Source organism: Primulina eburnea, chromosome 15, assembly GCF_022965805.1.
Source record: "Primulina eburnea isolate SZY01 chromosome 15, ASM2296580v1, whole genome shotgun sequence".
Lineage (NCBI taxonomy): Eukaryota > Viridiplantae > Streptophyta > Magnoliopsida > Lamiales > Gesneriaceae > Primulina > Primulina eburnea.
The window spans coordinates 20,859,815-20,931,903 of NC_133115.1; the positions used below are offsets into that span (position 1 = coordinate 20,859,815).

At 37.6% G+C, this 72,089-nt stretch overlaps 1 protein-coding gene across 6 annotated transcripts; it reads left to right on the forward strand.

Moving 5' to 3' along the window:
* The first annotated feature begins 24,334 nt into the window (after positions 1 to 24,334).
* Positions 24,335 to 48,004, forward strand: LOC140813471 (GBF-interacting protein 1-like). 6 transcript variants are annotated; one of them, XM_073171950.1, is made up of 11 exons: positions 24,335 to 24,740; positions 25,621 to 25,664; positions 26,492 to 26,594; positions 26,853 to 26,985; positions 27,136 to 27,551; positions 27,743 to 27,925; positions 28,861 to 29,239; positions 31,957 to 32,257; positions 32,481 to 32,639; positions 46,267 to 46,758; positions 47,137 to 48,004. In XM_073171950.1, the coding sequence occupies exons 1-11, from the start codon at positions 24,566 to 24,568 to the stop codon at positions 47,368 to 47,370; spliced, it is 2,619 nt and encodes an 872-aa protein (XP_073028051.1). In that variant the 5' UTR covers positions 24,335 to 24,565; the 3' UTR covers positions 47,371 to 48,004. The 6 variants fall into 6 exon arrangements, with proteins under 6 accessions (XP_073028051.1, XP_073028050.1, XP_073028048.1 ...); XM_073171949.1 differs by having other exon boundaries at positions 24,337 to 24,740; positions 32,487 to 32,639; positions 47,080 to 48,004; XM_073171947.1 differs by having other exon boundaries at positions 24,338 to 24,740; positions 47,080 to 48,004.
* Positions 48,005 to 72,089: the final 24,085 nt, after the last annotated feature.

Sequence of the window (72,089 nt, forward strand, 5' to 3'; positions counted from 1 at the left end):
CTTAAATTTCAAACCATGTTGGAAATGAGAAATACTTACATCCTTTCGTAGCCAACGACACAAGGATCGATAATCCCTACTTATCTCAAAATTTGGATGGATGAATTTTGTACAAGCTCAATTTAAAGCCATGAGGAACTTGAGGAATTTTGGAAGGAGCTCTCGATTCTCTCTACTGAAAATGGAGAAGAATGAATCAGCATGAGACTCTATATATATACATGCCATGTGTCATAAGCACAAACAAAGGTGGCACTTCTGCATGCAGCACCGCGGGTGCGGTGGCTCAAGAGCACGGGTGCGCTATGCTCTCGGCTGCCCTTCCATTTTCCGGAATTCTTAGACCGCGAGTGCGGTCATTGCAGGACCGCGGGTGCGGTCTTGCTTCGCACCATTCCACCAATTTTCTCTCAATACACCGCGGGTGCGGTCCTTCCTGTACCGCGGGTGCGGTGTGGCTTCGGCCCAAACCTCACGATTCTGATTTAAATGTCATGCATTCTTACCTTTACAAGTCTAACATCAATGCCAGTTGATAATTCTCGAGCCTTACAATTTTGCAGCCGAATCTTTACCTTATTTTGGATGGGTGGCTTATATGGGAAGGATGATGGCACGAAATAGGGTGATTGAGAAATTATTCAGACTTTATTCTGGAGCCACCACAAGTTGAAGAGAGCACTTTGCGCTTAGATTGAAGATTTGAAGTTTTCCGGGCGTCGTTCTTCGTGTTTTTCGTCAACGCTAGTATTTTTTATTTAGTTTTTATCATTTGAACTTAGTTTTGCTTAATGTCACTATGAATTTTAGTAGCTAAACTTTAATATTTGTTGGGATTTAAGGGGATCCTACCCCAAACTTTGATATAATTAATTTGCATCTCGATTTCTGATTTGTTCTTGATTATACTATTGTTTTCTTCGTGTTGTTAGAGCGTAGCTAACTTTAACAACGTTTTTATATTGCGAGTGAGTTCGAGAGAATAACTTGTGATAGGAACGAGTAGTATAATCTGTAATGCCCGAAACTTAATGATTGTAATCAGACGTTGATTAAAGGGCAGAATTGAGGTTGTAGGAGCTCACGTGGGAAAGTCGGGCGTCGGTGCAAGATAAACAAGATTTTTGTACAGAACTCGTGGCGCCCAAGCGGTAGAAAGAGACCGCCCGAGCGCCAATGCACCATAAGTTGGGATTTCAGACAGAAAGTGTGGCGCCCGAGCGGTAGAAAACTACCGCCCGAGCGCCAATGGATAATAGTCCATGCATCCGGACAGAAAGTGCCGCGCTCGAGCGGTACTTTCTTACCGCCCGAGCGCGAGACGTGGAATTGGTTGGATGAGCCACTTGCCTTGTTGCATGCGCGAGGTATATATATATATATATATATACATGCAATTCATTTAAGAATTCAGATGGAAAGAAATCGAGAAAGGGTTTCTGGAAAAGAGTGAAAAATCCTTACGCCTTTTGTGAGAAATCCGTCCGTCAGATTTTGAATCCGACTTCGGTACTGTGTTCTTATCGACGTAGGCTACAACTGGACGTAAGTTTTGCTACGTTTTGATATGTTCTGAAATTATGATATTGTCAGAATCTGATATGATTCATATATGATGTTCTTGGCATGTTAGACATCGTATAATTGAAACTGGACTGAGGAACAGATACCATATGAAATTGTTATGATGTTTAGAGTTGAGTTGATTGAGAATTGATATCAGGATTGGAGTATTATCGAGTATGAGATATTAGAATTAATATCTGATTGATATGGTATTGTTGGGTATATTGATATTATACTGTTATGCCATCGATATTGAATTAGGTTAAGTATTGAGCAGAACAGATTTGATTCGAGTGGTGTATTGATATTATACTCCTCGATATTGTTCTTGTCAGATTGAGTATTGACAAGCTTTGAGTTCGAGATTTCGACAGAGTCAGAGTAACAGAAAGAAAGGTATAAATTAATGTTGAGTTTGGATTGCACAACTCGAGTGAGGTTTGACTCGAGTCTCCCTAAATCACATACTTTCATTTATTGCATTGATATTTGCAATTGATGTGACTTATGATAGTAGGCTATTGATTTATAGCTAATGTATGATAAGATTTATATTTGTAGTCTATTGATTTATAGCCACTGCATGTAAGGACTGCTGATTCGCTAGTCATCGACTGATTTGTTTAAATGCTGACTGTATGTATTGATTACTGAGTTGTCGAGTCATGGGCTGATTCGCCTAGTCACCGGCTGATTCGTCTGGTTATTGACTGATTCGTCTAAACTTAAGTTGATTCGCTTAATTACCGGCTGATTTGTCTGGTTATTGACTGATTCGTCTAAACTTAAGCTGATTCGCTTAATTACAGGCTGATTCGTCTGATTATTGGCTGATTTGCCTAATTCTTGACTGATTCGTCAATTCTGCGGCTGATTCGCCCAGACACTGGATATATGAATTATATCGATGTCGTTTAGGGATTGATTCATTCCTATCGACTGAGATTCGATATATTTATCATTATCCAGACATCGGGATCCCTAGGTTAGAGTTGAGTCGAGTCTGAGACGACGCGTCAGTGGAGTCGAGTCTGAGACGACGCGTCGGTTGAGTTGAGTCTGATATGACATGTTGATTTACAGTTTTATATATCATTCATGTTTGTTGAATTGCTATATGTGAATGATGACTGATATATGCTTTTGTATATGTTTCTATATAATTGCATGTTTACATTGTTTATACTGGGATATTTATATCTCACCGGAGTTATCCGGCTGTTGTCTTGTTTTGTATGTGTGCATGACAACAGGTGGGGCTGGATCAGAGTCAAGAAGAGAATGAGAGAAGATAGATAGCGTGGAGATCCGGGCTTCGAAGCATCATAGGATTCAGCACTGATAGGTAGTTGAACCTAGTTGAATTCTTGTAGAAAACACAAGATTTGTATGTTCATGTTTAATATGTAATTTTAGTAAATTACATTACGTTTCCGCTTTGTATTTTAAAAAAAAAAATTAGACCCTGTTTTATAATTGATTAATTAGTCCCAATGATGATTAGAACATCATTAGCGTCCGGGTCCCCACATAATCCGTGGATCTACAATTTACATAGACATATGAAATTGGTTACGTGCCGATAGTCATAGTCCTTAGGGTCGAAAACTAGGGAATTTCATAGATCGAAATGCGATTCACTCTTGATAAATAATTAAAGACATTTAATTACTTCATTGAGTAGAATTAGTTTGGCATAACTCGAGAGAGTGTGTTCAATTGAATAGGAAATCATGTCGGAAGCATATGATCATTATCGAATAAATTAATTAATTAACGAGGGGTAGGTGAACCGATATTCCTAAAAAATCCATTTCTTATTGAATTTTATTCAACCATTTTGGATACTATCTCTGATTATTAATTTAGTTTTGAATGCTTTATTATCTTTTTAATTATTTAAGAACAGTAGTGTTAAAACAATCAAATCAATTTTCGTTGCTAAATGTTTAATAACTAAAAATAATAATTGTTAAATACAGTCTCCAGTGGAACGATACTCGTACTCACGTACACTATACTATCACTTGACATCGTGCACTTGCGATTAATTTTGAGCATACAAAATCATATTTTTATTGAGGATTCCATAGTTCAAGTTTTGCTCGATCAACGTGCGAATAAAAAATGCTGAGATAACTGTGGAGTCTAAAGATGAAAATAAGATGCAGGTGAGAATGAATTTGTCTTTCTGATTCCTCACCTTTTAACTTTTGTTCAAATTTTCATGTTTGTGCAAATAGATACTTAAGTTTCACTTATACTATAATTTCAACATCAGCTTTGCCTACAGAAGAAGACTTAACTTCTCACTGAAAATATGAATCTTAATCTACCAGCGAATACTTGGGGTGGGGGAGGGGGTGTAATCCTACAATTCTGAAATTTGATGTTGAATAAATTCTGAAAAGCATTTGTAGTAGCATATATGCACAAAAAATGTCAATTGATGGTTGAGACTAATTTTCTTATCACATTCTTTGTTTGTGATAAAATTTTAAATGCTTACATTTTGTTAGAAACTTAATTCCTGAATGTGGGATTGGAAAAATGAAACCCTACATAGAAAATACTTGTATAGTTAGAGGTATCCATGTGTTTTAATTTTGAAGATTCACCTTAAAATGTGAGTTTTTTGCCTTTTTGTTGGTTTTGGGTTTTGGATTTGTTATCTCATTCTCGACCGCATAAATTGCGGGATTTAGTTAGTATTTGTTGTATCTATTTATTTTAGCACAAAAGCTAGGGTTCTTTGTTACGGTACCTGAGTACTACTCTGTTAATAATTATTTTGATCGAGTTTCTCCTCGGTGCATTTTTGATTAATCAGGCACTTCCCATTTTGTGAAAATCTTGTTTTGCTTGTGTCTTGTTGTTGAATTGATTGAGTTAAGCTAATTTTGATTCGTCTGTATGGAAGTGTAAATTTTGTGTGCTTTGGATGTGGTGGTGTTTGTTTTGTTTTTCTAATTAAGGTAATATTGGTGGGTTTGAATGAGGAACAGATGTGTGCAATGTCGTGAGAAATGAAGGCTTGTCTTGTCAAGAAATGGGGTGTGTTTTTGGTTTAGTAAGTGCAATTGGGGTAATCTGTAATGAATTTTTATCCGGTGTTATTTCAAGATGCAAATGAAATAAGTTCGTACTTTCAAATGAAACATGCCTCTACCAGTACTGATATATTTTATATCTATCAATTTTTATTTGTAATAGAAGAATCTAATGTATTTTCTTTTTCAAATTTCAGTTTGCAGGATGCATCAAGAACCAATATTACACTCAATGTCAATATGACGAGGTCAGAAGTGAATGGAGTGAATTTGTTTACTCCTATGTAGGTGCTTAGATGGATGGTGTATGTTGGGATAAATATTTTGTTTGTCATTGTGGATTTTGGATATACTTTTGGTTTTGTGGATACATTTTTTGGGTTACTTGTGGATTGATGAATATGTAATTGTGGATTCGTGGATATTAATCATATAAGTGTATTAAGTCGTATATTGCGAAGTCTTTTTTTAATACACTAATTATATTAGTGTATTAAGTCATATATTAGTGTAATTTATTAATACACTAATTATATTAGTGTATTAAGCCATATATTGTGAAGTCTTTTTTTAACAATTACTTCATCAAAATAAAAAATAACGAAGTTGTTTTGTGCAATTACTTCACACAACACAAATTACTGAAGTCTTTCGAACCACTTATTTCGTCACTAAATGCAAATTGTGAAGTAACATAATATAAAATACTTCAACAAATAGGATAAATGCTGAAGTTATAGATAATATTTACTTCAACAAATAGGATAAATTGTGAAGTTGTTTGTGTCTATTACCTCATCAAAATACATAACTACGAAGTCTTTCAGATGAATTACTTCGTCAATTACTGTAAATAATGAAGTAAAATATTATAAACTACTTCGCTAAATAATAATTAAGACAAAGTTTTATATAATATATTACTTCATTGTTTACAATAATCGATGAAGTAAAACACATTTTTTACTTCGCTACCGGCCCAATTCTGGACAAGAGACTTCACTATTTTCAAACATACAACTTCAGTTATTATGCGAAGTAAAAGGAACATCTATTACTTCACGTCCATATACTTCGGCAATTAACTACCTTATTACTTCATTGAATACGCGAAGTAAAAAGCGATTTTTCTACTAGTGATTCACTAATAATAAATTCTGTCACCACTGCTTGAATAATTTCATCAATGTTGGCAAAAGTCAACTCAGCTTCCGAGTACATTTGATGTTCCACAGCAGATGATTGTCGCACATCCTGAACTGTTTCTTCAGTTGTAACAATAGTTTGTTCTGAGGGTGGCTTTTTCTGCTGAGATGAGGGTTCTTCTTCTTCTTCTTCTTCAGAGGCTTCCTCAGGAAGAACTAACTCCTGATCCATTTCCCACATTTTTATCTGAGCTTGCAAGCTAGTAAGATCTATATCTAGCTGAGTGATCACAGCTCGATCATTATAAGCAGTTGGATTGGTGGGAATGTAGTTTGCCTTCAATTTCTCAAGCAGTTGAGATAGCTTCTTAGCTCGAATTTGGTCAAAAAAAATAGGTTTTTATCTCCAAAGCGTGAACAATTGTGGGAGCTTTGGCTATCTTGAGGACAATTGCTTCCAGTTTGATAAAATTGTTCAGCTGGGATTTCTTTTTCAGCTGCTTAGCAAAAATTTGAGTTCTGTAAGCGGTCCAGGCATCATAGGATTGAATTTTTGATGTTGCAAAATTATTGGCATGTTCCCAGACAAGGTTAATATGAGTTTGAATGGAATTGGATGGCCTGAGCTCTTCAATAAATTTTCCTTTGCCTTTTTCAGTACTGAGGATGTGTGGAATTTTCAATCCAGAACGAGTAGTATCCACCAGTTCTGTAATCTTTATACCTTTGGGTCTGGCAGGTGCTAGAACAGTAGGTTGATTGATATGAATTAGAGGAGATTTGATCCTAACTGTTTCCTTTGTTGCATCAGCTGAGATTTCTGGTGGGATGAACTTCAGTGGAACTGCTTTGATAGGCTGTTGAGCATTTGAAGATTTCAGCCTTTTAGTAGGAATAGATTCTGCTGTTGTTGGTAATTTTGCCCTTTATATTCTTGGTTTCTTGGGAACTTTTGGAGAGGGCGTTTTCTCGGATTCGATTCACTGATAATTAGTTTTCTTTTAACTGTCTTCAGTTGAGCCAATGTCTTGTTTTGTTTAACTGATTTGGGACCACCCTGTTGCATCCCAATCTCTTTCTTGATCTTCACGAACTGATCAGGAGAAATATCTAATTTAGTCTTGGGTGGCAGAACATTCTTCCCATTGAAGATTTTTAATTTTGATAATCGCTTAGAATCATCAGCCACCAACCGTTTTACTTTCATCAAATAGCTCAGCGGCACTGCAAATCCTTTGGATTGCTTGGTGGAGGAAAACATATTCTTCAAGATACTAAAAATAAGTTGCTTCCAGTTGAATTTTCTTCCAGTCATAATAACCGTAATAGCTTGAAATTTTTCCAAGGTCAGGGCAGCAAATGATCCTGCCTTAGCCAATAGCCCTTTGGCTACGATATCAGCCAGCAACTGAACTTCATGCTTCTGTTCCTTCTTAGATCGGAAACTTTGATTTTCGTCCATCAGCAGAGAGTGCAGTTTGCATTTCTTCAATATCTGATGCTTTAACATCAGCAAGGTGTACCAGTCCATCAAAAGGTAATGAAAAGATTTCTCCGAGAGAATCTTCAGAAATGGTCACCAACTGACCATTAATAGTGGAAATGATGTTTCCATCAGAGTCGATATTTCCATTTGAGTAGAGGTCCTGGAGTTTTTTTGGGTAAATCTCCTGCGAGTATTGCCCTAAAAATATCCTCAGCCCAGCTGATTCAAGCTTCAGAAATACATTTTTCACATCGACTTCTTCTACTGATAAAACAGATTCAAGGTTGATAGCCATAGCGTTCAACAGATGAGCAGGGATCTGATTTGCCATTGCTGAGAGTAAGGAAACCTGAAATTTTGCGAAATATAAGCTCTAGGTGTATGAGTTTGCTCCGAGAGATGATGTACGCGTAAGAAAGAAAACTGAATCAAAGCGGAGAATCATTTATATGTATGTGACTGTTTAAATTCTGGACACGTGTCAGTCCTTCAAAAAGTTTTGAATAAAAACGTGTGTACGTGTGCTGTAAGCGTGTGTACAATTTAAACGGTTCAAATGCTTCCACGTTTTAAAATAAGATACATCATTAGATAGCAGACAATCACGTCACTTGATTTGGAATATAATATGGTTAATTAGTTAACTTATATGAGAAGATTAGTGAAATACCCAACTGAATTATAAGACTTTGTCCTTTCAATTGAGAGTTAACTCACATTTGTCTTCTCAGTTAACCTCTTAAAACAATTATTCCCCCTTAATATATGCATATGTTAATGAAAGTGACAATATAAAATAAAATTAAAGATCAGAAAGATTGTCGTTTGCTGAAACATTGATGGCCCTTCAGATTCCATGATTTTCGCCTATAAAGAGAAGTAACACGGTTAGTTTCAGTCATATTAGTGAAAATACTTAAGAAGCTCGAGTGCTTCGCCGTTTGATCTGGAGACCAGGAAGGCTGTTATAGAAGATGAAGTCTTCTATAAGAGTCTTCACTACTGGGAAAAGTTACAGAGGCTTGAGTTCATGTATAATACTGAAGAGGCTACCACTCCCGAAGTGATGGCAGAGTTGAAAAAGGTGCGGGAGCACTTGAACATAGCTATGTGGGTGGATGTCTTTAAGGATGGTCATATCTATCAGCTAATGCTTCGAAAGGAGCTGAAAATCCTTAAGCACATAGCTGATTCTCAAAGCTTTCAAGACATGTAGAACCTGTAAATTGGACTGCGTATAAACCATACATAATATCTAGTATTTAAATTAAAATGATTTTTATTGCATGAGTATTTAAATTTAATTATTTTACGTAGTAGTTTAATTTTCATCTTTTCAGTTATTTTAGTGAGGCCGGACCGGAGTTGGAGTTTTGAGATAAAACTTAAAATTTAGAAAACATTTCCAGAATTTATTTTAACTAGCAAGTAAGTTAATTTAAGTTAAAAGGAGGTTTAGGGAATTATTTAAACAACTTGAGGTGAATAGAAAATAAATTAATTTAAGTTCCATAATTAAGGGGTTAGTTCATTAAATTATTCAAAAAGATAGATAATGTGGGGACCCAGACGTTAATTCATTCCTTAATCGTCTTTAGGAATAAATAATCAAGTATAATAAACAGGGTCTAAATTATTTTTTTTTAAAATACAAAGCGGAAACGTAATGTAATTAAATTCAAATTACATATTACACATAACCTAACAATTATTGTATGATCTACAATAATTCCACTAGGTTCAACTACATATCCGTACTGAATCCTAAGTTGCTTCTGAAGCCCAGATCTCCACGCTATCTAGTCCAGCCTCGTTCTCTTCTTGACCCATATCCTGTCCCACCTGTTGTCATGCACACATACAAACAAGACAACAGCCGAATAACTCCGGTGAGATATAAATATCCCAGTATAAATCATGTATACATGCAATCATATAAACAATATAAAAGCATAAGACAGCAATCATATCCTATATCAAAATCATGATATGAATCAATAACAAGAATAAGTCATATTCTAAACATGTACCCTGATCCGGAACATAATTCAATATCAAGAATAAATCATATTCTAAGCATGTACCAATATCAGGAACATACTCAATATCAAGAATAACTTCTATTCTAAACATGTACCAATATCAGGAACATAATCAATATCAAGAATAACTCCTATTCTAAACATGTACCAATATCAGGAACAGCAAGGAACATGAATCATATTCAGGAACATAATCAACATTAATAAACATAAATCAATATAATTGTCACTCAGACTCGTGACTCCACGTTTTAGACTAGACTCAATCCTAGCCTAGGGATCCCGATTTCCAGATGTGGTGATCCTATAACGAATTCCGTAATAGAAGGAACTCTGATCCTATTACTCGATATAACCAAATATGGTGTTCCTATATCGAATTCCGTAATAGAAGAATTCCAATCCTATTTACTCGATATAACCAAACATCCGGTGTCCTGACCTAACCGTCATGGACTGTAGCTCCATCGCTAACATCCTATCTTGAGACATCGTGCAATGTGCCCGTGGCGATACCACCACTATCAGGCACTTCTGTCACAAGATTACTCGTCTAACACCTGTCATCTATAATTCAAGAGAACAAGTATATCAATCAACTCAATGCAAATATCAATGCAATAAAGTAAAGTATGTGATTTAGGGAAACTCGAGTCAAACCTCACTCGAGTTGTGCAATCCCAACTCAACATTAATTTATACCTTTATCTTCTCGCTCAGAAGAAGAAGAAGAACAAGTCCCGACTCTATCTCGGTCCATTCCCAATCTGGTGAAAACAACACCGAACAGATATAATATCAATAAACAATTCAATTCAGAACCTGTTCTGATCAATACTCAAATCAAAACACATAATCTGATCGATGTCACTTGAGATACAATCTAATCCATATCGACGATATCACGATATAATCGAAATCACTACTGAATCTGATCAATATCAATTAACTGATGTTTCGACGGTATAACAATACAGTCTCGATAACCCCGTCAGTCCAAACATCACAGATATAATACCAGAACTCATAATCAATGTCGATACCAGTCATAATTTCAATAACCATACATATCTGATATGAATTCTCAGTCAAATCGAATCCAAAAATCATAACAATTCCATAATCAATCTGTTTCTCAATCTGACTTTGATTCTATGATGTCTAACTTGACAAGAACATCATATATGAATCCTATTTAATTCTGACAATATCATAATTTCAGAACATGTCTAAACGTAATAAAACTTACGTCCAATTGTAGCTGTCGTCGCTAGGAACACAGTACTGAAGTCGGATTCAAAATCTACCGGTTGGATTTTGCGAAATCGCGATTTGAATCACCACGAAGAATTTCTTAAAAGATTCCTTCGTTTTCTTTCTTTTTTTACAGTATAAACGTTTGTATGTATATATATATATATACACGTCGCCCCATACAAACAAATGGCGAGTTTACGTGCTGCATGACTGGCGCATATGCGCGCCCAGCACCGCGCATATGCGCCGAAGGTTCGGCTCGGCATTTTATCTCCTCGCGCATATGCGCCGTCAATCCCGCGCATATGCGCCAAACCTCCTGCCCTTCACGCGCACGTGCGCCATTTCCGTCGCGCATGTGCGCCGAGCTCTCTGGAGTTTTTCCTCGGCATTTCACCTACCTCGCGCATATGCGCGCCCTGTCCCGCGCATATGCGCGAGAGGTTCTGGACATTATGCGCATGTGCGCGCATGTGCGCGAATTCACACCCTCGCACATATATTTCACGTCTTTTCTCGTCTTTCCCGGTCTGATCCGATCCGTCTATAATTACCTTGATTAAACAATAAATCATTTCAGATAAATCTCAGATTACAGTAATTGTACTCAAATCATTTCCGATTACGGTAATCACTTTCTCGGGCCTTACAGATAAGGCTTTTAATGGTTATAAATTTACTAAATAATCAACATTCCCCTCCACTTAATCTATAAATTTCTGCCCCCTAGGTTACTAGGCAATTCCTTTGCCAACTCACCCTTTGACCCATTCTTTGTTAAATTTAGCATGGAAGCCTTTTTAATTATTAACCATCCTTAATTAATTCATAACCAATATCCTAACCTAGATTAGCAAGTGGAATCGGCCACCCTAGCATTCCCCCCCACCCCCCAACAAATCAATTGATATCAAAGTAAATTCAAATTTTAAAATAGGAAACTTGGTCTTGCTTTGTTCCCCATTATATGTCAACCATTCCCTCACTCCCCTAACCAATATTCTCCTCCCCTCTCCACCGAATTCAGAGCATTTTCAGAGTGTTAAAACCGTGAGGTTCATAGCTTAAAGAGGAGAGAAAAATCGAGAGCAAGGTAGCAAGAAAAGAAAGCGCTCCAACTCCTCCGCGCCGTATCGTCTCATTCTTTCGTTTTTCTTTCAAACGAAACCAGGCATGCATATATTCTTCCTTGACTCCTCAATCAAGCCCTATTATCATTTATTTTCATTACATGATCATGTTTTGATAAGAAAAAAACCGAAATATATCAAGAACATTTTGAAATAAAACATGCAGAATTTTTCGGTTCCTTTTTGTACTTCACAGGTTGCTTTGTTTTGTGGGTTTCAGGTATTGGTTCGGTTCCAGGCTCCCAAGGCGACATCTAGACATGTAATTGGATGCATTAGGACCATGTTGTTCCATTCATTTAACCCCATGCACGCTGGAAAACACGAAAATGACAGCAACTCCACGTGTTGTCCATTTGAGCTTTTCGAAATTCTGTGTTGCTGTCATATAGGAAATGAATCTGATCATGGCTGCCACAAGGCCTATAGCCATGGTTATATCACTCCCCTAGCATGTCTAAGACGTGACTAAGTCGCCCTTTTGGTGGCTTGGTCCATGGTGAATCGGTTTTTAAATAAAAATCAAGAACAACCCCTGCACCCTTCGGCCCTCTTCTTTTTACAGCTTGTGTTGTTTAGATTTTTAGGGAATGGTGTGGATCTTGGTTGGCCTATGGCCCTTAGCCACGGTTTACACCATGCCCCTAGATGTCTAGATCGTGTCATGGTCAATCAAATGGCCATTGGAACGATTCTTGACAGCAAAACAAAAGCAATGCATCCTACGTGCAGAATTTGTTCTCGGTTGGAACGTTCGGTTGTTTGCTGGTGTTATGCGAATTGTGGCTGGCCTAGGGCCCTTAGCCATGGTTCAAATCATTCCTTAGGATGTTGGTAAGAGTTTCTGGTCGGTGGTTCAAGCCCCAATGGCCGGTAGTCTCGAAAACGACGTAGAGAAACGCAAGCATGCTGCTGTATTTTGTGGACAGCAACTTGCTGCTGCGGTTCAGTGGCTCGTTCGAGTTCTCGGTTGGATTTTAGCCTATGGCCCTGTACTGGACAGTGCCTCATTGAGTTGGGAATGTCATGTTTTTGACCGTTCGTGATTCGGATCATTTTTGAGGTCATACGAGAATTTACGGTGCGATGTGCCAAATTGACTCTCGAAAGAGCGTTTCATGTTTTGGCCTACATTCACCTAGATTTCGGCCCTCGCTATTTTAGGAGCATTATTTCATCAGTTTAGGCGTATTTTAATCATGACTACTTGATGGTTCGGTGTTGGTTCGGGTGGCACGGAGTCATGATTAAATACGAAGTCGTTAGGCGCAATTGTCTCAGTTTTCGGATTTTATTGCATAGTTTGGTCAAGTAAAAGTTATTGCATCTTTTTCATGGCATATTTAGGTTGCAGCGAGCCTGGGAGCGATCCAATCCAATCAGTAAAATTATTACAGGATATTTAATTATGTGAATTAATTATATTACGTGCAAAAATATTCATTTTTTTGAGATTTATGCTGTGAGGCCCGAAGCCGAAGAGGGCGGGGGGTGATCGCCGGTGCCATCAGTTGCACGGACAATGAGCGGCTCCTGGCAGGCTTCTAGGTGGAGGGAACATGAATGAACCAACCTACTCGGGAATGAGAGGGATTCCGAGACTGTTCAATGTAATGAACTGTGCAGTTGAAGAGGGCTTAAAAGATTTGATTGGTACTATTCATATCACGAAGGTGCATCTTCTTTTCGGTAGCTCATCACATAAGAACTCCAAAGTTAAGCGTGCTTGACTTGGGGCAATTTTGGGATGGGTGACCTCCTGGAAGTTTCCCAGGGTACGTGTGAGTGAGGACATAAGCACGCTGGAAAGACTCGTCTTGATACAGTGAGGACAGGTCGTCAAATCTAGGGCGTTACAAGTGGTATCAGAGCCGACCTCTCTTAGTACGGTGTGGTTCGGGGACGAACCAAGCGGAAGCTGGTGGGCATGTGAGGCCCGGGGCCGAAGAGGGCGGGGGGTGATCGCCGGTGCCATAAGTTGCACGGACAATGAGCGGCTCCTGGCAGGCTTCTAGGTAGAGGGAACATGAATGAACCGACCCACTCGGGAATGAGAGAGATTCTGAGACTGTTCAATGTAATTAACTGTGCAGTTGAAGAGGGCTTAAAAGATGTGATTGGTACTACTCATATCACGAAGGTGCATCTTCTTTTCGGTAGCTCATCACATAAGAACTCCAAAGTTAAGCGTGCTTGACTTGGGGCAATTTTGGGATGGGTGACCTCCTGTGAAGTTTCCCAGGGTGCGTGTGAGTGAAGACATAAGCACGCTGGAAAGACTCGTCTTGATACCGTGAGGACAGTCGTCAAATCTGGAGCGTTACATATGCAATATTGCTTGTGGTCACTTTACTATCATGATTAAACCCGGTCGCCAGTTACCGGTTATGGGAGCATTATTAAATCCGGTCGCCGGTTACTGGTCAGTTCAGTTGTTTCACCCAGTATACTGTGGCAGTAGTCTGATCAGACGTACATTATTAAATCCGGTCGCCAGTTACCGGTCCGATCGCAAGTTACCGGTCAGTTCAGTACAGTGCAGGGACCACTTGCGTAGACCATAATCTCACCAAAAAATTATTACAAGTTATTTCATGACAGGGCTCCAAGGAGCAACCATTTTCATTTATGATTTCTCAGTTCAGTGATGCACGTATTATGATTAATCATGACACGACATTTTTACGATTTGCCTCATGACATGATATTTTCACTTGCATGCAATTTTACTATTTATTTACTTGTTATTTACGATATATGCATGTTGAGTCTTTAGACTCTACTAGACTTGATTGTTGTAGGTACTGATGATGTCGGGGCCGAGGGCGGGGACCAGTGAGCTAGCATGGGTCGGCAGTAGTGGAACCCGAGGACCTCATTTACAGCACTTGCCATTTTTTTTATGCTCAAACATTTTATCAGTTGTTGGATACTTTAACTTATTATGTTGGCGAGTAATAATTTCTTCCGCTGCTATTTTCAATATTTAAACTTGATTTATCAGTTGATTTTGTGAATGAGGCAATTTTGATTATTTTAAAAAGAAAATTTAAAATTGTTCCGCAAATTTGCAAACACGAATTTTCGGGCCTTTATAGCTGGTATCAGAGCAATGGTTCTGTAAAGGGTTGTACTACTATTGACGTCGAGAAGCTCACGAAGTCACGCCTTCGGTCTGTAAGGTTACATTTATGCATTTTATTTAAAGCATGAATTATTTTATGAGCATGTTTTCATGAAATTTTTTTACATTAAGATTTTAATTGTTCAGTGTTTATTTAAATTAAAAAAATAAATTATGGAATTATGCATGTTGGGTACGTTTGGAATTGGACATGTCTAAGAATTCGAATATTGGGCTTTAGAAGAGGTTGAAAATGATTTGACTATATTAATTTTAGGTCAGTAGTGTTGATATCCTCCTTTAGGTTATAAGTTAATCTTGAAAATTATGAATGCTTTTGAGACTTGTAGAATTTCTAAGAAATTATTGATTGTTCTTGGTTGCTAGTCGAGTAAATTTTTGAGGATTTCATATAAGCAATAGCGATTCGAAGACTATGACAATCTTTAGGATTATAAATGTACAATTTGAGGATTTTAATTATCTATGGAAATGTAATATTAATTATGAGAATTTATTTAGGATGCATGCTCTACATAGTTGGATTTAAGGATTGAATGGCAGGAATTGAGAATTTTAAGGACCTAATTGTAATAACCAATGATTTGAGGACCTAGGTTCAAAAATAAAATTCTAAGGGACTATTTTTGAATTTACCAAATTTTGGGATTAAATTTCGAGTTCGAGAATCTAAAAGTTTAATGAGGTAAAGATGGAAAATTTTATGGGGACAATGATGCAAATTTCGAAGAGTTGTAGTGCCAAAATATAAATTTGGAGAACTGTAAGGGTCAGATTGCAATTTTCAAAATTTTAAGGATTTAATGCGAACTTTTGAGGAATTGGAATTTTAAGTATTTATAGAAATGTAAGAAGTGTTATGGGAATTAATTTTGGGTTTAATAAACTTAAGGCTATTGAACCTTATGATGCGGGAAATCTAAAAAAAAAAGAAATTGAGAATACTGAGGACTGATGAGTAATTATGGAATTTCGAGATTTAGGGAAAAGTTGGATGATATTCGAGGAAAGTAAGAATTAATTTTACAATTTTAAGAAATTTGAGAACCTATTTAGTAGTAAGTGAGAATTGAACGGTTCAAATGATAGGAATTTTCGGTTATTTAGGCTTGAAGGAGATATAGATTATTTAGATGTTTGGGTTATAATGTTATAATGAATGGTAACCAAGGACATTGTAGGATGAATCAATCTTAGGCGTGAAAATTTAAGCGTTAATGAAATCATGTTGTAGCAAATTAAGGATTTAAAGTGATGACGATGTAAGGTAAATTTGATAGGCTAGTTAAGTTATAAGGATAAACATGGAGTTAGTAAAATTTTGGGAACATAAGTTTGATGTGTCACAAGTTTTAGTCATGATCTTAACAGTTAAGATTATACCTTATGAGAATTTAAAATTTTTAGGAAGTTGGGTACGATGATGGTTAGTTTAATTGGTAGATGCACGTAAGGGGTGAGGTAGACACCTCGTCTTGAGAAATTTTGGAAGTCATTAACAAACTTGGGACTAAACGGATATGCGTATTGGAATTATTTTATTCAAAGCTATTTGGATTAGGTAAGTTTGAATTTCAAATTTATGGGATATTCGTTCATACGAAAATTTTAGGTGAAATAAAAACAAAAAGAAATTATTAGTTGTGTTCAACATAAGTTACCAATGGTCGAATGTTAAGATTTTTATCGACTAAGAAATCTAAAACCTTGATATGGGGATTCTAGAACTCTACGGGTTATAAGTGAAGTTGATTTATTAAAATTATTCTAAGGCTACTGTGGGGACCCGGACGCTAATCATGTTCTTAATCATCATTGAGACTAATTAATCAATTATAATAAACAGGGTCTAATTTTTTTTTTATACTGCGGAACGTAGTGACATAAAAACATATATATACATCTCAGTATATAAAAGTACAAGTCCTGTACCACATACATTTATTCAACTGAGGTTTAACAACTAATGTCAAGTGTCCAACCCTATGTCTAATCAAAGTCCGAAGCCTCCACTCTAATCACGATCTCTCTCATCTCCTGGACTCTGAACCTGTCCCACCTATTGTCAAGTACACATACAAACAAGACAACAGCCGGATAACTCCGGTGACAATAAATCCCAGTATAAATCAACGAAACATGCAATCATATGATAAACATAAAAGCATGGACAAATAACAGCAATATATATCAAAAGCTGAAATATAATCAATATCCAACTGTCGACAATACTCGTAATTCCACGACTCAGACTAGACTCAATCCTAGCCTAGGGATCCCGGTTTCCAGACATTGGCATTCCATATCAACCAAGAGTAATAGAAAAGACTCCAGTTCTATCCCCGTTGTTGTGGCATCGATCACCAGTATTAGAAGAAGCTCTGATTCTATCCACATCGGTATAGTATCGATCACCAGTAATAGAAGAAAACTCCGATTCTATCCACATCCATATGACATCATCGATCATCAGTAATAGAAGAAGTTATAATTCTATCTACATCGATACGGTACCGATCACCAGTAATAGAAGGAGCTATAATTCTATCCACATTGATAGCCAATTATCCGGTGACAGACTATGGCACTATCGCCAATACACTATCTCATGACATCGTGCAATGTGCCCGTGGCGATCCCACCACTAACAGGCACTTCTGTCATAAGATTACTCTTCTAATACCTGCTATCTATAAATCAAGAGAACAAGTACATCAATCAAATCAATGCAGTATCAATGCAATAAAGTAAAGTATGTGATTTAGGGAAACTCAAGTCTAAACCGACTCAAGTCGATCTCCCAATACCACATTGACTTATATCTTCCGTTTGTAGTCCCGGTCTGAAGCAATATCAGTTCTGAACTCTTTTAAGACTGTCTCTGTAAATCTAAAATGACATATTGATAATCACAATATCAATGTTCCATTCTCACTTCAACACTGAATCTGATTAATCTGGATTTTATTCAAAATCAACGGCATAATAATACCATCTCAGTATCCCCGTCAATACAACATCACCAGATAACAGTTACAATCCATAACCCATATCTAATATGATCTATAGTCCAGTCACAATTCAAATCTGTCCTGGTATAAATCAATATACCGTGAAAATTCATAACAATTCCATAATCAATCTGTTTTTCAGTCTGACTTCGATTCTATGATGTCTAACATGTCAAGAACATCATATATGAATCCTATCAAATTCCTACAACATCATATTTTCAAATGATACCAAAACTACATAAAACTTACGTCCAGTTGCAGCCTGCGTTGATAGGAACACAGTACTGAAGTCAGATTACAAATCAGACAAACGGATCAAAATATAAAGGCGTAAGGATTTTTCACGAAGTTTCTCTAAAGCTTTTCTCGATCCCTTCTTGTTTATTCTGAAGGAAACGATTTATATATATCTCATTGCATGAAAAAGAAACGTGGCTTCTTTTCACAATTCTTAAGCGGCGCTCGGGCGGTCGATCATTACCGCCCGAGCGCGGAACCCTCTGTCCGAGACTTACATTTGATATCCACTGGCGCTCGGGCGGTAATATTCTACCGCTCGGGCGCCATACTTTCTGTCCGAGCACTTTTGTTGTTAAACACTGGCGCTCGGGCGGTCATTTCCTACCGCTCGGGCGCCAACAGTTCTGTCTAAAACTTGCACCCTTCATAAGTTTTGGCCAATCTGGTCTCGTAATAGCCCGTCTATAATTATATCTATTTAAATTCAATAATCTCATATTAATAGAATCAAAATCTCGGGCATTACAGCTACCATGGGATGACTTAATAAGTTTTATACGCTAGCATGTATTAAGCATTGAGGATAAGTAAGAATGTGACATTCGTTTCAATGAGGAAAGTCCAAGGGCTAGGCCTCAACTATATTGTAATTGGGAAGAAAATGGTTTAAGCATGTAATTGGGACTTGAAGGGCTTTAAAATATAGGTAGAAGTTTGATATTGTATAAATGGGTTTTATGAATTATCACTACTCGAAATTTAAGATTTGCGACAATTTAATATTTGGGATGTACTTGTAAATAATTAAGTTATGTAAATTTGGTGCCATAAGATAAAGATACGTTTCAAGGATCTTGGGCTAATCTTATTATGAGGTTGAGATAAGGTTTAACATTTAATTGTTTTACCGAGGATAGAAGTCGATCAGTAACTTTTGGTGCTAAGGTTTCTTAAGTCGAACTGCATAAATGCTAATATAATAGGTCGATGAATATTACGAGTATAGTATAAGAAAAGTAAGGTGCGATAAGTTTAGACATCCATCTCTAGTATGAGAAACTGCGGGATAAGTCATAATTCGGTGTTATAGTTGAATAGAACTAGGTCACCATAAGTTTTTTTAAGTTGCGATTCACAAACGAGGACTTTGGTAGACAAATTTATTTAGGATTGAGGAGACGTAAGGACAGTAATATTTAACTTATCAGAGTATCGCATCGGAAGCGTGGATTATTAGTATTCTAGAATTAAGAGTCTAAACTTTTTGTTTATCAAGGATAAGCGAATTTCAAGGACGAAATTTCTTTTAAGGGGGGAAGGGTTGTAGAACCCGTAAATTGGACTGCGTATAAACCATGCATAATATCTAGTATTTAAATTAAAATGATTTTTATTACATGAGTATTTAAATTTAATTATTTTACGTAGTAGTTTAATTTTCATTTTTTCAGTTATTTCAGTGAGGCCGGACTAGAGTTGGAGTTTGAGATAAAACTTAAAATTTAGAAAATATTTCCAGAATTTATTTTAACTAACAAGTAAGTTAATTTAAGTTAAAAGGAGGTTTAGGGAATTATTTAAACAACTTGAGGTGAGTAGAAAATAAATTCATTTAAGTTCCATAATTAAGGGGTTAGTTCACTAAATTATTCAAAAAGATAGGTACGGCTTTTAAGGGTTATAAATTTACTAAATAATCAATATTTCCCCTCCACTTAATCTATAAATTTCGGCGCCCTAGGTTACTAGGCAATTCCTTATCCAACTCACCCTTTGACCCATTCTTTGTTAAGTTTAGCATGGAAGCCTTTTTAATTATTAACCATCCTTAATTAATTAATTCATAACCAATATCCTAACCTAGATTAGCAAGTGGAATCGGCCACCCTAGCATTCCCCCCTCCCCCCAACAAATCAATTGATATCAAAGTAAATTCAAAATTTAAAATAGGAGACTTGGTCTTGCTTTGTTCCCCATTATATGGCTACGATTCCCTCACTCCCATAACCAATATTCTCCTCCCCTCTCCACCGAATTCAGAGCATTTTCAGAGTGTTAAAACCGTGAGGTTCATAGCTTAAAGAGGAGAGAAAAATCGAGAGCAAGGTAGCAAGAAAAGAAAGCACTCCATCTCCTCCGCGCCGTATCGTCTCATTCTTTCGTTTTTATTTCAAACGAAACCAGGCATGCATATATTCTTTCTTGACTCTTCAATCAAGTCCTATTATCATTTATTTTCATTACACGATCATGTTTTGATAAGCAAAAAACCGAAATATATCAAGAACATTTTGAAATAAAACATGCAGAATTTTTCGGTTCCTTGTTGTGCTTCACGGGTTGCTTTGTTTTGTGGGTTTCAGGTATTGGTTCGGTTCCAGGCTCCCAAGGCGACATCTAGACATGTAATAGGATGCATTAGGACCATGTTGGTCCATTCATTTAAACCCATGCACGCTGGAAAACACGAAAATGACAGCAACTCCACGTGTTGTCCATTTGAGCTTTTCGAAATTCTGTGTTGCTGTCATATAGGAAATGAATCTGATCATGGCTGCCACAAGGCCTATAGCCATGGTTAGATCACTCCCTTAGCATGTATAAGACATGCTGAATCGGTTTTTAAATAAAAATCAAGAACAACCCATGCACCCTTCGGCCCTCTTCTTTTTACAGCTTGTGTTGTTTCGATTTTTAGGGAATGGTGTGGATCTTGGTTGGCCTATGGCCCTTAGCCACGGTTTACACCATGCCCCTAGATGTCTAGATCGTGTCATGGTCAATCAAATGGCCATTTGAACGATTCTTGACAGCAAAACAAAAGCAATGCATCCTACGTGCAGAATTTGTTCTCGGTTGGAACGTTCGGTTGTTTGCTGGTGTTATGCGAATTGTGGCTGGCCTAGGGCCCTTAGCCATGGTTCAAATCATTCCTTAGGATGTTGGTAAGAGTTTCTGGTCGGTGGTTCAAGCCCCAATGGCCGGTAGTCTCGAAAACGACGTAAAGAAACGCAAGCATGCTGCTGTATTTTGTGGACAGCAACTTGCTGCTGCGGTTCAGTGGCTCGTTCGAGTTCTCGGTTGGCTTTTAGCCTATGGCCCTGGACTGGACAGTGCCTCATTGAGTTGGGAATGTCATGTTTTTGACCGTTCGTGATTCGGATCGTTTTTGAGGTCATACGAGAATTTACGGTGCGATGTGCCAAATTGACTCTCGAAAGAGCGTTTTATGTTTTGGCCTCCATTCACCTAGATTTCGGCCCTCACTATTTTAGGAGCATTATTTCATCATTTTAGGCGTATTTTAATCATGACTACTTGATGGTTCGGTGTTGGTTCGGGTGGCACGGAGTCATGATTAAATACGAAGTCATTAGGCGCAATTGTCTCAGTTTTCGGATTTAATTTCATAGAAAAAGTTATTGCATCTTTTTCATGGCATATTTAGGTTGCAGCGAGCTTGGGAGCGATCCAATCCAATCATTAAAATTATTACAAGATATTTAATTATGTGAATTAATTATATTACGTACAAAAATATTCATTTTTTTAGATTTATGCGATATTGCTTGTGGTCACTTTACTATCATGATTAAATCCGGTTTCCAGTTACCGGTTATGGTAGCTTTATTAAATCCGGTCGTCAGTTACCAGTTAGTTCAGTTGTTTCACCCAGTATACTGTGGCAGTAGTCTGATCAGACGTACATTATTAAATCCGGTCGCCAGTTACCGATCAATTCAGTACAGTGCAAGGACCACTTGCGTAGACCATAATCTCACCAAAAAATTATTACAAGTTATTTCATGACAGGGCTCCAAGGAGCAACCATTTTCATTTATGATTTCTCAGTTCAGTGATGCACGTATTATAATTAATCATGACACAACATTTTTACGATTTGCCTCATGACATGATATTTTCACTTGCATGCAATTTTACTATTTATTTACTTGTTATTTACGATATATGCATGTTGAGTCTTTAGACTCACTAGACTTGATTGTTGTAGGTACTGATGATGTCGGGGCCGAGGGCGGGGACCAGTGAGCTAGCATGGGTCGGCAGTAGTGGAACCCGAGGACCTCATTTACAGCACTTGCCATTTTTTTTATGCTCAAACATTTTATCAGTTGTTGGATACTTTAACTTATTATTTTGGCGAGTAATAATTTCTTCCGTTACTATTTTGAACATTTAAACTTGATTTATCAGTTGATTTTGTGAATGAGGCAATTTTGATTATTTTAAAACGAAAATTTCAAATTTTTCCGCAAATTTGCAAACACGAATTTTCGGGCCTTTATAAGACATCTACTGGATCTTTATCCGCTTGGTTGAAAATGTGGATAAGTGTTGTAGAGGAAAAATATGATGATGTAATTCGTGCAAACGTTTATGGTTGAATGAAGTATTTATATGTACTTAACTTTGTTATTCTCTTTCTGCAAATGATAAATTTCATCAGTTGTTATACATGAATTGCGAACTTAAGCAGATGAACTGATGAAAGACTAATTGATATAAGTTGACTATGAACTGAAGTCAGTTAAGCGTTAAGTAATAGATGACAAACTGATATCAGTTGATAATTAACAACTGATAAATAAAAAGTCTGGGTAAAATAGGAAAAACGCTTCGGTTGACTTGAGACTCTTTGGTTTCTTCAACATTTAATGTCATCATTCAATAAATAAGACGAGAGAGATAAAATGTGAGACAATAACAGTTCAATATGTCGGATTCAAGTAATTCTGATGCATGCAGCAGTACGCATGTTCATGTTACTGAACAATCAAGGCTTTATTTAGAAGAGTTGAAGAAAAAGATTGAAGAATATGTTTTGAAGAAGGTGATATCAACATGGTTCAAAATTCATGACTTGCAGAGGATAAGTCGTAGTAGTGCTGCTCTTTCTCGTGCTCAAGCAGCAACAACAAGAAGATATATTAATCGTTTTGAAGTTAGGCATGTTACAGACCTGGTTGATGACAATGTTCTGTTACATGCAATGCCATGGAAGGAATGGCATGTGATTGAGAAGATTTCTACAACTGAATCATTTTCTAGAATCCGAATGTATGAGTTGAATGATTGGACTAGAGAATGGCAAGATTCAGTTGGTTCTGAGATTTCTTTTGTAAGATGGAATCGATTTTATTCTTAATAAAGTATCATTTTCGATTTGTTGTTGTGTTCATATTTTCTACATATAATTTTATTAGTAAAACAACATCAATAATAATTTTAAGACAAGTCAATTAAACCAAGAATATTGCGAAAGTGAGAAAACTTAGTCTCGGGTAATGGTTTGGTAAAGATGTCAGCTTCTTGTTGCTCAGTTGAGATATAGTCCAGTCTAATGTCCTTCTTCAAAATGACCCAAGTAAATCTTGAAAAATCATCTACGACTACCAAGGTGTATTTCATTCCTCCTAAGCTCATGATTGGTATAGGACCAAAGAGATCCATGTGCAACAGTTCTAAGCATCGGGATGAAGATTTACCGCCCTTGTTTTTAAAAGAGGATCGTATTTGTTTAGCATACTGACATGCTGAGCAAAGTTTTTCTTTTGAAAAGTCTATTTTGGGCAAACCAGTTACAAGTTCATGTTTACTCAGATATGCAATAGATTTGAAGTTTAAATGATATAGTCTCTTATGCCACAACCAGTTTTTAGATGATTTGGAAGCAATAAAACAAACTGGTGCATAAGTTTGATCATTCCAACTGACTTTATATGTGTTTCCACAACGTTTGCCAGTTAGTATGATTTCATCAGTTGAAGTTTTGACTGAACATGAGTTTTTGTCAAATTGTACTAAAAATCCACTGTCGCATAACTGACTGATGCTAATCAAGTTATACTTCAGGTTTTCTACTAATAGAACATCTTTAAAAGTAAAGTTACCATGAATAAACTTACCCTTACCCACAGTTCTACCTTTGGAATTGTCCCCGAAACTGATGTTTAGACCACTGTATTTGATCAGTTGAGATAACACACTTGCATCTCCTGTCATATGTCGCAAACATCCACTGTCCAAATACCATATTGAGTTCTTGTTTGTACCTGTTACCTGCAATCACACGCACAATATAACAATGTCACATACCATAATTGGAATACTTTTAAAAAATTGAAGTTTTCAGAAAGTTTAAACAAAAATTCGAAAGAATAAATTATGACTGAATTTTAAGTTTAATTTCTGATAAAGGAAGTTACCCTTCAACCCTTTTCTTTCCGTCAGTCTTGCTTTTCCCCAAAATATATACACAAATACAATCAAAATCCACAATCTCTCTGTTTCGACCCCGTAATCTCTCTCTATATATACAAATTCTTGCATTATTATTATTGCATTGATTATTGATTTTATACACAATTCTTCTACCATATATATATATATAAATTTATATATGTATTAACATATAAATTTGTATTGATTTACTGAGTTTTTGGTGGATTGAGGGAGGAGGAGAAGAAGATGAGCAGTGGGGTTAAGGGAGCAATTAGGGTTTCGATTCCGAGCAGCGTTAAGGAGATGATCATTAATATAAAGGATATTACTGGGCAGAATCACACGGAAGATGAGATTTATGCTGTGCTTAAGGAATGCTCCATGGATCCCAACGAGACTCTGCAGAAGCTCCTGCTTCTCGGTCACTTCCTCTTTATTTCCTTCTCTTCTGAGTTCTATTTTTCTAGTAACATTGTTATTGATCTGAGTTCTGCCTTTGATCTGCGGCGGCAATGAGAAAGCATACTTTAATTTTTGATCTGTTGTTTCCTTGCAGCTTGATTGTTTGAATGTCTTCACGTTTCAGTTTTCCTTTTCTGTGTGCATGTTGTAGATTTGTATGGGTGTGAGAATAAAACACAGGCCCGAAAAAAAAAATGATAATGGGTTTAGACCGTGGATGCAGGTTCTTTCACTCGCAGCTCTTCATTTGATACGAGTAATATTTAGTTATTTTACACACAAGAATCTGTCATTCTTCATTTTGTAGCGGTGCAATTTGTTTTTTGTTAGAAACGTACGTCCAGCTTCATTCTTGTGAGATCAAGGCTCATGATGTTCTCTTGAAGTATTCTTTTCCTGGAATTTGACTATTGATGTACAAAGTAGTAGGATCTCAGGTTGCAAGACAAAGACAATCCTTTTCTGCTACCTGTGTTTTATGGTCAGAGATTTGTCAGATTGATCTTTTAACATTAATTCTGTGATTCCTTAGTTGATAAGCAGTGCGGAGTTGTTGCTAGGATAATCTGTGAAGATTTCGATGATACATGCTCTGATAACATTACGAATTTAATTTAAGTTTGAAAGTGACTAATTTGTTATTTTTCTTCCGAGTTCATATGTGTTAGTGCTTATGAATTGTGGTTTGGAAGAAATCTGAATATACCCTCTATATCTGGTAGAGCTCATGAGGCCATTTTACCATTCATGTAGATTATTTACCAAAGCGTGCTGCTGAATGTTTTCGTATTCGTGCTGAAGTGTTTTCATACTCATGCTGATATCATATTCATCAACAGATACGTTCCATGAAGTAAAAAGAAAACGTGATAGGAGAAAAGAGGTATCGATTGCTTCTACCATATGACGTGTACCATTGTAAAATAATTTTCCCATGTCTCGGTCTCCATCTTGTACTGGACCAGATAGTGGCGAAATTTTTATGTCTAAAGTTGGAAAAGAAGATTTAATGTGACTTCGTTTCTATTGCTTGGTTAGCTTTATTCAGCTGTATTCAGATGCATATTTCCATATGCATTTTTTGCTTCATCTAATCGATTAGCACTCTTTTTTTGCATTCAATAATCTAATCAGGGAAACAATCAATCTATTCAAATATGTTCTCTTGTTATATTGCACTCTGTAGCTAAAACTGATAATTGGGTCCATCTGATTTGATCTGTTCAAAACGGTTTTTGAAGAATAAATCTAAGATGCCTTTTCTTAGGTCATGTTCGTATTCTAGTTCCTATCCATGCTCTACGCATAATAGGAGAATCTGCTGTATATATTATCGCCTGTCTTATTTTTGTCTTGCCTGGCATAGTCACATTTTAATTTATTTTGAAAGTGGCTCTCTCAACTTACATGATTTAATTTCCCAACGCCTCTGTTTCTTTCTGTTAAAAAGGAGGAGAAGTTGAAACAAAACAATGCTTCATTAGAAATAAAAATAAAAATAAAAACTGTGTTTCATTTGTCTATTAGGCTGTTAAGCATTGGGTTAATTTATATTTATTGCATCTGCCATGATTCTTTCTCCATAGACTGCAGTAATGGCTTTTTAACTTCAAAATGTTTTCTAGCTCCCTTTTTCCATTATGTTTCAGTTAAACTTCTATATCAAGCTTGGCAATGCTTTGGTTTAACACACCATTTACTATTCTTCAGAATCTGAACAAGGAGCCTGCAGAGTTGAGGTGGATGCCTGGTACCCAGACACGAGCAAACAAAGGGAGTCGAGGAAATTATTTTTCACGGTACACATCTCGTGGTGAGTGTTTGTTTCAGGGCCAGTTGCTATTCACTCAACAAATGCGAAGATTGAGTGGTTTATGTCTTAAAGCCATCGTTATTTATTTTGTTTTACAATGACAGTCATGCCTGCTTCACAAACAAGCGAATAGAAAAAGAAAATGGAAATTTTATTCTGGAGAATTCAGCTAAAACTTAAAGTTGCTGGTTATTTATTATCATATTTTTATTTCACTTGTTTTACAGCACGTTCTGTGTTCTCATCTTGTCTTTCTAGATGCTGATGGTGGAAAAGGTTCTGTTGCTGTGAAGGAAATCGCTACTGATCATCTGGCAATGAAAGGAATGAGTGAGGCTCCCTTGGCGACTGCACCTGAGATGAAAAAGAATGAAACAATTTCTATTACAAGGTGATAGGTGGTGTCTCTAGTTCTTTTATATGTTCTTTTGTTTAAAAAATTAGTTCTCCTCTTCTAGGATTCATTCTAATGTATAGCTTCGCATTTGTGTTGCTTTTCACCTGAATGCTTTCTTATAGTTATTATCTTCATTCTTGGCAGCCCAATAACTGATGTCTCTAATGGTCCATCTAGCACAACTACCCAGAGTACACGTGAGATTCATGCTTCTGCAAGTGGAAGTGTTAATCAATCCGAAGCAACTGAAAATGCTAGCATAAATAAATTGGAAGGACCCCTGCCAATCTCATCTCCCCTTGATTGTGTTAGAAAGACCAGGAATCCAGTAATTGGGGATATCCATCAGCAACAAAATCTGAGTTTTATAAACAGTACACTTATGGCATCTCCGTCTGCCGCTGGATCTTTTAACTCTTCTGATCCTTTACCATTTCCTTCTCAAGATATACCACTCCCAACTGCCATTGCCTCTATTACCAGTGAAGCAGGAAGTCCCCACACTCATGGAGTGATCACCGATAATAATACCGAGATCAACTCTGTGTCTGCTGGAACTTGTAGGCTAATTGAGATCCTATTTCTTTGTTTATGAAACATTCTTTCGTTTATTATATTCCAATGTTAGTTACTGATGGATTTGTTCATTTTGAGATACTGTAATAGCTACTTTTGGTTCTAACATTGTTTCGTTTATTATATTCCAATGATAGTTACTGATGGATTTGTTCATTTTGAAATAATGTAATAGCTGCTTCTTGTTCTGGGAGCTCCAATTTGCATCAAAAGATAACAAACGAGCTTCACGTTGTGGGAAAAAATCAGCGTGTAGTGTTTCTGCCGATTGGATCTTCTACTGCAGGTGCATCTTCTGTTAGTAGTACACCTTCCTCTAAATACAACAATAGGTCTCAAATTATTGGTCCACAAAAAGGTACAAATATTGGGTTAATACATAAAAATGCCATGGATTAGATTTGTTTTGGAATATTTCTAAATATATTATCGCTTCTGGTTTTGTTGGTGGCAGTTGCATTGTTCAACAGAATATACAGTTTGAGTTCCTAAATAGTGATTGCACAAGTATCATGATTGTTCATATTTGGTCTTTCTGACTTATATAAGTTTGTGACTTATGTTGGTTTTCCCTTTACTAGGATGTTGTTACGCTTCTGTCCTACCTTGGAAGGACCAGTGAGTAGTAGTTGAGAGAAATTCAGCTGACAGTAGTTTGTAAATTTGACGGTCATACATCACTTCTGGTTCTTGTAAATATGAGAATTTATGGACTCGGTTCCCTTGGAAATATTAAATGATATATTAAAAAATCTATTATGTATTCTAGAGTGTTGCATGAATTTTTAAGTTTCTTAGTTCTCTTATTATTTGACTGTTTTAGGGACAGATGACCTTCACAATATTTTGCTTGGATTCGGTAATATTTGCATCAAGTGTAGGAATAGCGAAACCCAAATAAGTCGGCTAGTTTTTTCAACTTACATTTCTGACTCTCGAAGTATGAGCCAGTGTTCGTTTTCATCATCTTCTAAAATAAACGGTCATTCTCTTTCAAAATAATTACTGGAACTACACCAGTCCCTAAGTTTATTTTTGTTTTATTCAAACTGAAAATAAGCTTTTGAATTTGAAAATATTTCACATCAATGAACCCGACATTGCTCTTTCAAATAGCAAAATATCATATCACTTTTCAAATTTTTCTTAGCAAGCGAGTTATAAACTCTTTGAAGCACCATATTAAGGCCTTCATAAGATTGTGTACTTGACGTGTTGTGTCCACAAATGTATTGCGGATAGTTAACATTGCATGTTTGGTATATAACTGGTGTTCTTGTGTGGTTTCTTCAGTGGGTGCTGGCAAAGAGTGGAAACCAAAGTCAACGAGTTTTTCCAGTACTGGCCAGGTTTCTGCCACCACTGTCGTATCTAAGGCTTCTATAAATTATCCTGAATCACTGCCTATACCTGTTGCCATTGGTTCGAAAGAAGCTACTCTGGAACTACAGAAGAAGTTAGAGGATTCACACATTTCTGATGTTCAACATGTTATTATGCCCAGCCACCTACATGTTCCTGAAACTGAAAAACTCTGGTTTCGTTTCGGAAGTTTTGATGTTAACTTCAATTTAGATAAGAGCCAAAATGGCGGGCCTGAAAATGATGAAAGTCAGCCTTTTCCTGAATCATATGAGGCTATCAATGAATCTATGAAGCAACTTCCTTTAAGGTACTTTTCTTTTATCCTCAAGAATTGGATTTAGTATCTGCTCTGTATAATGTTATTCATTCGGTGTTATGTTGCTCTTGATGTTCTAATTTATGTGTCAGATTTCCATGTCTTAAACGTTGGTCTTGGGTCATTGAACATTCTTTTGTCTATATATTTTCTTCAGTTCATGTGTTGCAGCTTGTAGGTGTTGTTATGCTGATACCTTAGGCAATTAGGCATGTATGTAGCTGATAGACTAAAAAAGAACTGAATGAGAACTGATTTTGGATTTGATTTTGATGACTGAGGATTGTATGTTAAGATCTTACGGTACATGTGGGAATCAATCCAGATTGTATCGAAAATTGAATCATCATTATCCTCCCGTAGTGCTTTGGAACTTTGACAATGACAGTGTCACTCTTGATGCTCTTAAGTTTTGAATGGTTTCGATACTTCATCTTATCATAGAAGTTTTTTGCAATTGATGAGATATTGTTTCGGTAAGAACTCATCACTTAAACATGAATAGAAACCTCTTCACTGTATGCTGAATAATTGCCGAGTGTCTAGACAACAATTCTTGCATAAAGATCTGTTTTGAAATTGGCTGCTGTTTTATGCACTCTGAATCACTCATAGGACATTCTCGGTGTTTTGGTTGTTTGTATCATCAAAGTTTCAGCTAAGATTTTTGGAAAAAGGCAAGAAATTCAATTGTAAATATCATCTTTCAAACATATTTTAACCCATTTTTTCTTCTTTTTTTCCCTAGAAATATGTTTAGCTCTTTTTAGACTTTCTAACATAATCATGATTCTATATTTAGATTTATTAATTTCAAAAAATACTATATGATGTTATTTTATTTCATCCAAATATACTATTTATTAAAAATTTTGTGAACTGCATTTCTTTGGTTTTGAATCTAGACGAATGGGTGAAACTTTTCGCTATTTAGGATATTTTCTTCAAAAAACTTGGGATATTAGAGAAGATATAGACCATATGATGAAAGCAGGATAAATGAAATGAAAGATGACGTCAGGAGTCTTATGCTATAGAAGGATGTCTGCTAGATTGAAAGGAAAATGTTATGAGACTATTGTTCGATCAGTTATGGCTCGTAGTGTTGGGTCACTACAAGATTGCATATGCATAAGATGACGGTAACAGAGATACGTATGTTAAGATGAATGTGTCGCAAAACGCGCAAGGATAGAATTAAGAATGAAAGGACTATGTTTTATTTGGGTGCCTCTCCCATTGAGCATAAAATTAGAGAGAGATCTCTAACATGGTTTGGTCATGTGAAAAAGAGACTAAACACGGCCGTAATCCAACATATCTTAGACTGGCAGATTAGTAGATGGATTAGAAGGAGTGGTATGTCGTTAAAAACTTGGAAAAATATGGTTAAAAAGATATTTTAGATCTTAGTTTAAGAAATGATTCATGTGAGAATATCGTTAAATTTAGAGAATTAATATCCATGTAGCCGACCCACCAACTAGCGGGAATGTGTTATGATGATGATGATGATTCACTAAGATAAAATTTAACAATATATATCTGATCAACATTTTAACAATATGATCGGCACAACAAATTTTTTCCTTAGAAACAATTCCCAGCATATGGCAGACCTTTACATTCCACAATTCCAAGCAATTCCCTAGAAAAGGAAAAAATAAATCTAAACATGGCCATAGGCTTTTGTTTTCCTTGGAAACCCATTCCCCATAACCATTCAATATCTATGGTCCAAACCTTCTGGGCACTTAGGTACTTCACGATCATCCTTTTCCTTTTGGAGTATTCCTTTAGTTTAGCTGGCCCACTTTTTCTGCCTAGAAATTTATACTTCACGATCATCCTTTGTCTTTTTGGAGTATTCCTTTAGTTTAGATGGCCCACTTTTTCTACCTAGAAATTTATGTGCGGATTCTGTATGGGTAATGTCTAGAATGATGTGAGTACCTGCATAAACAGAATGTATAATTGTTGGGAATGTATTGTTTTTTGGTTTCACAAACTCTGCAGCTTCTTCTGCTAAAATTTTCTTTGGATATCCAGTTCTCGTTCTAGCCATTAGCTAAACACAATTTATCTCTTGTTTAAGTCTTTCTAGAACGTTGGCACATGATTTAGTAACCTAATCAAGTATTATTTCTTGCTCATTTTGTTTGCATTTTATCCTTCAATTGGACTATGAGGATATACTTGTGGAATTCGATAGTATAATCATCCATAGTTTTGCTATTAAATATTCCGTAGATGATATAAAAAGCAAAAAATGAGTATGTGGCAAATATTTGGAATTCTAATGGAATATATTAAATAGTATCTTTTTTTTTTAAATTTCAGGAGTAGATAAAGCCCCAAATTTTTTTTCTTAATGTAATGTAATTAACTAGTGCTTCGTAACCTCTTTGTGTAGTAAAAAAAAAAGAAACTCGTCAATTAGCACATCAATTAATGTGGTACTTATGAGAAGTACTGCAGGCTCGAGTTTGCCACTAATGTAATGCTACACACTTAGACTTGCTGCTATTGCGGTCCTTCTGGTAAGCTGTGTTCATCGGTGCTCAAAGTGTTGCCTTGACATTTGTTACTGATGGAGGATTCCATTTAGAGTTTCATCCTTGTTTCTGTTTCACGCACTGGATTTTCATTGATGATTTCTTCACCATTTGTCTCCTTTATTAATATTGTTCTTTCTTGCATGTTTGCAGCTGTCAGAATGCTGTGACAGTTGTGAAGGATTCAGAAATAAAGTACCCTGACGAACCCCAATCACCATCACAAGAACCTGAAAGCTTTTTATCTAGTGAGGGTGAAGTCCCATCCTCGATTATCCCAGATTATAGCAAGTCCAAGCAGGAAGTTGGCCCCGGAAGCCATCAGCATCCTGCTGTCCACACTTCTTCAAACTACAATTTTGGTTTCATTCCACCTGTATTAAGTAACCAGGTTTCGCCTTTGGAAAGTTCTGATCCGCAAGCTCGTGATGTCCCTCGGCTTCCAGGATTTGCTGTATGTCTATCATGTTGTGGAAGCGGACCTATTCATTAGGATTTCACTGATATTTCTCTCAATATGCTATAATCTTTGTTCAACTTATATAGTATATGTCTTATATCTTCTCTACGGCTTGCAGTTTGATGTTCCTTCTCTGCGTTGAAACTTGATTTGCATCTATAATCATGACTTTTAACCGCAATTAACACAATTTTATTGATTATTATTTAATTTATAGGTACAGCAACAATTGGATCCGACAAGTTATTATGGTCAATTTTATCGTTCTACTGTAGATAGCGATGGCCAAATTTCTCCATTTAATCCAGCTGTAACAGCAAACAAGAATGCCGGAAGTGCTTCAATCCCTGTACAGACTTGTCAGTCTCCTCAAGAGGTTTGGCTTTCTAAAACTCCAGTAATTTGTGATTTGTTTCCTTTTCCCATGTGTTTGGTATCATGGGAAAATGGGAATTAGATTTGGTGGAATTTGAAATTAGTAATACCACTTTAAGTGTTTTAGAAATACGTGATTTCAAAACGGAATTGGTATTTGATGGTATTTGTATTAACTAAATGAAATCTTTATAAATTGAATGGATTTCATGGGTTTGAGCTATTGAATAAATAAAATTATTTTTAATTTTAACTTTGTATATCTAACTCGAAAATTTTATATTTTTTCAAACACTATGAAATATGATATTACTAAAATTATGTATGTGGGGACCCGGACGCTAATCAAGTACTTAATCATGTTTGGGACTAATTAATCAAATTATAAAACAGGGTCTAAATTTTTTTTTTTTTTTTTTTTCCAAATACAAAGCGGAAACGTAATGTAATTTACTCAAATTACATATTAAACATGAACATACATCTCAGTATAAAAGTACAAGTCCTGTACAACATACATTTATTCAACTAGGGTTTAACAACTAATATCAAGTGTCTAACCCTATCTCTAAACCAAGTCCGGAATCGCCACGCTAAACTCGTCTTCTCTCATCCTCTTCTTGACCCTGATCCAGCCCCACCTGTTGTCATGCACACATACAAAACAAGACAACAGCCGGATAACTCCGGTGAGATATAAATATCCCAGTATAAACAATGTATAAATGCAATCATATAAAAACATATACGAAAGCATATAAGAAATATTCATAACATGTATCAAATCAGAAACATAAATCAATCTCAGGCATTCAATAATCATGAATGATATAACAATGTAACTCAACATGTCGTATCAGACTCATCTCATCCGACGCGTCGTCTCAGACTTGACTCAACTCTATCCTAGGGATCCCGATGTCTGGATATAGGAATTATATCGAATCTCAGTCGATAGGAATGAATCAATCCCTAAACGGCATCGATATAATTAATATCTCCAGTGTCTGGGCGAATCAGCCGCAGAATTGACGACTCAGTCAATAACCTGACGAATCAGCCAGTAATTAGGCGAATCAGCCAATAACCAGACGAGTCGGCCTGTAATTAAGCGAATCAGCTTAAGTTTAGACGAATCAGTCTATAACCCGACGAATCAGCCGGTGACTAGGCGAATCAGCTTATGACTCAACGACTCAGTAATCAATACGTACAGTCAGTATCTAAGCAAATCAGTCAATGACTAGCGAATCAGCAGTCATTACATGCAGTAGCTATAAATCAATAGGCTACAAATATCAATCTTATCACACAGTAGCTATAAATCAATAGACTACAATCATAAGTCTGATCAATTGCAAATATCAATGCAATAAGTAAAAGTATGAGATTTAGGGAAACTCGAGTCAAACCTCACTCGAGTTGTGCAATCCCAACTCAACATTAATTTATACCTTTCTTCCTGATACTCTGACTCTGTCGAAGTCTCGAACTCAAAACCTGTCAATATCGATCTGACAATAACAATATCGAGGGTTTGGTATCAATACACCACTCAATTAATACTGGATATAAACAGAATTCAATCAAATTCTGTTTCAATAACATAACATCATAATCTTAATATATCCAGCCCTATCATATCAGTCAGATATCAATTCTAATATCTCATAATCGATAACCACTCAATCTGGATATCAATTCTTATTCAATCTTATTCTGAAATCATAACAAGTTCATATTCATTCCGTTTCTTAATCTGACTTCGATTCTACGCTGTCTAACATGTCAAGAACAACATATATGAGTTCCATTCAATTCTGACAATACCATAATTTCAAAGCATGTCAAAACGTAGTAAAACTTACGTCCAGTTGTAGCCTACGTCGCTAGGAACTCGATATCGAAGTCGGATTCAAAATCAGACGGACGGATTTCTCGAAAAAGGCGTAAGGATTTTCTCCTTTCTTCTTCAGACCCTTTTCTTCACTTTTCTGAATGAATTTCGAATGGATTACCACCTATATATACCATTGCATGCATGTCAAAAGGTGGCGCATTCTTTGCAAGGCACGTCGTACCGCGGGTGCGGGAGGTGTAAGACCGCGGGTGCGCTCATGGTTCGACAATCTTATCTTTTCTGAAATTGCATGACCGCGGGTGCGGTACATGTCAAGACCGCGGGTGCGGTACTGCACCGCGGGGGCGGTCCCTGTTAACACCGCGGGTGCGGTGAGGCTTCGGCCTCCTCTTCACAATTTCATTAATATCGACCGCGGGTGCGGTCCTTCTTCAACTGCAGGTGCGGTCTCGCTTCGCATGCCCTCTTACACAATCTCATTTTATCAACTTAAAATCTTGGCATTACTTTTCTCCAGCTAATCCGTTCTGTCTATAATCATTTCAGATTAATCTCAAATTACTGTAATAACATCTCGGGCCTTACATTTCTCCCCCTCTTAGATCTGAGTTCGTCCTCGAACTCGCAAGTAATCAATTCAGATTATCAGAAGAAATGTATACAGAGTTTAAATTAAAAACTCATCTCAATGAATCTGTTCTGAAATTTCAATCTCATATCAAATTCTATCTCTACAACTAGCTCTGATAAAGTCAATCTCGCAACACTGGCTATACATCATCCGTATATGCCAATCTGCAATCTATAACAAAACAATACCATCTGTAGTTGTTATCCTATCTGTTTATCCCAATCGAGAACATAATCAATCTTCATCTTCAATTACCAATCGTTATTATCCAACGTTGGTTTCTTAAATCTGTTCATTCTGAACTATCTTGATAGCTACTGTCATACAATCAATCATGTCATGACAATAATCTATATCAACTAGTACTATCATCCAGTACCAAAGCTCTACAATTATCTGTCAATATCTGGTAATCTATTCTGACTATCTGTCAATCTGTAATAAATCTGCACAAGAGAGCTTATGATATAATCTATCACAAGTACAACTCCGTCAAAATCACAATCTGATATCATCTAATTCTTGCATTCTCGTCAATCTGACTATTTCTTTGACATTGATCTAAGTCATCTGGTTTTGTTTGTACGTAATCTGGTACAAACTGATAGATATAGATTGAATAATCTGTCAATCATAATCATATCATATCATAATCTAAAGAAAATGGCGGTAATTTCATTACGAAAGCCATAGAAATGTACTCCCATTTCTGTTCAGAACTATACAAAATCTGTAATAATCTTCTGATTTCTATCTTTCTATCTTTTCTGTTAGCATTTTAGACATATCAGTACAATTTCTGCCAACATTTCAATACATTTCTGGTATAACTGATCTCATCTGTCTATATCACCACTATCTGTTCGAATACAATACAGTCGCAATCATCAGACTGAACACTAAATCCACGACTGTAAATTTCTAACAATATCTGTTCTTTCTGATTCGAACTATTTGATATACACAAATCAGTTAATTACATAAATTAAAGAGGAAATACCTACCTGGTATTCGGCTCTGACTATCAATATCAAGCTTTGCTGTACAATTCTGACACATCTGACATCACAGAATAATCAATCTCATACAAAATACAAAATCACGTATCTGTTACTCTGATCGACACTCTGTTCTGACTATCGATATTGAGTTCTAAATATTCTAATCAGCTTTTTAAACTGCTATCAATTCGAAATCAACTCTGGTTCGGACTGTACAATATAATCTTGATTGTTTACTATCTTTCTCAATCAGGATTCAAAATTTCAACAATTTCTAAGATCAGTTCAAGACTAAAATCAATCTCTCTGATTGGAATCAGATCCGAAGTCTTACCAGAGAAAACATCGAGAACTTTCTTATCATTGGTAAATCAGCCAATGATAGACTCAACTTCAGTAAATCAACTGAATACATAAGGAGTCATTCTGCTCCTTTCTGTAATAATCGAGTCATAGCTAGTACGAATATCAAAGGAATTCTCAGTCTAGAATTCTTATCGTACAATATTCATTTCTTGATCATCTCAGGTTTAATTCTCACCATCTTCTGGAATTAATCTATGGTAGCTATGTACTTGATCAGCATATCAATATCAGTAATGCAGTTCTAAAATCATAGAACACCAGTACAATGCAAGCTACCACACGATCTAACTCGATCTCATTCTCATCCTACTGTAGTATACAAGATCTAACAGAAATCACTGATACAAGGTCTTTTCTCAAGGAAAGAAACACTACTACAGTAAATAAAGACTCAACAGATAATGCATGCATCAATGCAAATCTCTCAGAACTAAAAGCATGTGAAGCACCGATATCCCTCAATACATATGCAGGATAATCAAACAAATCAGTTACCTGCAACATCATCATCTGGTGCTTCCTGAGCCTGCTCCTCGGTCAAAGCAAATACTCTGGCCTGCTGTCTAGGAGGCTGGCCCACTGTCTGGCTTCCTCCTGGCCTCTGCTGTGACTGAGATGGTGCTGGCTGAAATGAAGGAACAGCAGCTGATCGTCTACTCCACTGTGCCGCTGATCCAGATGGTTCGGCTCCCTGGGATCTTTGGGAACCCCTCTGTGGACATACTCTGGCAAAATGTCCCTGTTGCTTGCAGAAGTGGCAGCTACCAAGTACTCCTTGGCATTGTTCAGTGGAATGTCTCCCTCCACAATTTCCGCAGTACACTCCCGTATAACTCTGCTGAGAACCACTAGAGCTAGAAGAACTGCCGCCAGACTTCTTAAATTGCTTTCCTCTAGCTTTCAGAAAATCTTTCGTTCCACCACTGCTACTACCACTCTCGAATCGGGGAAGTGGTTGTTGTGGTCTCGACACTGGAGGAACAAATTCAGCTCCTCTCTGTCTTATCAGGCCTGCTTCAGCGCCCTTTGCTCTATTCATGGCATCAGCAAAGTTATTGGGTCGCCCTGTGTTCACCAATGTAAATATATCGGGATTCAAGCCATTGATGAATTGATCGGCAACGGCTTCGTCATTTTCGGACACATGTGGAGCAAACTTCAACAAGGTAGAGAACTTGGTCACATATTCTTCAATGTTCAGCTGACCCTGTCTCAAATTGGCAAACTCCGGCCCCTTGTCCTTTCTGTACGATATTGGGAAAAATCTCTGATAAAACTCAGTTTTAAATACATCCCAAGTAATAATCGTACCTCGTTGCTCCAAGGCCCTCTTCATTGTAACCCACCAGCTTTGTGCAACATCAAGCAACTGGTGTCCAATCAATTTAATCCGGCGCTCATCACTGTACTCCAGTGAATCAAACAGCAACTCAATACTACCTAACCAACTCTCACACTCGACCGATGTCTCAGCACCTTTCAGAGTGGGTGGTTTGAATGACTGAAACCTCTTCAGCAAGGTTTCCATTGGAGTTGGTGTTACATCCATTGGAGGATTCGATGTACTACCCTGTTCTGGGATTCTTCTGGGAGGCATATCTGAAACTCAAAAGGATTAGTAGCCCAATCCAACACATCTGTTTCAATTCAATCTCTCCTCCGATCATCTTACTGCTGATCGAGAATCAATTCAGATCCGTGCCAATAATACATATTACAAAATCAAATCAGATAAATCAAGTAACATGTATTATATAAAGCAGTAAGTCATGCTAGCAATCACAAGCAAAGAAAGAAAATTCAATCTACCCCCGCTCACTAGCCTCTTCTATCTCAATCTAAAGAATCTACAGTTCTAGTACCTACAGCTCTGATACCACCTGTTGTGGGGACCCGGACGCTAATCAAGTACTTAATCATGTTTGGGACTAATTAATCAAATTATAAAACAGGGTCTAAATTTTTTTTTTTTTTTTTTCCAAATACAAAGCGGAAACGTAATGGAATTTACTCAAATTACATATTAAACATGAACATACATCTCAGTATAAAAGTACAAGTCCTGTACAACATACATTTATTCAACTAGGGTTTAACAACTAATATCAAGTGTCTAACCCTATCTCTAAACCAAGTCCGGAATCGCCACGCTAAACTCGTCTTCTCTCATCCTCTTCTTGACCCTGATCCAGCCCCACCTGTTGTCATGCACACATACAAAACAAGACAACAGCCGGATAACTCCGGTGAGATATAAATATCCCAGTATAAACAATGTATAAATGCAATCATATAAAAACATATACGAAAGCATATAAGAAATATTCATAACATGTATCAAATCAGAAACATAAATCAATCTCAGGCATTCAATAATCATGAATGATATAACAATGTAACTCAACATGTCGTATCAGACTCATCTCATCCGACGCGTCGTCTCAGACTTGACTCAACTCTATCCTAGGGATCCCGATGTCTGGATATAGGAATTATATCGAATCTCAGTCGATAGGAATGAATCAATCCCTAAACGGCATCGATATAATTAATATCTCCAGTGTCTGGGCGAATCAGCCGCAGAATTGACGACTCAGTCAATAACCTGACGAATCAGCCAGTAATTAGGCGAATCAGCCAATAACCAGACGAGTCGGCCTGTAATTAAGCGAATCAGCTTAAGTTTAGACGAATCAGTCTATAACCCGACGAATCAGCCGGTGACTAGGCGAATCAGCCTATGACTCAACGACTCAGTAATCAATACATACAGTCAGTATCTAAGCAAATCAGTCAATGACTAGCGAATCAGCAGTCATTACATGCAGTAGCTATAAATCAATAGGCTACAAATATCAATCTTATCACACAGTAGCTATAAATCAATAGACTACAATCATAAGTATGATCAATTGCAAATATCAATGCAATAAGTAAAAGTATGTGATTTAGGGAAACTCGAGTCAAACCTCACTCGAGTTGTGCAATCCCAACTCAACATTAATTTATACCTTTCTTCCTGATACTCTGACTCTGTCGAAGTCTCGAACTCAAAACCTGTCAATATCGATCTGACAATAACAATATCGAGGGTTTGGTATCAATACACCACTCAATTAATACTGGATATAAACAGAATTCAATCAAATTCTGTTTCAATAACATAACATCATAATCTTAATATATCCAGCCCTATCATATCAGTCAGATATCAATTCTAATATCTCATAATCGATAACCACTCAATCTGGATATCAATTCTTATTCAATCTTATTCTGAAATCATAACAAGTTCATATTCAGTCCGTTTCTTAATCTGACTTCGATTCTACGCTGTCTAACATGTCAAGAACAACATATATGAGTTCCATTCAATTCTGACAATACCATAATTTCAAAGCATGTCAAAACGTAGTAAAACTTACGTCCAGTTGTAGCCTACGTCGCTAGGAACTCGATATCGAAGTCGGATTCAAAATCAGACGGACGGATTTCTCGAAAAAGGCGTAAGGATTTTCTCCTTTCTTCTTCAGACCCTTTTCTTCACTTTTTTGAATGAATTTCGAATGGATTACCACCTATATATACCATTGCATGCATGTCAAAAGGTGGCGCATTCTTTGCAAGGCACGTCGTACCGCGGGTGCGGGAGGTGTAAGACCGCGGGTGCGCTCATGGTTCGACAATCTTATCTTTTCTGAAATTGCATGACCGCGGGTGCGGTACATGTCAAGACCGCGGGTGCGGTACTGCACCGCGGGGGCGGTCCCTGTTAACACCGCGGGTGCGGTGAGGCTTCGGCCTCCTCTTCACAATTTCATTAATATCGACCGCGGGTGCGGTCCTTCTTCAACTGCAGGTGCGGTCTCGCTTCGCATGCCCTCTTACACAATCTCATTTTATCAACTTAAAATCTTGGCATTACTTTTCTCCAGCTAATCCGTTCTGTCTATAATCATTTCAGATTAATCTCAAATTACTGTAATAACATCTCGGGCCTTACATTTCTCCCCCTCTTAGATCTGAGTTCGTCCTCGAACTCGCAAGTAATCAATTCAGATTATCAGAAGAAATGTATACAGAGTTTAAATTAAAAACTCATCTCAATGAATCTGTTCTGAAATTTCAATCTCATATCAAATTCTATCTCTACAACTAGCTCTGATAAAGTCAATCTCGCAACACTGGCTATACATCATCCGTATATGCCAATCTGCAATCTATAACAAAACAATACCATCTGTAGTTGTTATCCTATCTGTTTATCCCAATCGAGAACATAATCAATCTTCATCTTCAATTACCAATCGTTATTATCCAACGTTGGTTTCTTAAATCTGTTCATTCTGAACTATCTTGATAGCTACTGTCATACAATCAATCATGTCATGACAATAATCTATATCAACTAGTACTATCATCCAGTACCAAAGCTCTACAATTATCTGTCAATATCTGGTAATCTATTCTGACTATCTGTCAATCTGTAATAAATCTGCACAAGAGAGCTTATGATATAATCTATCACAAGTACAACTCCGTCAAAATCACAATCTGATATCATCTAATTCTTGCATTCTCGTCAATCTGACTATTTCTTTGACATTGATCTAAGTCATCTGGTTTTGTTTGTACGTAATCTGGTACAAACTGATAGATATAGATTGAATAATCTGTCAATCATAATCATATCATATCATAATCTAAAGAAAATGGCGGTAATTTCATTACGAAAGCCATAGAAATGTACTCCCATTTCTGTTCAGAACTATACAAAATCTGTAATAATCTTCTGATTTCTATCTTTCTATCTTTTCTGTTAGCATTTTAGACATATCAGTACAATTTCTGCCAACATTTCAATACATTTCTGGTATAACTGATCTCATCTGTCTATATCACCACTATCTGTTCGAATACAATACAGTCGCAATCATCAGACTGAACACTAAATCCACGACTGTAAATTTCTAACAATATCTGTTCTTTCTGATTCGAACTATTTGATATACACAAATCAGTTAATTACATAAATTAAAGAGGAAATACCTACCTGGTATTCGGCTCTGACTATCAATATCAAGCTTTGCTGTACAATTCTGACACATCTGACATCACAGAATAATCAATCTCATACAAAATACAAAATCACGTATCTGTTACTCTGATCGACACTCTGTTCTGACTATCGATATTGAGTTCTAAATATTCTAATCAGCTTTTTAAACTGCTATCAATTCGAAATCAACTCTGGTTCGGACTGTACAATATAATCTTGATTGTTTACTATCTTTCTCAATCAGGATTCAAAATTTCAACAATTTCTAAGATCAGTTCAAGACTAAAATCAATCTCTCTGATTGGAATCAGATCCGAAGTCTTATCAGAGAAAACATCGAGAACTTTCTTATCATTGGTAAATCAGCCAATGATAGACTCAACTTCAGTAAATCAACTGAATACATAAGGAGTCATTCTGCTCCTTTCTGTAATAATCGAGTCATAGCTAGTACGAATATCAAAGGAATTCTCAGTCTAGAATTCTTATCGTACAATATTCATTTCTTGATCATCTCAGGTTTAATTCTCACCATCTTCTGGAATTAATCTATGGTAGCTATGTACTTGATCAGCATATCAATATCAGTAATGCAGTTCTAAAATCATAGAACACCAGTACAATGCAAGCTACCACACGATCTAACTCGATCTCATTCTCATCCTACTGTAGTATACAAGATCTAACAGAAATCACTGATACAAGATCTTTTCTCAAGGAAAGAAACACTACTACAGTAAATAAAGACTCAACAGATAATGCATGCATCAATGCAAATCTCTCAGAACTAAAAGCATGTGAAGCAACGATATCCCTCAATACATATGCAGGATAATCAAACAAATCAGTTACCTGCAACATCATCATCTGGTGCTTCCTGAGCCTGCTCCTCGGTCAAAGCAAATACTCTGGCCTGCTGTCTAGGAGGCTGGCCCACTGTCTGGCTTCCTCCTGGCCTCTGCTGTGACTGAGATGGTGCTGGCTGAAATGAAGGAACAGCAGCTGATCGTCTACTCCACTGTGCCGCTGATCCAGATGGTTCGGCTCCCTGGGATCTTTGGGAACCCCTCTGTGGACATACTCTGGCAAAATGTCCCTGTTGCTTGCAGAAGTGGCAGCTACCAAGTACTCCTTGGCATTGTTCAGTGGAATGTCTCCCTCCACAATTTCCGCAGTACACTCCCGTATAACTCTGCTGAGAACCACTAGAGCTAGAAGAACTGCCGCCAGACTTCTTAAATTGCTTTCCTCTAGCTTTCAGAAAATCTTTCGTTCCACCACTGCTACTACCACTCTCGAATCGGGGAAGTGGTTGTTGTGGTCTCGACACTGGAGGAACAAATTCAGCTCCTCTCTGTCTTATCAGGCCTGCTTCAGCGCCCTTTGCTCTATTCATGGCATCAGCAAAGTTATTGGGTCGCCCTGTGTTCACCAATGTAAATATATCGGGATTCAAGCCATTGATGAATTGATCGGCAACGGCTTCGTCATTTTCGGACACATGTGGAGCAAACTTCAACAAGGTAGAGAACTTGGTCACATATTCTTCAATGTTCAGCTGACCCTGTCTCAAATTGGCAAACTCCGGCCCCTTGTCCTTTCTGTACGATATTGGGAAAAATCTCTGATAAAACTCAGTTTTAAATACATCCCAAGTAATAATCGTACCTCGTTGCTCCAAGGCCCTCTTCATTGTAACCCACCAGCTTTGTGCAACATCAAGCAACTGGTGTCCAATCAATTTAATCCGGCGCTCATCACTGTACTCCAGTGAATCAAACAGCAACTCAATACTACCTAACCAACTCTCACACTCGACCGATGTCTCAGTACCTTTCAGAGTGGGTGGTTTGAATGACTTAAACCTCTTCAGCAAGGTTTCCATTGGAGTTGGTGTTACATCCATTGGAGGATTCGATGTACTACCCTGTTCTGGGATTCTTCTGGGAGGCATATCTGAAACTCAAAAGGATTAGTAGCCCAATCCAACACATCTGTTTCAATTCAATCTCTCCTCCGATCATCTTACTGCTGATCGAGAATCAATTCAGATCCGTGCCAATAATACATATTACAAAATCAAATCAGATAAATCAAGTAACATGTATTATATAAAGCAGTAAGTCATGCTAGCAATCACAAGCAAGGAAAGAAAATTCAATCTACCCCGCTCACTAGCCTCTTCTATCTCAATCTAAAGAATCTACAGTTCTAGTACCTACAGCTCTGATACCACCTGTTGTGGGGACCCGGACGCTAATCAAGTACTTAATCATGTTTGGGACTAATTAATCAAATTATAAAACAGGATCTAAATTTTTTTTTTTTTTTTTTTCCAAATACAAAGCGGAAACGTAATGTAATTTACTCAAATTACATATTAAACATGAACATACATCTCAGTATAAAAGTACAAGTCCTGTACAACATACATTTATTCAACTAGGGTTTAACAACTAATATCAAGTGTCTAACCCTATCTCTAAACCAAGTCCGGAATCGCCACGCTAAACTCGTCTTCTCTCATCCTCTTCTTGACCCTGATCCAGCCCCACCTGTTGTCATGCACACATACAAAACAAGACAACAGCCGGATAACTCCGGTGAGATATAAATATCCCAGTATAAACAATGTATAAATGCAATCATATAAAAACATATACGAAAGCATATAAGAAATATTCATAACATGTATCAAATCAGAAACATAAATCAATCTCAGGCATTCAATAATCATGAATGATATAACAATGTAACTCAACATGTCGTATCAGACTCATCTCATCCGACGCGTCGTCTCAGACTTGACTCAACTCTATCCTAGGGATCCCGATGTCTGGATATAGGAATTATATCGAATCTCAGTCGATAGGAATGAATCAATCCCTAAACGGCATCGATATAATTAATATCTCCAGTGTCTGGGCGAATCAGCCGCAGAATTGACGACTCAGTCAATAACCTGACGAATCAGCCAGTAATTAGGCGAATCAGCCAATAACCAGACGAGTCGGCCTGTAATTAAGCGAATCAGCTTAAGTTTAGACGAATCAGTCTATAACCCGACGAATCAGCCGGTGACTAGGCGAATCAGCCTATGACTCAACGACTCAGTAATCAATACGTACAGTCAGTATCTAAGCAAATCAGTCAATGACTAGCGAATCAGCAGTCATTACATGCAGTAGCTATAAATCAATAGGCTACAAATATCAATCTTATCACACAGTAGCTATAAATCAATAGACTACAATCATAAGTATGATCAATTGCAAATATCAATGCAATAAGTAAAAGTATGTGATTTAGGGAAACTCGAGTCAAACCTCACTCGAGTTGTGCAATCCCAACTCAACATTAATTTATACCTTTCTTCCTGATACTCTGACTCTGTCGAAGTCTCGAACTCAAAACCTGTCAATATCGATCTGACAATAACAATATCGAGGGTTTGGTATCAATACACCACTCAATTAATACTGGATATAAACAGAATTCAATCAAATTCTGTTTCAATAACATAACATCATAATCTTAATATATCCAGCCCTATCATATCAGTCAGATATCAATTCTAATATCTCATAATCGATAACCACTCAATCTGGATATCAATTCTTATTCAATCTTATTCTGAAATCATAACAAGTTCATATTCAGTCCGTTTCTTAATCTGACTTCGATTCTACGCTGTCTAACATGTCAAGAACAACATATATGAGTTCCATTCAATTCTGACAATACCATAATTTCAAAGCATGTCAAAACGTAGTAAAACTTACGTCCAGTTGTAGCCTACGTCGCTAGGAACTCGATATCGAAATCGGATTCAAAATCAGACGGACGGATTTCTCGAAAAAGGCGTAAGGATTTTCTCCTTTCTTCTTCAGACCCTTTTCTTCACTTTTTTGAATGAATTTCGAATGGATTACCACCTATATATACCATTGCATGCATGTCAAAAGGTGGCGCATTCTTTGCAAGGCACGTCGTACCGCGGGTGCGGGAGGTGTAAGACCGCGGGTGCGCTCATGGTTCGACAATCTTATCTTTTCTGAAATTGCATGACCGCGGGTGCGGTACATGTCAAGATCGCGGGTGCGGTACTGCACCGCGGGGGCGGTCCCTGTTAACACCGCGGGTGCGGTGAGGCTTCGGCCTCCTCTTCACAATTTCATTAATATCGACCGCGGGTGCGGTCCTTCTTCAACTGCTGGTGCGGTCTCGCTTCGCATGCCCTCTTACACAATCTCATTTTATCAACTTAAAATCTTGGCATTACTTTTCTCCAGCTAATCCGTTCTGCCTATAATCATTTCAGATTAATCTCAAATTACTGTAATAACATCTCGGGCCTTACAATGTAACTATAAATTTACACTTTATTATATATTTTGAGAAAGTTATGAAAAATCAAATAAAAATATTATTATACTTAAAAGTTCTTAAAAACCTCAATTATTTTAATAGTAAAAGTTTAATTTATCAAATTTGGGTCAAAACCCCCATGGTGAACTTTACTGTTTTTTTTTTCAATTCTTAAAAAATTATTTTCATGTTGTAAAATGTGGAAAACTCGTACCTCGATTGGCATAAGAACGAGGAGAGAAGCATTAGCTAGTGACTTCTTTTGTGTAACCCCACGAACTGTTAATTCAATTCTCTTAATCGTTGAGGATGTCATACTGGTTCTTATTTGACATACTTTAGTTGCAGGGTGGTGTCCCTTTCATTTTGTCCAGTTCTCCAACTCCACTTGTAACTCAAACTGCTGGTGTTATGCAAAGCTCGGTTACTTCTGCCCAGCAACCTCTTCCTGTCTTCCGTCAACCAACAGGCATTCATATGCCCCATTATCCTCCAAACTACATTCCATATGGACCTTATTTCTCCCCGTTCTATGTTCCACCTCAAGCAATTCTTCAGTTCTTAAGCAATGGTGGATTTCCTCAGCAACCTCAGGCTAGCAATATTTATCCAACTCCACCAGGGACAGCTGGCAAATATTCAGTTTCTCAGTACAAACAAGGATCTAATACAGGAAGCTCAACTCAAATTGGCATGCCTGGCAGCTTTGGGCCGTATGATCACTCGATGGCCAACTACACTTCTAGTTCGTCCAGTGCAGCTGTTTGTTCTACATCTAATGAGGATTTTTCAGCATCTCAAATCAAGGAAAACATCTATGCCAGTGGCCAACAGGTTTGTTACTTTCAGTATGTTACCTCATGTTATTTCAAATTTGCTGTTACCAAGTAGTTCAAGGAGGGTTTCATTTTGAGAATTGTTCTCATAGTTTCTTTCATTCACTCTATACGAAAATTAAATATCAATGTAATAAGCAGATTGTGTGAATGGTATAGCAAATTTTGCCGACAATCAATTGCTTGTAACAAAACTCCATGCCAGAAGTTGTAAATTCTATTTCTAGCTGGTTGAGGATAAATTTTTGCCCCTCTTTATCTCTTTTCCTTGGCGTACTTGAGGAGTGCACTGATTGTTGCTTTATTGGCTAAACTGCAGAGTGAAAGTTCAGGTGTGTGGTTTACTACTCCAAGTCGTGATATTTCAAACTTGCAGGCTAGTTCGTTTTATAATCTTCCTCCAGGTCAGTTGGCTTTCGCCCCAACACAGCCTGGCCCTGGAACCTTCACCAGCATTTTCCACCATGCACAGGCACTTACAGCAGCAACTGTTCACCCTCTTTTACAGCAATCTCAGTCCATTACTACTCCTGCCGATATTGTTGGACCGACAGCACATGTTTACCAGCAGCCACAACATACACAATTTAACTGGCCTACTAACTATTGAGAAATAAAAGCTGTTTCTATAAACATTGGCAAATCCCAATCCTTAATATCATACTGGGTTTCCTGGAGTTACTGATTTGAGTGAGGGACATCAAGAATACCAAAAAAAAAAAATTCCAAAAACTGAGTGTAAATTCCTGGAAAGGGGCCAGTGAATTTGTTGATATATTTTTGCGAGCTCTATGATTGGTGACAACGTTTTGGTTTCCTGAGGCCAGAATGTGAGCCATCTCTTTCCTGCATCTCGTTGATGGTTTATATTTCCCTTGGACAGATTGGGGAACACATTTATATCTTCCATCTATCTTGTTGGTGTGCTAAAGACATGATCTCGTCATTTTGTTTTCCATTTTGTTCGAAGAATTATTGGTAGCTTGAGACTCATAGTTATTAGGTAGATCTTGATGTGAGGTTTCTAGGCATTCTTACATATGTTTTGAGACTCCCTGTTTCAGCCCTTGTCTTTATGCCTAAATCATTTTCTGTTCCAATCTGTAAAGTTGATGTTTCCATAGCATGAGAGTGTGTTAGAACTGTTGTAACTGGTCTCATATTATCATTATTGTTGTTATTGAAAGGGCACTTGGTAAAGGATCATTATTTCAGAGGCTAAGCTGGGGTGGGATTCTCTTTTATTTTTCTTTTAATATATTTACATTTTTCGTCCATGTTTTGGTCAGAAATCTTTTTGGTTTCTTCAATTTCGAAAATGTCAAAAGTCCATTTACTTTTGAATTTTAAATGCTTCAGTCAAGATATTGATGAACTATTATAAATCTATATTCTCTATAAAAAGCTAATTCTATGAATGTGTCACTAGAAGGATAAAGTTTTCAATCGTGATTTTTTTTTAATCATATCCTTTTAAGTTGTGTTTGGATTAATTGCATGGGTGATATCATGTAAGATGAGTGTTAAAAGTTAGGGTCACATATGGAAAATAAGATTTATGGATGTTCGAAAAATGGTTACAAATCAAAAAATGTGCGAAGGAAATTGAGTGTTTTTTATTCTTATGGAATGTTATCAAATGTATTGTTTAAACAATATTAAAATAAATGAGAAATATAACTTGTAAGAATTATTTGACAAGATGTTTTTTCATTTAAAAGGTATGAGATACACTATAAATTAAAAATAATCAATTACCTTACCAATTAATCAAATAATCAATTATCTTGCCAATTAATCAAATAATCAATTACATCCAAATATGTTTTTAATAGGCAAACCTGGTGAACGGTACGGTTTTAGATTTCGTATGATTATTGACTATTTGGTTAAGATTAAGTATAGTTTGATATTAAGAGTTGTGATTTATGGTTTATAGTATTGTTGGTTATACTTGTTATGTGGTTGTATTGTAGCGTCGTTGTGGTTTAATTCATGGTAAATTGTAAGTTGGGCCAATTGGTATGAGGCCAATTTTAATGGGATATAGAGGTTCAACTTTCTTGTTGAGAGTGTTGCCGAATTATGAGGAGAAGCAGCGTTGCGATTCGATTTTAGTTGCAAAAGTTTGTTGTTGGCTACAGAGGTGACCGCACCCGCGGTCAGTTAGCCACCGCACCCGCGGTGTTTGGGCAGAGACCAGAGCGCACCCGCGGTCCATAAAGGAGCGCACCCTCGGTCGTCGCCTTCGGATTTTTGGATATGGTTCAGTACATATAGCGCACCTGCGATGCATGAACAGTAAAAATGTGTTTTGGTATTTTAAGTGATATAAGACAAGAGTTTGCTCTTATTCTCTCATTTCTCTCATCTTCTCGGTTTTCAGCTCAAGAGGAATGCTAGGGTTCCTATTTCTTCTTTTTGTGCCTTTGATTCAAGCTCCTTATTTGGGTATTTGAAAGGGAATGAGGTTTTTTTGGGTTCTGGGAGCTAAGGTAAGCTTATGGTTTTGATTATTCTTGGATTATGATGTTGGGAAATCATGGGTTTGTTGATGGCGGTGGTTTTATGGATTTATTGTTATGGTTGTTTGATTATTGGGTTATTAATGGTGCAATATATGGTTTATTGTTGTAGGAAGTGTACCAAGAGAATAGAATCAAGTGATCCAAGTGTAGTAAGTGGAATTTATTTCTTTGTGCTCACATGATAATATATGTATTGTGTTTCAATGGTTTTAACATGTTATTCCCTTCCAATTGTTTCATGCTATATATTAATACACTTTGTTGTATATTAGAGGCATTTTATGTCTCAATTATGTCGAAGGGAATACAAAAGAATAGAGTCTTCAAAGTGTTTGATTTAATGCCAAAGAGAGAGTTCAAAATGATTTATTGGATTGATAGATACATAGTCAGAGATTGCACGCAATTAGTTGATCAACGACCATAGGCTTATATACCAATAGAGTATCGATTCATATCGATGGGATATAGGTACAGAGACAGAGATACTATTTAGATATTAATTCAACAGAGAAAAGACAAATATCATCGTTATTGCTATTCATGCTATGATATTTATGTTTCAGAGTTGATGATATTTAATGTTTTCAAAGTCATGTTTTTCAGAGTATGCTATGTATCCATTGCTATGTAAGAGTTCCACTTGCTGAGTTATATACTCATTTTAGTTATTTCATGTGATGCAGATAAGAGCGACAAGCTTGGACGTTGATTGGAGCCGGGGTCATATGCATAAGAGAAGGAAGGAAGAAGGCTATTTTGCTAGCATTTTGGACATGATCACAAAAATGATATTTTGTATTTTGTTGCATCATTTTATTGATCATGTATATACTTTTGATTATATATTGAAATGTATTTTAAATCCTTCTTTCTTTTAAGAAAAATTTTAAATTCCGCTGCTATTTTATTAAAACTGGTCAGAGGTGTTACATTTAGTGGTATTAGAGCAACGTTCTTCGGACCAATGCATATGACTTCGTCTATTTTCAACAGTCCGAGTATGTCTTCTTCTACATATTTATTGTTATTTGTTGATATGTATTATGTGAGCACATTGTAGGAGTAATACCTCCTAAGAGAAAGGCTTCAGAGGGTGAGGATAGTTCTTCATCGAGAGTTGTCAACGAGTTCGGCAAGTTACTGAAAGAGCAAGCCAAGGTCCACAGTGAGCAGATCCAACAGTTGCTCCGTTTGCAAGGTCAAGGTAGAGGCCAAGGGAGAGGCCAAGTGGCACAAGCAGTTGGAACCGATGGGATCTTTATTGCTTTTAAGATGATGGATCCGCCGGAATTTGCAGGAAGCACTGATCCATTGGTGGCTGTAGAGTGGATCAAAGCACTTGAGGCGATTTTTAATCATCTTAACTATGAAGACAAGGACATAATTGGTTGTGCAGTGTTCATGTTAGTCAAAACTGCACGCATTTGGTGGAATGCTACCAAGGTAGGTGTTGATGTACCAGCAATGAAGTGGCAAGATTTTACTGATCTTTTCTATGACAAATACTTCCCTGATGCACTTAGAGCTCGGAAGGTGACTGAATTTTTAGAGCTTCGTCAAGGAGGTATGAATGTCGATGAGTACATTCTGAAGTTTGAGGAGGACTGTCTGTTTGCCCCATATATTGCCTCCAATGATAAAGACAAGGGTGCTCATTTCATTAGAAGTCTTCGAGCAGAGATCAGGAGGGACATCAATATGTCTAAAGCGGTGACATTTAAACAGATTGTGGCTAAAGCCTTGTTAGCCGAGCAAGACGAGAAAGACATTGCAAGAGAGAGACAGGCGAGGCAGCAGGATATTGCTCAAAGGGATCAGGGTTCGAGCCAAAGAGGAAAGGGCAGTTTTAAAGGGAAAGGCAAAATGGAACCGAGTTCTAAAGCACCGACAGTTCCATCTGATCCAGAGAAGCCATTGTGTCCCAAGTGCAGTAGGCATCATATGAGAGAGTGCAGATTTGGTAATCATACTTGCTATCGATGTGGCACTGCAGGCCATATTGCCAAGGACTGTTCAAGAGGATCGAGTAAAGAGAAGGTGCAGGGTCGCATCTTCACCATGACGAAGGAAGGTATAAACCATGATTCTTCTGTGATCTCTAGCACTATTTTAATTTCAGGTAGAGTAGACTACGACATTAATTGATACAGGTGCTACTCATTCTTTTATGTTTGAACTATTGTTGAGATCTTCGGGTTTAGTTCCTTTTATTCTTCCCCTCCAGTTTAATGTTGTATTGCCTTCTGGGGATGTGTTGTGTCCGACATCTATTGTGTATGCGTGCTCTGTTCAAATTGATGAGCGAGTGGTTTATGCCGATTTGATTGTTATTCCGATGGTTGCGTTTAAATTTATACTTGGCATGGATTGGCTATCAACCTATCGTGCAGTGATTGATTGCGTTGCTAAGACGGTGAAATTTGCAGATGATGGCAATAAGGTAGGTGAGAGCATTACTAAGTCCTGTCGCCAGTTACAGGCCCGGTCCCCAGTTACCGGTCAGTTCAGTTGTTTCACCCAGTACTGCTGGCAGTGGTCTGATCAGACGTACATTACTAAGTCTTGTCGCCAGTTACAGGCCCGGTCGCCAGTTACCGATCAGTTCAGTTCAGGGACCACATGCGTAGACCATAATCTCACCAGAAAATTATTACATGCTATTTCAGTACAGGGCTCCAAGGAGCAAATATTTTCACTATGATTTTCAGTTCAGTTATGCACGTATTATAATTAACATGACACGACATTTTTACGATATGCCTCATGACATGATATTTTCACTTGCATGCAAGTTTGTTATTTATTTATTTACTTGCTATTTACGATATATACATGTTGAGTCTTTAGACTCACTAGACTTGATTGTTGTAGGTGCTGATGATGTCGGGACCGAGGGCGGGGACTAGTGAGCAGGCTCGAGTCGGCAGTAGTAGGACCCGAGGACCTCAGTTCAGCATTTATTATTATTTTATGGCTCAAACATTTTTATTATCGTTGGAAAAACCTTTTACTGTTATTTCGAAAATGTTAATTTCTTCCGCTGCCACTTTGAACATCAAACTTTATTTATCAGTTCAGTTATGAATGAGGCAATTTTAATTATTTAAAAGAAAAATTTTAAATTTTCCGCAATATTCCAAGTACGGATTTTTAGGCCTCTACAGAAGGTATGCTCGCCAGTGCAGGTACTTCGCTGGTCCTTCCTTTTATTTCGTGTCTTGAGGCTAAGAAGTTGTTGTTTAGGGGTTGTGATGGGTTTTTGGCTTCGATTGTTGATATGGATAGAATTGTGAAGTTGAATATTGATGATATTGATGTTGTGAGAGAGTTTCTTGATGTATTTGAGAATGATGTTCCGGGTTTACCGCCGGACAGAGATGTAGAATTTGTGATTGATCTAGTTCCGGGTACGGTTCTTATTTCTAAAGCTCCGTATAGAATGGCCCCTTCAGAGATGAAAGAGTTGAAGACGCAATTGCAGGATCTATTGGATAAAGGTTTCATTCGGCCAAGTTCTTCGCCTTGGGGAGCTCCGGTTCTTTTCGTCAAGAAGAACGATGGGTCCTTGCGGCTTTGCATTGATTACAGAGAAATCAACAAAGTGACTATCAAGAATAAATATCTGTTGCCACAGATAGACGATCTTTTTGACCAACTGCAGGGGGCTACAGTGTTTTCGAAGATTGATCTGCGATCTGGCTATTATCAGTTGAAGGTTAGGGAGTCTGATATACCTAAGCAGCGTTTCGGACCAGGTATGATCATTACGAATTTCTCGTTATGTCGTTCGGTCTGACTAATGCTCCTTCAGTCTTCATGGATCTTATGAACCGAGTGTTCAAGCCGTATTTGGATAGCTTTGTCATTGTTTTCATCGATGACATATTGATTTATTCCAAAACCAGAGAGCTTCATGCAGAGCATCTCAGAGTTGTTCTTCAGTTGCTGAGAGAGAAGAGGTTGTATGCTAAGTTGAAGAAATGTGAGTTCTGGTTGGAGCAGATTTCTTCTTAGGCCATGTTGTCTCGAAGGATGGTATAGCTGTTGATCCAGTGAAAATCGAGGCGATACAGAAGTGGCCTATTCCTACCACTGTATCAGAGGTACGCAGTTTTCTTGGTTTGGCGGGTTATTATCGTCGTTTTATTTCAGATTTTTCCAAGATTGCCCTGCCATTAACCAATCTGACGAGGAAGACTGTGAAGTTTGAGTGGTCCAATGAATGCCAAAGTGGATTTCAAGAGTTGAAAGATAAGTTGACGACAGCTCCATTACTTGCATTGCCCAGTGGTTCAGAGGACTTTGTTGTGTATACCGATGCGTCGAAGAAAGGTCTTGGTGCAGTGCTGATGCAACGTGGAAAGGTTATAGCTTATGCTTCTCGCCAGTTGAAGGACTACGAGAAGAATTATCCTACGAATGATCTGGAGCTGGCAGCTGTGGTTTTCGCCCTGAAAATTTGGAGACATTATTTATATGGCAAAAAGTGTGAAATTTTCACGGACCACAAGAGTTTAAAGTATTTGTTTTCTCAGAAAGACCTCAATATGCGACAGAGACGGTGGTTAGAGCTTGTCAAAGACTATGATGTGTCGATTAGTTACCACCCAGGGAAGGCAAATGTTGTAGCGGATGCATTGAGCCGTAAGTCAAGTTCTTCTTTGAGTTCTATGATCCAGGGTCTGTTGTTGTTAGACTTGAAACGAGAGGAGATAGCTTTGCTAGTTCCTGGAACCATTGCTCACTTTTCAGCGTTGATCATTCGAGCTACTTTGACAGACATGATCCATAGAGAATAGGCCAATGATGTACAGTTGATAGAGATGAGAGCAAGAGCAGAGGAGAGAGGTAATTCAGAGTTTGAGATGAATAGAGATGGTTTGGTGACATTCAGAGGCCGTATTTGCGTGCCTGTTGGTGATGATATTCGACGAGACGTCTTGACAGAGGCACATACTGCACCATACTCTATACATCCAGGTAGTACCAAGATGTATCAGGATCTTCGTATACTCTATTGGTGGCCAGGTATGAAGAATGATATTGCCATGTTTATTTCTCAGTGCCTAACTTGTCAGTAGGTGAAAATCGAACACCAGAGACCTGCTGGGACATTGCTGTCATTACCGATTCCTCAATGGAAATGGGAGCATATTACGATGGACTTCGTGACTGGTCTTCCCATAACACATAAAGGTTTTAACTCTATTTGGGTTATCGTTGATCGGTTGACCAAGTCAGCGCATTTTCTCCCAGTCAAGACAACGTATTCCATGAACCAGTATGCCGAAGAGTACATAGCAGAGGTTGTTAGACTTCATGGTGTTCCTGTGTCGATTGTGTCTGATCGTGACCCTATATTTACTTCAGAGTTTTGGAAGAGTTTACACAGAGCTATGGGAACACGGTTAGCATTCAGTACAGCATATCACCCCCAGAGCGACGGTCAATCAGAGAGAGTTATTCAGATTTTAGAGGATATGATCAGAGCTTGTACTATTGATTATCCTGGTAGCTGGGATTCCAAATTGCCTCTTGTTGAGTTCACGTACAATAATAGCTACCAAGCGACGATTGGCATGGCACCGTATGAAGCACTTTATGGCAGAAAGTGTAGATCTCCCTTGTATTGGGACGAGATTGGTGAGAGGAAGATGTTGGGTTCACAGTTGGTCCAACAGACAGCTGATGTTGTTGCTGTTATCCAAGAGAGAATGAAGACAGCACAGTCAAGACATAAAAGTTATGCTGATGTGCGTCGTAGACCGTTGCAGTTTGAGGTTGGCGACCACGTGTTCTTGAAGATTGCACCTCTTAAAGGTGTGATGCGGTTTGGTAAAAAGGGGAAGTTGAGTCCGAGATTTATTGGCCCATTTGAGATCTTGGATAGAGTTGGTGATCGAGCTTACAGATTAGCCCTATCGCCAGATATTGACAGAGTTCATAATGCTTTCAAATCAGCAAATAGATCATGAAGCTCAACTTTGTTCAGATCCTTGGATTCCCTAATGGCCATGGTCTTTGCATCCCACTCTTTGGGAAGACCTCTGATTATCTTCAATGCAACTTCTTTATTTGAATACACATTTCCAAGTGCATTTAGTTCGTTGATGATGCAGCTGGTTTTTTCATCATATTCATGCATTTTTTCTCCAACTTTCATTCTGATGTTGTCGAACTTCTGCACGCCAACAGAAAGTTTGTTTTCTTTGGTTTGTTCGTTGCCTTCGCAAAGCTGAATTAACTTCTCCCAAATCCCTTTGGCTGTCTTGCACATCTTGATTTTACTGAACGTTACTTTGTCCAGTGTTTTGTACAATATATCCTTTGCTACATCATCTAGATTTGCTTTCCTCTTGCCCTCAGTAGTCCACTCATCTCTTGGCTTTTCTATATGATGAGGTACCCCATCAATAATGGCAACAGCTGTATTGGCTTTCAAAATCTTCATGGGTCCGTCAGTTATAACGTACCACATATCATCATCTTGTGCAGCTAGATGAGCCTGCATCCCGATCTTCCAATCGTCAAAGTCTTCTCTTGAGAACATAGGAATCTTGTTGAATGAAGACATAGTGAACAATTTTAGTATAGATAATCTTTGATAGGATATAACTAGCTCTGATACCACTTGATAGGATCGGTTAATCGAATAAAGAGTGTTTAGAAGGGATGTTTGAATAAACACTGCTCGAATTTAAAATATTCTTCGACAATATAAATTCAGTTTTGTTACAAACTGAAACTGAATATCCCGTCGGTCAATAACAATCAATTAAACTGAATAAAACAGTTGCGGAAAACTAACTGACTGAAAGATAGAGTATCTAACTGAAAATGGTAACTGAAGTAATGACACCACAATTTTTTTCTGGATGTTCGGAGAATTGAATAACTCCTACGTCACCCCTTCTATCACGAAGATAGGATATCCACTAAAAGACTTTGATCAAATACACGACACTGTACTGACCCACTTCAGTTTGGACTTATCACTTTGCCAAAACTGAAACTCTTAGCATACAACACTTTTATAGATCGTAACTGATCTTTAGCACAACTTAGAAAATCTATCAACAATTACAAAGTGCAATTTAAGATCGAGAATGTAGTCTTGAATACTACTGATATGACTAATAAGCGTGATCTTTGATTTCTGATTGTGAGTAGATATTTTTGCAGCGTAACAGAAAGTAGAATGAGATAACTGAAAGTCTGGGTTGCCTTCAGTTGCTGCCTTCGACTATTTATAGACTCTCCTCTCAACGGTAACATTAAAGAATGTTTGAATATTCTAACCGTTGATTGTCACGTCGATATATTCTGACAATCGTACACTGTTCATTCTGCAATGCGGCGTTCCACTACTAGTGGCAGGTATATGTACTATTTTGTCTGTTGTCGCTTTCAACTGATGACGTGTACAGCTGAGAGATCAGCTGGTAACGAATCAGTTGCCGAGAATGAACTTCAGTTGTATAGAACAGTTGACTGAGTTCAGCAGATGACGTGTTCAGTTGATGATCAGTTCAGTTGCTTAGTTCAGTTGGTAAGTCTTTTTGTCAAAACACCGGAATTAAGTTTCCAACATGTGTGCACCAGAAGGTCTGTTATTTTTAACAGTATGCATACTTGAATGTTGTATTTCCCTTCTGTTTGTGTTTTCTGGCCTGTATCTCCTCTGAACAGGTCTATAATTATAGTACTGATAGTTTTTAACCTTCATAGGGGGTTGTCCTCCTGAGTTGAATCCTCTACTGGATCCAACACTCTGGTGAACTTTCCCCTTAGGTTCAACATATCCCAGACCATAATGCTTCATTTTGTTCATCTGATTTACATTCCTTTCAACTTGAACAGTTGGTACTTCAGGTTCATATACCACACTAGATTTGACAAAATGAATAAATTTCCCTTTGCCTTTATCCAGTTCTGGCTTGGTACTGGTTTCAGAAGTGCTTTCATTATTGCTGAATCCGAGACCACTTCTATCTCCGGATTGCTTCTGCAATTCTTGCATATTTTCCAATGAAACAGAAGACTTATTCCAAGCATTTACTAGAACATACAGCTTTTGATTTTCAGACCTCATTGTCTGGTAATCTGCCTTCACTCTTTCATTCTCAATTTTTAGCTTACTAATCTCCACTTTCAAATCATTGCAGCTGTTCTCTTGCAAGCAAGTGAACTTACTGACTTGATTTTTTAAGTTTATATTTTCAATCTTAACTTCCTCAAATGATTGAGAAAGTCTCGAGTACTCCCCTACCATGTCATGCAATGCTTTAATTAAATCAGTTCGTGTAAATTCGTCAGAGTCAAAGTCAAATACCTAATGTCGAGGTTGATTCAATGTCTGCCATTAGGTATTTGATCTCTTCTGCATCACTATCAGTAGAATGACTTTTTGAGTCAGAAGATTCAGAACTAGAGTCCGCCCATTTTGATTTGCTTTCTTCAGCAATCATTGCCTTGCGGTCTCTTCTAGTCTTCTTGTCATTTCTTTTATAATCTCTTTTCTTCTGGTCATATTTCTTTAGCTTTGGGCAGCCAGCAATGAAGTGCCCGACTTTTCCACAATTAAAAAATGCCATGTCACCAGATGGTGAATCCTTCTTGAAGTTTCGATTGGGACCTTGGTAGGCTCGATGATTCTTTTTCATGAATCTGGAGAACTTCTTTACGAACAAGGACATTGTGTCACTGCTGATCTGTTAAGCAGTCCTTTCAGATGTGCTATCAATGATGACAGCAGGTAAAGCTTGTGGAACAATTACAGCATCAGTAAAAGAAGTAGTAGCAGTAGTAGTGGCAGCAAGAGCCTTGGTAGGTAGGTTTGATGAGGGCTCTTCTCCGCTTCTTACTTCCAGTTCAAACTCATAGGCTCTTAGATCAGCAAACAAGTCGTGCAGTTCTAACTTGTTCAAATCTTTAGACACTCTCATAGTCATGGTTTTTACGTCCCATTCTCTGGGTAAGACTCTCATTACTTTGAGCGCTATCTCTCGGTTGCCGTGCTCTTTACCCAGAGCTGCTAACTCATTGACTAAGCTACTGAAACGTTCATCAAACTCATTTAGAGTTTCACCAGCCTTATTTTTTCGATTTTCAAAATTATACATTGATACAGATAATTTATTTTCCTTTGTCTGTTCATTCCCTTCACATATCTGAATAAGCTTTTCCCAGATTTCTTTTGCAGTAGAGCACATTTGGATTTTGCTGAAGGTGTTCTTATCAAGAGTTTTATAAAGAATGTCCTTTGCGACATTATCAAGATTGGATTTCTTCTTATCTTCGCCAGTCCATTCGTTTCTTGGTTTTTCAACCATTTGCAGCGCACTGTCAGTAACAACAATAGCTGTATTTGTCTTTAAGATCTTTAATGGGCCGTCTGTGATGACATACCTCATGTCATCATCTTGGGTTGCAAGATGAGCTTAAATCCGGATTTTCCAATCATCAAAATCTTCTTTCGAGAACATGGGAACCTTGCTAAAATTTGCCATAACTGTTGCAAATTTTCAGAACAAGAGAAATCTGCTATGATACCACTTCTTGGGGATCGATGTAGAGTTTATAGGGGGTGATAAACTCTTCTCCTTTGATGATAATTTTTACAAAGGGTGCTAGAATCATGTTGTAATGCCCAAGATTTTATATCGTGTTAAATTACGATTATTAATTTTTAATCGAGATGGTTGTAAAAGGTCTAACCGAAACACGAAATGAGATCGCGTGTGAAAATTGATGTGCGAGGACAGTAGCATCGGCGCACATGCGCGACTATATGCGCGCACATGCGCGAGAGGTCCAGAAAGGTTGGCGCACATGCGCGACTTGGATTCGCGCACATGCGCGAGACAACCCGAGAGTTGGCGATTTTGAGCAAAGGCCTCGCGCATATGCGCCAAGATGTGTCGCGCATATGCGCGAGCCACCGTGAGACAGACGCGCCGAGACTTAAGGACTCGCGCATATGCGCCAGTTGGTGTCGCGCATATGCACGAGATGTGTGCTACAAAGATTGAGCCACTCGTCCAATTGCATGTTACGTATATATATATATATATATATATACATAATGAAAGGATCGGTGAATCGGGTGAAGAGTGTTTAGAAGGGGGGGGGGGGGGTTGAATAAACACTGCTCAATTTGAATAATTCTTCGACAAACTGATTTCAGTTGTATTAAAAACTGAATCTAAAAATATTCTTTCGGTCAACAACAATCAGTTAAACTGAATAAACAGTTGCGGAAAAACTAACTGACTGAAGGATAGAGTATCTAACTGAAAATAATAACTGAAGGTAATAACAACACAATTTGTTTCTGGATGTTCGGAGACTTGAACAACTCCTACGTCACCCCTTCTATCACGCAGATAGGATTTTCACTAAAAGACTTTGATCAAATACAAATCAGTGTACTGACCCACTTCAGTTTGGACTTATCACTTTGCCAATACTGAAACTCTTAGCATACAACACTTTTGCAGATCGCCACTGATCTTAGCACAATTTATAAATTCTATCAATCTATTACAATGTGCTATGAAAGCTCAAGAACGTAGTCTAGAATACTACTGATAAAACTGATAAGCGTGAGCTTGATTTTCTGAGTGTGAGCGGATATTTTAGCAGCGTAACAGCAAGTAAGATAACTGAGAATGCGATAGTGCTTCAGCTGCTGCCTTCGACTATTTATAGGCTTCCCTTTCAACGGTAACATTAAAGATATTTGAATATTCTAACCGTTGATTTCCACGTCGATATATCCTGACAATAGTACACTGTTCATTTCTGAAATGCGACGAGCCACTACCAGTTGCAGATGGCTGTACTATATGTCGGTTGTCGCTGTCAGCTGATGACGTGTACAGCTGAGATATCAGCTAGTAAAGATCAGTTGACGAAGAAATATACTTTAGTTGAAGCGATCAGTTGACTGATGACGTGTTCAGTTACGTCGATCAGTTGGTCCAATTCAGTTTCTAGAATCAGTTGGTCAATCTTTTGTCAAACGCCGGAATTTCGTTTCCAACAATTTCCCCCTTTATGGTGTTTGACAAAACTATAGTAAAAGATACTTGACTGAATGCAAAGAAGAAAAAATAGTATGTCGGTTAACTTAATCAACTGAATTCTTATTTCTTCAAATTAAATACAATAGATACTGCGCCTATTAGTGCTTCTTCTGCTGCTCTAAGATCTCCTTTATTTCTTCCCCCTTTTTGTCAAACTGTTCCATTTTGAGAGATATCTTCCCAACATCAGTAGAAAGGAGCTTGACAGAGGTTAAGATGTTATCGATAGCAGTAGTAATAGAGAGTTGTAGCAGTTCGAATTTTCTGGACATAATTGACTCCATGCTGTCGACCCGTCGGTTAATAGAGTTTTGAGTAGCAGTCAAGCTAGAAATAATTCCTCTATTTTTCTGAATGTCGTTGACGGTGAAAGAAAGAGCGGAAACAGCAGATTTAATATCCTTCAGACTTTTTAACGATTCCTGATTATCTTCCAACTTCAGAGCATGCGAAAGTTGAGTGTTCTGAATCTTCGAGATGGCAGAAATCATTTGACTCATACTGTCTTGCATATTTTGAACCTCTTCAAAAATAAGATCAAAATCTGCGGAGGATGGAGGATGAGATTGTCGAGAAGTGCTGGGTTCACTTGTAGTGTGTTCAGAAATAATCAAGGCTTGATCAGTTGAAATTGTTTCAGCAGCGTCTCGAACTGAAGTATCAGTAGTAGTAAGTTCTTCTTGATCCCGAGGTGGTGAAGGAGGATTTGGTTCAGCAGATGGTGACACAGCAGAAACTGGTGCCTCTGAAGGATGATCAATGGAATTGACTGGTACATCAGTTGACAGAATTGAAGAATCAACTGGCACATCAGTTGAGATAACTTGATCAGTAGATGGATCTGACTGAACATGTTCTTCGGTAGAAATAAGTGCTTCTGGATGGATTTGATCAGCAGATGGATCAATTTTGTCAGAAATGGGGGCACTGATCTGTGATTCTTCCACAACGGCCTGAATGACTTCATCGATGTGTGCGAAGGAAAGCTCAACATCAGTATACATTTGTTGTTCAACAGTAGGTGAAAGAGGCTTATCATGAGCTGGCTCTTCAGTTGGGACAAGAACTAAGGCTGATGATGGTTCTGTTCTTTCAGAGGGTGCTTCCTCCAATATTTCCTCGTCATCATCATCAGAATCTTCTTGATAGAGAACCAGTTCTTGATCCATTTCCCAGAACTTGATTTGGGATAGCAGTCCTATGAGATCAGTGTCGAGCTGAGTGATTACAGCTTGATCAGCGTAGGCAGTAGGACTGGTAGGTAAGTAATTAGCCTTTAGCTTGGCAAAAATTTGAGCCAACTTCTTCGCTCTGGTCTGATCAAACAGATAACTTTTCCTCTTCATAGCTTGAGCGATCGAGGCGGCTTTGATTGTCCTGAGCACAAAGGCCTCTAGCTTGATGAATTTGCTCAGTTCAGACTTCTTCCTCAATTGCTTGGCGAAGACTTCAGTGCGGTAGGCTGTCCAAGCATCATAGGACTTTATTTTTGAGGCAGCAAAACTGTTAACTTTCGCCCAAACAAGATCAATATGAGTCTGAATTGAATTGGAGGGTCTGGACTCTGCAATCAACTTTCCTTTCCCTTTATCAGTACTCAAAAGATGAGGAATTTCCAGTCCTGTTCGAGTGGATTCCACCTGCTCTACAAATTTGATGCCTTTAGGTCTAGCAGGTGCCACAACAGGAGGACGAGATATCTGGATCAGAGGAGCTTTGATCCTAACTGATTCCTTTGTGGTATTAACTGAAGCTTCTTGTGGAATGACCTGCAGAGGAACTGCTTCTATAGGCTGCTGATCAGCTGAAGAAATCATTGCGTCAATGGGAATGGAGACCTCCGAAGTTGTTTTAACCCTTTGGGTTCTTGGTTTCTTCGTAATCTGTGGAGATGGAGTCTTTTCTGACTCAGATGTACTCAACACTAATTTTCTTTTGGTGGCCTTCAGTTGACCCAAGGTTTTGGCCTTCTTAACTGATTTAGGGGCTGCTAACTGAGTCCCAATCTCCTGTTTGATTTGCACAAACTGACCAGGAGTTATATCCATTTTGGTTTTGGGTGGCATTGTATTCTTTGCATTGAACACTTTAAATTTTGATGACCTTTCAGAATCATCAGCCACAAATCCCTTGACTTTCAATAGGTAACTGATTTGAACAGCAAATCCTTTGGACTGTTTTGAGGATAAAAACATATTCTTCAGAATGGTAAAGATAAGCTGCTTCCAGTTCAGTTTGCTGTCAGCCATAATAGCAGAAATGGCTTGAAATTTTTCCAAGGTAAGAGCAACAAATGATCCAGCTTTTGCCAAAAGCCCCTTAGCAACTACATCAGCAAGCAACTGAATTTCATGCTTCAGTTCCTTCTTAGGATCGGAAACTTTAATCTTCTGTCCATCAGCAGAGAGAAGAGTTTGCATCTCTTCAATATCAGATGCCTTAACATCCGAGAGTTGTGCCACACCATCAGAGGGTAAAGAAAATACATCCCCAAGAAAGTCTTCAGAGATGGTCAGCGACTGACCATTGACAGTAGAGATAATGTTACCTTCAGAATCAATCATCCCTGTGGAGTAGAAATCCTGAAGTTATTTGGGATAAATGTACTGCGAGGATTGTCCTAAAAATGTTTTGAGTCCAGCAGCTTCGAGTTTCTGAAACACCTTCTTGACTTCAGCATCGCCGAAGGATAAGATGGAATCAAAATTAATGGCCATAGCGTTCAGCATAAAAGCGGGAATTTGGGTTGCCATTGATACTTGATTGAGTTCCTGAAATAAAATTCGAAGGATGAAATAGTTCTTGCTCTCAAAAGTTTGTGGATAAATGTAAGGTGAAACTGAATCAAGGCGGGTAATGGTACATATGTACGTGACTATTCAAAATCTGGACATGTGTCAGTCCATAGAAATTTTGAAAAAGTACAGTGTGTACGTGTGCTATAAGCGTGTGTACAATTTGAGCGGTAAAAATTGAGTCCACGTCATAGACTGAAATTCATCATGAGATTAGCAGACAATCACGTCATTGATTTGGAATAAAATAGATTTAATTAGTTAACTTACATGAGAAGATTAGTGAAGGATTCAACTGAATAATCAGTTAGTAAAACTGAGTCCTTTCAGTTGAAAATGCACTAACAACTGTCTTCTCAGTTAACCTCTTAGACCATTATTCCCCCTTAATAAATGCAAAAGAAAAAAAATGACGGCAATAGATAGAATTGATTAAAGGAGAGCCTGGTGCTTGACAGAGTAATCGTCACTTAAGAAATGTCCTTTCATTTCCCTCATCTTGGCCTATAAATAAGAGTAAGATGGTTAGCCACAGCTATCTCAGCAAATAATTTCATAGAGAAGAAGAATAGTCGGTGCTGGAAGCTCAAGCGTCTCTCCGTTTTCACTGCAGGCCAGAAAGGAGGCCATAGAGGACGAAGTCTTTTACTCAAGCCTTTCCTACTGGGAAGAGTTGCAAGAGTTGGGTTCCGGTACTACTCTGACAGGTCACCACCTACAAACGGATGGCCCAACTAAGAGAGGTGCGAGAGCTCTTGAATATTCCTGCAGGGGTGAACGTCTTCAAGGATGTGCATCTCTATCAACTCTTTCTTCGGAAGGAGCTGGAGATCCTCCACCGCATCGCTTTCTCCCACAATTTCTGCAAAACCTCTTCTTCAGCACTAGCTGCTTGGTTGAGTATGTGGATAGCTGATGTGGAGGAAAAAATTATGAAAATGTAACCCGCTTTCATTAATAAAATGGTTATTTTGTTTTATCGTTGTTCTCCTTTGTTCCTGCTTGCAATGTTTTGTATGAGATAAAAACACAAGAACTACTGAAACGCTAACTGACATCAGTTAAAAATTCATAAGAATAAGCAACTCACTTAAGTAATTAGTAAGAAGACAGTAAGGCTAACATATGAATTACAAGCAATAATAATTAATTAGGATAAATCAGTTAATCCAAGTATATTGCGAAAATGAGAAAACTTAGTCTCAGCCAGTGGTTTGGTGAAGATGTCAGCCGCTTTCTGTTCAGTTGATACGTATTCCAATATGATGTTCTTCTTTAAAGCATGATCTCTGATGAAGTGATGTCTAACATCTATGTGCTTAGTCCTGGAGTGAAGAACTGGATTATACGTAATGGCAATTGTACTCGTGTTGTCACAGAATATTGGTGATTCCTTTGCTTCAACGCCATAATCTTTCAGTTGTTGCTGAATCCAGAACAGTTGGGCACAGCAGCTTCCAGCAGCAAGATATTCGGCTTCAGTTGTGGAAGTTGCTATGGATGTTTGATTCTTACTGAACCAAGAAATCAGTCTGTCTCCTAGAAACTGACATGATCCACTTGTGCTTTTTAGATCAAGCTTACATCCTGCATAGTCTGCATCTGAATAGCCAACTAAATTGAACGATGAATCTTTAGAGTACCATAAACCAACATTTTGCGTGCCTTTAAGATATTTCAAGATATGTTTGGCAGCAGAAAAATGTGATTGTTTAGGGTTAGCTTGAAATCTTGCACACATACATACAACAAACACAATATCAGGACGACTAGCAGTTAGGTACAGTAATGAACCTATTAAACCTCTGTAAAGTGTCGTCTCAACTGACATTCCCCCTTGATCAGTATCTAATTTAACTGATGAGCTCATATGGGTGTTTGCAGCTGAACATGATTCCATGCCAAATTTCTTCAGCAATTCCTTCGTGTATTTAGTTTGACTGATAAAAGTTCCTGAATCCAGTTGTTTCACTTGTAGACCAAGGAAGAATGTTAGTTCACCCATCATGCTCATCTCGAATTTTTCCTGCATTAACTTGGAAAACTTCTCGCATAATTTGGGGTTAGTTGACCCAAAAATAATATCATCAATATAAATTTGAAAAAGTAAAATATGATCATTCTTGGAAAATTTTAACAATGTCTTATCAACTGATCCAACAGAAAAATCGTGATCAGTTAGAAATTTTGAAAGAGTTTCGTACCAAGCTCTTGGAGCTTGTTTAAGACCGTATAAAGCTTTGTTCAAATGAAAGACATGATCAGGAAGGTGATGATTGACAAAACCTGGGGGTTGTTCAACGTAGACTTCTTCCTGCAATTGGCCGTTCAGAAATGCACTTTTTACGTCCATTTGGTAGACTTTGAAGTTTTTGAATGAGGCATAGGCTAGGAATATTCTGATTGCCTCCAGTCTTGCAACTGGTGCATATGTCTCATCGTAATCAATTCCTTCTTCCTGCCTATATCATTGTGCTACTAGCCTTGCTTTATTGCGTACAACTGATCCATCTTCGTTTAGCTTGTTCCTGTACACCCACTTTGTACCTATCACAGTTTTTGAGAGTGGTCTTGGAACTAAGTTCCAGACAATGTTATGGATAAACTGATTTAGCTCTTCTTGCATTGCATTTATCCAGTTCGGATCAGCAAGAGCTTCATCAGTTTTCTTTGGCTCCAGTTGAGACACAAAAGCTGCATGTATAAATAAATTAAGCATTTGATTTCTTGTTCTTACTGGATCAGATGGATTACCTATCACTAATTCTGGAGGATGTGACTTCTTCCATCTAAGTTCAGAATGTGTTTATTCTGTATCAGCAATTTCCTCAGTAGGCAACTGAATGTTTTCAGTTTCAGTTGGAGCTAATTCAGTTGGAAACTGATTCTCATTAGTATGCTCCACTAACTGATTGTCAAGATTTGCTTCCAATTCAGCTGATTGATCCAATATGTCAGGTTCAGGTGTTTGGAGATTTTTTTGGTTAAGATGGATATCATCTTCATCTTCTCATCATCATCATCGTCTAAGCTTATATCTGTAAATCTATCAGCTAGCTCAACTGTATCAGTTGGCTTAGAGGTTAGTGTAGACTCATCAAACACAACATGAATAGATTCTTCAACATTCAAGGTATTTTTGTTGAAGACTCTATAAGCTTTACTTACTGAAGAGTAACCAAGAAATATTCCTTCTGCAGATTTAGCGTCAAAGGCTGTTAAATGGGTTTTACCATTGACAAGTATAAAACATCTGCAGCCGAATATTTTGAAGTAAGAAACCACACTTTTTCTTCCATGCCAGATCTCATAAGGTGTTTTCATATGATTCTTATTAATCATTGATCTGTTTTGAGTATAACACGCAGTGTTCACTGCCTCTGACCAAAACCTTTGAGAGATAGAGGAATCAGCAAGCATTGTTCTAGCAGCCTCCTTGAGGGTCCGATTTCTCCTTTCAGCTACACCATTTTGCTGAGGAGTTCTGGCTGCTGAGAGCTCATGCTTGATTCCGGTATTCTCTAAATAATTTGAAAGAATTTGATTGATAAATTCAGTTCCTCGATCGGACCTGATTCTATCAATTCCAACTGATTTTTCATTTAATAATCTTTTGAAAAGCTTAATCAGTTGAGCAGCAGTTTGGTCTTTGGACTTGAGAAATATAACCCAAGTGAATCTCGAAAAATCGTCTACAACCACCAAGGTGTATTTCATTCTCCCTAAGCTCATGACTGGTATAGGACCAAATAGATCCATATGTAACAGTTCTAAGCATCGGGAAGAAGATTTACGACCCTTGTTCTTAAAAGAGGATTTGATTTATTTACCAAACTGACATGCTGAGCAAATTTTGTCTTTGATAAAATCCATTTTGGGCAATCCAGTAACAAGATTGTGGTTACTCAAATATGCAATAGATTTGAAATTTAGGTGGTTCAATCTCTTATGCCACAACCAATTTTTAGAAGATTTTGAGGCTAATAAAACATACTGGTGCATAAGGTTGATCATTCCAACTAACTTTATAAGTGTTTCCACACCTTTTGCCAGTTAGGATGATCTCTTCAGTTAAGTTTTTGACTGAACAAGAATGTTTGTCAAACTGAACTGAGAATCCATTATCGCATAACTGACTAATGCTGATAAGATTATACTTGAGATTCTCAACTAATAAAACATCATTAATGGTGAAATTACCATGGATAAGCTTACCCTTACCCACAGTTTTACCTTTAGAGTTATCTCCAAAACTGATGTTTGGTCCAGTGTATTTAGTCAGTTGAGATAATAAATTTGAATCTCCAGTCATGTGGCGTGAACATCCACTGTCCAAATACCATATAGATCCAATGCTTGTACCTGTTACCTGCAATCAAACACAAGATAAGATTGTGGTACCCTTTTCTATTTGGGTCCAAAGTTGATTAGCCCTTTTTCGACTGATTGTTCAGCCAGTATCTTTTCTGAACTGGCCTGCTGTTATAGTAATTTGAATAGCCACTTGAATGGTTTTTTCTGAAAAATTTTGGTGGCTGACTTCGTGAGTCAGTCACAACTCTTTGACTATAACCAATACCACATATTTTGCCCTTGATCATATTATGAGTCGGCTGTTCAATCAGTTTACTCGGCTCAACTTGTTCTTGTACCATAACTGATTTGACAAAGTGAATATATTTCCCTTTGTCCATATTCAGTTTTGGATGAATATCTTTGGAGGGTATTTCATCCTGGTTACTGAACCCTAAGCCAGTTTTATCAGTAAATGATTTCTGAGAGTTCTGTATATCAGTCAATGCAACGGATGATTTATTCCAAGCCTGAATGAGCTCAGTTTGCTTTGTATTTTCAAGCATTAACTTTTGAATCATTAATTGATTCTTGCTCCTTTCAGTATTGAGTTCGGCAATCTCCCTTTTTAGACTCAACATTTCAACTGATACATCAGTTGTTGTCTTATTGTCAGAGGGATCAGTTTGCTCTACTCTGACCTTTTCAAACGATAAGGCAAGCTTTTGATATTCACTAACCATGTAATGAAGAGTCGAAATAAGTTCTTCTCTTGTGAAATCAGTTGAACTGAAGTCAAATACCTGTTGGCTGCTTGAATGAACTTCTGTATCATCAGCCATCAAGCACTTCACTTCTTCCTCATCTTCACTAGAGCTACAAGAGGTTTCTGGTTCTGACTCTTCGCTGTCAGTCTCTGCCCATTTGGCTTTGCTATCCTCAGCTAGGAGTACTTCATGCTTCTTTCTGTAAGGCTTCTTGTCGTCCTTAGATCTCCTCTTATGCTCATACACTTTCTTCTTTCTTTCAGTCGAAGCTTGACTATCCTTTTTAGGTTTTGGACAGTCAGCAATAAAATGACCAGGTTTGCCACAGTTGTATAATGCATTGGACTCTTCTCTGGGATTGTTTCTTTGGTACTGCTTCTGAAAGTTTCCTTGATTCTTCCTCATGAATCTTCCGAATTTCCTGATGAACAATGACATGGCGTCATTGCTTAATTGATCTGCGGCTTTCTCAACTGAACCAGTTGGTTCTGATCTCACTGCAGCTAAGGCAGTAGTTGCTGCTGGGGTAGATGGTTCTCCTTCTCGAGTTTGCAGTTCAAACTCATATGCTTTTAAGTCAGCAAACAAGTCATGGAGTTCAACTTTGTTCAGGTCTTTAGACTCCCTCATAGCCATGGTTTTCACATCCCATTCTTTGGGATGACATCTGATAACCATCAATGCTACTTCTTTATTGGTATACACCTTTCCAAGTGCATTAAGTTCGTTGATGATGCAGCTGGTTCTCTCATCATATTCATGCATCGTTTCTCCAATTTTCATTCTGATGTTATCGAACTTTTGTACAGCAACAGATAGCTTGTTTTCTTTGGTTTGTTCATTGCCTTCGCAAAGCTGGATTAATTTATCCCAAATCTCTTTGGCTGTTTTGCACATCTTGATTTTACTGAACGTCACTTTGTCCAGTGTTTTGTACAATATGTCTTTTGCTACATTATCCAAATTTGCTTTTCTTTTGTCTTCGGCAGTCCTTTCATCTCTGGGCTTTTCAATATGGTGAGGTGCCCCATCTGTGATTGCAACTGCTGTGTTGGCTTTCAAAATCTTCATGGGTCCGTCAGTTATAACGTACCACATGTCATCATCCTGTGCAGCTAGATGAGCCTGCATCCTGATCTTCCAATCGTCAAAATCTTCTCTGGAGAACATGGGGATCTTGTTAAATGAAGTCATAATGAGCAATTTGAGTATAGATATTCTTTTGAAAGGATATGACTTGCTCTGATACCACTTGAAAGGATCGGTGAATCGGGTGAAGAGTGTTTAGAAGAGGGGGGGGGGAGGTTGAATAAACACTGTTCAATTTGAATAATTCTTCGGCAAACTGATTTCAGTTGTATTACAAACTGAATCTAAAAATATTCTTTCGGTCAACAACAATCAGTTAAACTGAATAAACAGTTGCGGAAAAACTAACTGACTGAAGGATAGAGTATCTAACTGAAAACAATAACTGAAGGTAATAACAACACAATTTGTTTCTGGATGTTCGGAGACTTGAACAACTCCTACGTCACCCCTTCTATCACGCAGATAGGATTTTCACTAAAAGACTTTGATCAAATACAAATCAGTGTACTGACCCACTTCAGTTTGGACTTATCACTTTGCCAATACTGAAACTCTTAGCATACAACACTTTTGCAGATCGTAACTGATCTTAGCACAATTTAGAAATTCTATCAATCTATTACAATGTGCTATGAAAGCTCAAGAACGTAGTCTAGAATACTACTGATAAAACTGATAAGCGTGAGCTTGATTTTCTGAGTGTGAGCGGATATTTTAGCAGCGTAACAACAAGTAAGATAACTGAGAATGCGATAGTGCCTCAGCTGCTGCCTTCGACTATTTATAGGCTTCCCTTTCAACGGTAACATTAAAGATATTTGAATATTCTAACCGTTGATTGCCACGTCGATATATCCTGACAATAGTACACTGTTCATTTCTGAAATACGGCGAGCCACTACCAGTTGCAGATGGCTGTACTATATGTCGGTTGTCGCTGTCAGCTGATGACGTGTACAGCTGAGATATTAGCTAGTAATGATCAGTTGACGAAGAAATATACTTTAGTTGAAGCGATCAGTTGACTGATGACGTGTTCAGTTACGTCGATCAGTTGGTCCAATTCAGTTACTAGAATCAGTTGATCAATCTTTTGTCAAACGCCGGAATTTCGTTTCCAACACATAATCCTTTAACAATTAAGAAGAAAAGAAACGAAGCTCCGAGGAAGGAATTGCTTTTGATTTCAGAATTTTATTTACGATCAATCCGTCCGTCCAAACTTGAATTCGAGTACGACACCGTGTTCCTAGCAATGATAGCTACTACAGGACGTAAGTTTTGTTACGTTTTGTTAAGATTTGAAATTATGCTATGTCCAGAATCAGATACGATTCATATATGGCATTCTTGACGTGGTAGACATCATAAAATCGAAGTCAGATTAAGAAACGGATATCATATAGAATTGTTATGAATTTTAGAGTTGAATTGACTGAGATGTGATGTCAGATTTGTACGGTGGTTGATTATAAGTTAATGGAATTGGTATAGACTGATATGGTATTACCAGTATCGCAAGATTGTACTGTTGTACTGTCAGAATTTGATAAGACAGAGATATCATGATTTTATTAGAATATTGATACAGTATATTGATATTGTCATTGCCAGATTGAACAGTGACATACTTTGAGTCAAGACTTTGATTGTATCAGAGCGATAGCAAGAAAGGTATAAATGAATGTTGATTTGGGATTGCACAAATCGAGTTAGGTTTGACTTGAGTTTCCCAAAATCACATACTCGATTTTATTGCATTGATATTTGCAGATTGTCAGATTGTTATGTTTAGTCTATTGAATGATAGCAGAGCCAGAGTTTGATTCTAGGGCAGATCAGCCTAGCTAGGGCAGAACCGCCGAGTCTTTGTCAGAACCGCGAAGACTCTAGACTTACGGTGTATCGATGAGCTTAGATGTAGATCGACTTCTATTGTAGACATTCGATACAGCATGCCGAAGTCTAAATTAGATCGGATCCCTAGATTAGAAACGAGTCCTAGATTTAGGTACAGATTTGTATCGGTTCATGTAGTCAGATTGGATACATGTTTTTATGATTGTTTATGCTTTTATATATGTTTTGTATGATTGCATTAATACATTGTTTATACTGGGATATTTTAATTTCACCGGAGTTATCCGGATGTTGTTTTGTCTGTATGTGTGCATGACAACAGGTGGGACAGGTTCAGGGTCACAGAGGTGAAGAAAGATCGAGTAGAGTGGAGACTACAGACTTGGACTAGAGATAGGGTTTAAACACTTGACAGTTAGTTGTTGAACCTGATATGTATATGATTGTATATTGTATCAGATTTATACTTTTATACTGATATGTATAGGAGTTTGATTCCATTACCTTCCGCATTTTTTTTAAAAAATTAGACCTTGTTTATTATAATTGATTAAATTAGTCCCAATGACGATTAAGAAGATGATTAGCGTCCGGGTCCCCACAACAGGTGGTATCAGAGCGATAGATCTTTTAGATTGAGATAGAAGAGGCTAGTGAGCGGGGTAGATTGAGGTTTTCTTTCCTGTTTTTGAATGATAGCATGTCTTACTGCTTTATTACATGATACTTCTTTATCTGATTTGATATAGTGATATGTTTTATTGAGATTGGATCAGTACTGATTCTAGATCAGCAGTAAGATGATCAGAGGAGGATTGAAACAGAATTGTGGTAATTGTTACTAATCTATTTGATTATCAGATATGCCTCCGAGACGAGTACCAGAACAGGGAAGTACATCAAA

Coding starts and splice junctions, on each gene's coding strand:
- LOC140813471 (XM_073171947.1), top strand. CDS start 24,566: ATGAGCAGTGGGGTTAAGGGAGCAATTAGGGTTTCGATTCCGAGCAGC. Junction 25,665..26,491: donor AACGTGATAGGAGAAAAGAG/GTATCGATTGCT, acceptor ACTATTCTTCAG/AATCTGAACAAGGAGCCTGC. Junction 26,986..27,135: donor GAAACAATTTCTATTACAAG/GTGATAGGTGGT, acceptor CATTCTTGGCAG/CCCAATAACTGATGTCTCTA.